The sequence below is a fragment of the Eschrichtius robustus genome, chromosome 19 (genome assembly GCF_028021215.1).
Source record: "Eschrichtius robustus isolate mEscRob2 chromosome 19, mEscRob2.pri, whole genome shotgun sequence".
NCBI lineage: Eukaryota > Metazoa > Chordata > Mammalia > Artiodactyla > Eschrichtiidae > Eschrichtius > Eschrichtius robustus.
Window position 1 is genome coordinate 58,768,606 of NC_090842.1, and position 63,443 is coordinate 58,832,048.

Genomic DNA, 63,443 nt, shown 5'->3' on the forward strand with positions numbered 1-63,443 from the left:
AGGAGCCCAGGGATGGTGAGGTAAATGCCCAGGCCCACGCCTTACACACTCAAGCTTACACACACACACACACACACACACACACACACACACACAGACCTCAAATGCACATTCGGCCGACACACAGAATTTGGCTTTTATTCTGGCTTTCACACAACTACTGCTAAGACGACACAGATCGGTGGGACCCCATCCCCATGACCACCGCGACCACCCTGATGTCCTCAGCCCCCTCCTCCCACCCCACCCGCCCCACCCCTCTGCCAAGCTCCCTAGGTCGGGGCGCTGCCTACACCTCACCCCGCGCATGCAGCATGAAGTGCCCATGCAGCTCCCCGAGGTTGTCAAAGGAATCCTCGCACTCGGTACAGTGGTAGGTGCCCTCCTCCTCCTCCTCTTCCTCCTCCTCCTCCTCCTCCCTCCCAGCTGGTCGGCCCTCCCCAGCCCGAGGCGGCTCCTCCTCTTCCTCCCCGAGGGCCCTGCTTTCAGGAGCTGGCGCTTCCTGGGGGGCTGTAGCGGGGCAGCAGAGCCGGCAAGGCGGGGTGCCCGGTGGGGCCTCCCCAAGGGCTGAGCGGCCACAGAGCTGGCAGGGCTGGGCTGGGGGGCCCGGGAGCTGGGCTGCACGGGGGGCCCGGCGGGATGGGCCCCCCCGGCCCCCCCCCAGGCGCTGCTTCACCTTGTAGCCGGGGTCATATTCGGGATCGTCAGTGGTCTCCTCTTCCTCCTCCTCCTCATCTTCTTCCTCTTCGGAGTCCGGCTCTGAGAGAGTATATTCGGAGTCAGAGGAATGCTCAGGGCCTAGAGGGGGTGGAAGAGGAAAGACGGCGGCATCAGGGGACAGAGGGCTGTGCCCGGCTGTCCCCTCCCTGAGCCCCGTAGACTCGCCACAGTATGGAGAGGGCAGCCCGGGCCCGGCCCTGCTCTCCCCACAGATGGATCCCCATCGTGCAGAACAGGCCGTATCTGTGTGTCAAGCAAATGAACGTCTTGCAAGAACTGCATCTTAGGGGTTTAAAAAGAACAAAGTAGGAGACATAGGAGTAATAAAAACAACAATGACAGCGTCCACTGCTATTTTAAGAACCTTGTTTTTTATATATTAACTCAACTAATCCTTACAACAACCCTGAGGGAGGTACTATTATTCCTAAGTGACAAGTGGGGAAACTGAGGCACGGAGAGGTTAGGCGACTCACTGGCCTCCAGTCACACAGCTAAACGGGGAAAAAGCTAAAGGTGGGTGATGGCCTACACTGGATCATTTTAGGGAGACAAACACTTGAACAGGTACTTCAGCAAATTAGAACACATATACATACTCTGATATATGTGGTTTTATATATATATATATATATAAATATAAAAATATCTAGTTAAGTGAGTTAAAATATTTATTTATAAGTATAGATATATTACTGTGATTTCATGGGTATGAAGGACATGCCTAGGACAAGTTTAGGTTTAAAAAAAAAAGAAAAAAATGGAAAGTCAATGTACAGGAAGGGTGACACCAACAACTGTTATGGGGGGTGTGGAGAGGGGAGCCCCCATTACAGCGGCAGCAAAATACCGGCTTCTACAGACGTGGTGGCAGGAGCCTGCCCAAAGCATCTCCTAGGACTATGACAGCCTAGCCCTGCATCCACTGGCCCCCCTTCCTCAGTTTCCTCTGGCAGCGTACGGGGACCCCGTTACAACTGGGCCAGCCCCACCGCCTCCTCACGTCCCTCAACTCCCCAGGCCGGCACCCACCTCAGGGCATTTGCCACCCTTTCTGCAGACGGACTAAGGCTTGATCCCTCCCCTCTGTCACATCTCTGCTCAAGTGTCACTTCGGTGAAACCCTGGTCAGTGTGTCTAACCAGCAATCCCTCCCTAGCACTCTCTACGCCCCTAACTCTGCTTTATTTTTCTCCTCAAGGTATTGTATGTAACACCTGCTTATACATTTACTGCCTGTCCCTGAAAGCAGGGACTTCGTCTGGCTCATGACTGCGTCCCTAGCATCTAGAACACTTTCTTTGTGCCTGGCATTCAATTTGACAGAGCTTTTCTGCAGCTTTCACACATGCCATTCCCTCTGCTGGAAATGTCTCCCGTTATCCTTTAAGGACCCAGAAGGAGGCCTTCCTCCCTGGTGAGGGCATCCCAGATCTCCTAATCCCAGGCAGCCGGTCACTTGCTTTTGCCCCCTGTCTGTCCTAGCCCCGAACCCTCAGCTCTGTGCCCGTCCAAAGTCCTTTCCCCACCAGACCAGCGGGCAGGCCTGGTCTGACTCATCGCTGGGTCCCCAGCATCACCTAGCTCAGAAGAACGAGTTATGTTTGCTGAGCGTCCGTCCTTCCCTGCAGCTCTCTCTGTCTCTTACTTGTTCCTGCCTCTGTCCTGCTGTCTGTCTGCCATTTAACAAATGTTTCCGGAGGCCTTGGCATGGGCTGGTCCCTCTGCCTGGAACGCTGTTCCCCACTCTATCTGCCTGGCGATCTTCTACTCATCCTTCAGGACCCAGCACAGGCTCTGTCCTTCATGAAGTCACCACCCCCGATGACTTCAGGCAGAGGGTCTCTCCCCTGTTCCCTCCACCCTGGCTCCATCTCCTCTGTCACTGTCCTAAAGGCTGTAGCCATCTGGGCCCCAGAATGTCTCCTCCTTCAGGCTAGGAACCCCTCAAGGGCAGCTCTGACTCATCTGGGGTCCCCAACGGGAGGTGTGGGTTGAATGAACAAGGGTGGCCCTGCTCTCCCTCCTCCAGGCCTTCGCCTCTGCTCTTCTCCCACCTGGGGCGACCCTCTCCTTCTCGACTAGCAAACTCCTGCTCCTCTTTAAGGCGCCAGCTCCACGTCACCTCTTCTATGAGGTCCTCCCTGACTGCCCAGGCGGTCAGTGCCTCTATCGTCTGGGCTCCCCCTGCCCCATAACACACCCTGACAGCCTGGACAGTGACGGTCTGGGTCTAGAGACTGGAGACTCCTGGAAGGCAGGACCTGGGTCTGACCCATCTCTGTGCCCCTAGCAATGCTGAGCATAAGGCAGCCTGGGGAGGCATTTGCTGCAAACCACAGATGAATCACCTCCAGCTTTGAGCTGGGGCCCCACCCCTCTTTCTCCCCCCACCTCTGACTTCACACCACCTCCCCTCCAGAGTCTTCACTGCCCACTGAGACTTCACGAAGTTGGCCCGGGAAAGGCAATCAGGTGGTCACCCACGGCTACCAGGCCTTTTGTGTCCACCGTGACTTCCTGGACCACAAGCCCTTGCGCGGCCACCATGCCTTCTCCACCTGCGAGAGCCTGGAAGCCCAGCATGTCTCCGGCGTCCACGGGACCCTCGATGCCCGCAGCGTCTCCCAGTCCTCCTGCCTCCTTGAAGAGCACCGAATCGGCAATGCCCAACAGCTCCTCGGTGTCCACCTAACCTCTGACCGCCCCTAACCTGGTCACGAGCCCAAGCAGTTCCAAATCTCCCAAATGGGCAAGTACAAAGGCAGCCCCTTCTAACCAGCCCAGCAACAGGTCCCGAGTCCACGGCACGGCCCGAACGCCTAGCAAAGCTAGCACTGACACCAGGGCCAGCAAAGCCAGCAAGGCCAGCAGGGTAAGACGCCCCCGGCGCAGAGGCACCCACAGCCGGGGCAGAACTCCCGGCAGAAGGGGAAGCCGCAGCTCCAAGAGGTCAGCCAACAGGGCCAGCACTCCCAGCAGGATAAGAACTAATGGTGCCAGACCAGGTATGCCCAGCAAGGTGAGAACTCCTACTTCCCTGCAAAAACAGAGTGGGGGGAAGAGTGGCAGCCAGCCGAGAACAAACAACCGGGAAAGGAGTGCCAGCCAGCCTAGAAATGCGAGCAGAGAGAGGCGCTACAGCCCCCTAGGAGCCTTGGATATGGGGAGGAGTTCCAGCCTGGCTGGAACCCCCAGTAGGGCAAAGAGTTATAGCCCCACTAGAACTCCCTTCGAGGAGAAAGATTACTGCCCGTCTCCATCATCATCGAGGACGGCGAAGAGTTATAGTCAGATGATCACCCCCAGCAGGGGATGGAGTTACAGCCCTACTGAAGTGTTCAGCAGGGTCAAGAGTTACAACCAAGGTAGTGCACCCAGCAGGCCCCAAAGTCACAGCCAGTCGAGTACCCCCAGCCAGCCCCGAAGTCGCAGCCGGTCTAGAATGCCCAGAAGGGCAAGAAGTCGCAGTAGGGAGAGGGCCCACAGCAGGGTGAGAAGTCACAGTTGGCAGAGAAATCACAGCAGGGCAAGAAGTCGTACCCGGAAGGGAACTCCCAGTCAGATGGGAAGTCATAGCCACTCTAGAATCTGCAGCAAGGGGAAAAGTTATAACCAATTTAGAACCCCCAAGAGGGAAAGATGTTACAGCCAGTCTAGAAGCCCCAGCATGGAGAGAGGTCACAGACGATCTAGAACCCACAGCAAGGAGAGAGGTCGCAGATGGTCTAGAAGCCCCAGCAAGGGGAGAGACCACAGCCGATCTAGAACACCCAGTAAGGAGAGAGGTTGCACCCTTTCTAGAACCCCCAGTAAGGAGAGCGGTCGCAGCCGCTCCAGAACCCCCAGCACGGAGAGAGATTACAGCCAAACTAGAATCTCCAGCAAGGAAAGAGATCACAGCCGATTTAGAATCTCCAGCAAGGAAAGAAATCACAGCCAATCTAGAACCCTTAGAAAAGAGAAAGATCACAGCCAATCCAGAAACCTCAGAAAAGAGAAAGATCAGAGACAATCTAGAACCTCCAGTGAGGAGAGAGATCACAGCCAAACTAGAACCTCCAGCAGGGAAAGATATTACAGTCGATCCAGAACCCCCAGAAAAGAGAGTGCTCTCAGACAATCTCGAACCTCCAGCAAGGGGAGAGATCTCAGCCAAACTAGAACTTCTAGCAAGGAGAGCGATTACAGCCGATCTAGAACTCCCAGAAAGAAGAGAGACCACAGCCGATCCAGAACTTCCAGCAAAGAAAGCGATCACAACAAGGAGAGCAATCCCAGCCAATCTATAACCCCCAGAAGTCTCAGCAGGAAGGGATCCCCTAGCAGGGCACAGAGTCCTAATCAGAACAGAAAACCTAGCGAGATAAGGAGCCACTCCCCGTCAAGATTTCTCAGCGGAGCCCCAATCCCAAACCAGGAAGATAGTCAAGCCAACACCACCACCTCGAAGGCCATCTCACCTGGAGAGAGGTCCTCATCGTCTTCCTCCAGGCTGGCGTAGCCCCCAGTCTCAGCTGGCTCACGGGTTTCTGTCATGGCCAGGGGAGGGGACGGGAGACAGGAGCAGAGCAGCAGCTGGGCAGTGTCCCTCCCTGGCCAGCTTTCCACAGCCACACGTCGGCCACAAGTCCTCTGATGCAGGATGTCAGCAGGTAGAGAGGGATGCTGGACAGGGGAAGGAAAGGCCTGTGATGACTCAATAAACTTTTACATAGCATCTGCCTCCCCAGGACTCGGTGTGCTCAGTGTTGTGGGCAAGGCAAAGACGATCCCAACCCTGTCCTTGACTGCCTAAAGGGCCTTGACTGCCTACAGAGCCTTCACTGCAGGTTCTACCCCTCTGTAGGCCTTTATTTCCCCATCTGGTTCTCATTCAATGGGGTGGGAAGGGTAATACTCCAAGTATTTAACAGCGAGTACCAACATGGGCACCAATCAGAACAGAGAGGGGAACATGGGCCTACGCCAGGCACTAACCCTTTACTTGCTAGGCTGTGGGAAAGTCTGGGGCGGGGGGAAGAGTCCAAAGTGGCAGCCGGGGGTAGGGATTACTTGGAATAGTGGTGATATACCAACCAGTCTAGAAGTAGTTCTATATTTAAAAAACTAGTATGGCTGCACTGATTTGTGAATGTCAGCCCTAACTCTTTTTTTCTTTTTAATTTAGTTTTTATTTATTTTTGGCTGCACTGGGTCTTCATTGCTGCACACGGGCTTTCTCTAGCTGTGGCGAGCAGGGGCTACTCTTCATTGTGGTGCGCGGGCTTCTCATTGCGGTGGCTTCTCCTGTTGTGGAGCACGGGCTCTAGGCGCGCGGGCTCCGTAGTTGTGGCTCGCAGGCTCTAGAGCGCAGGCTCAGTAGTTGTGGCTCACGGGCTTAGTCGCTCCACAGCATGTGGGATCTTCCTGGACCAGGGCTCGAACCCGTGTCCCCTGCATTGGCAGGCGAATTCTTAACCACTGCGCCACCAGGGAAGTCCCTGCCCTAATTCTTTATCAATTTACACCTTGGCAAGATGATGCCTAGGTTTGAATCCTAAATCTGCCACATTCTAGCTGCGTAGCTTCAAACAAAGGACGTATCTTCTCTAGCCTGTTTCCTTCTAGGTACAAAAAGAGCTTCTAGGGCTTAACTGACGTACTTGTAACCACGTTGAGACATTATTATCTCCTTTGCACAGATGAGGAAATGGAGGCACAAAGAGAATTATCATACCAACTAGTAGGTGGGTGAACTAGGATTTGAAGCCATGTCATCCTACCTCTCATAAAATGATCCTTCAGCGGAAAAGATTTTTTGAAGATTCAGTAGGCTCGTTGATATAAATTGGTGGTATGTGGCAGGTACTCCATTAGCAGTGGCTATTACTACCCGCAACCCCAACCCTCTATAAACCCCCGCCATTCCAGACTTCTCACCTCTCCCTGTGCACAACAGGACTTTTCACATCTGTGGGTCTTAGTAAATCCTACAACTGCTGTCTAGAATGTGCTCCTTCCCCCATGTCTGCCTGGAGAATTCTTACTCTCTCTCCAAAGCCCACCTCAAACACAAGAACCTCTATACTTCTCCTCAGCCAAACACCACCTCTGCCTCTTCCAAGAAGACTTTCAAGACTCCTCTCCTTTTGCTCCCTCTTCATCAATACTCCCGACACACACACACACACACACACACACACACACACACACACACACACACACACACAGCACTTCTTTTTCTCCCACTGTGCTCCCTGAGAGTAGAGAGCCAGGAAGAGCAAGTTATGAAGGGGCTGGCAGCCTCAGCTGCACCTCTTATATACCAAAGCCTGTGCTGGGCACTGGCTAATATGGTGGAAAACGCATGATTCCCTTCAAACTCTAGGGGTCGAGTTTAATGCTGGGGACTAAAGAGAAAAAGATTAGGATTGAAGCCTGGAGGAGGCTGGGGCACGGGAAAGCTGGCATCAATGGCAGGTGAGCTTTCTAAAGACACTTGGATTGGGCTTTAAGGACAGAGAGGATTCATAACTGGCAGAGAAGAGTTCTCATAATCCCCTATTGCCTATAGGGCTCCATTTAATTTGGGAACTCTACTTTATGCCAGGATAGGTTGCCAGATTTAGTAAATAAAAGTATACAATACCCAGTTAAATTTGATTCCAGATGAGTCTTTTAGAAATGTACACCTCAAATACTGCATGGAACATGGATATATTAAATAGTTCTTTGTTGTTAATCTGAAATTCAAATTTAACTGGAGGTTCTATATTTTAACCGGCAACCATACACCAGGGACAATCAGAACTTCCTATGGGATTCGCAGGAGACATTGCTCACCAGTGCAGCCTACCCTTCCCCAAGCCCACATCACACAAAGCTCCTTCCAGAGTATTCCAGATGTCAGGTGGAGGCAGTCCTTGGTGCCAAAGTCCCATTCCTACAGTGAACATGGCGGCCAGACTGGCTTCTACGATCATAGAGGGGCATAAATGAGGTTCTCTCCCTACCATAATGCAAACAGTGCCGGAGACCCCGCAGTGTCATGAACCTACAGCAACCAACTCCCAAGATGCCATGCGCGAACATAATAGGCACCCATTCCCACAACGCTAGGGAGAGGAGGCAAGAACAAAACCTTAGACAGGACCATAAGGACCGGTCCCCCCTGCTGCTGCAATTTTCCCCAGGATGCCTCGGGCCTATAATGACCACCTTCCAAGGCGCTCTTCGTCGAAGCACTCCAAGCTTCCAGGATGCTCAGCGGAAGGTGTATGACAAAAGGGACGGTTCCCCACAAGAAGCTAGGATAATCCCAGAATGCACCAGGCCCATAACGACTAGGGGACAGACTCCCACAATGCTTTAGAGCACGGCGTCCCATTTTCCCAGGATGCCCCAGGACGGCACGGAGATGCGTTGGGGGAGAAAAGGGAGCCTGGATCTCGCCCTCAAGCCATCACGGCCCAAGACTGCTGCCGGCTCCTCCGTGACGGGAGCCGTCACTCCCATCATGCAGCGGTGCCGTAGTGCCCGCTTCCCAGCATGCCCCGCGCACCTCCATCCCGGACACTCACCGGCGCTGGCGGCCCCAGCTCCGGCTCGGCGGCAGCGGCTGCACGCCCAGGCTTTGCGCCTGCGCTGCAAGTGGGGTAGGAGGGAGTGCGAGGGGCGTGAAGAGCCTAGGGCGCTTGCGCGGCGAGATAGACCATTCCTGTAGCATAGTGGGAAGAGGGGTCTAGTCGGGCCATCGACAAGGCTCGCGCAGGGGGTTCCGGGCCTTGCCCCTCGCTGTCCGGGTTTACTTGGTACAGTCCGCAGCCGGACGGAACGAGAAACTGCAAGGCTTGCGCGTGCGTGAGCGATCATGAACGCGTCTTACAAAGAATGGGACGCGCTGGGGGTGGGGTGGGGGTACCAGTTCTGCCTGGATCCTGGACCTGAGGCCTGCTCATTTGCATAATCTTAGCGCGGGACAATGGGAGGCCTCGGGCGATGGAAGAGCTGATTTGCATATTCCCCGGAGGGGCCATACTCTGGAGCGCATTGATTAGCATATGAGGGGCTTGGTGGTGGGGGGATGGAAAACGCCGGGCAATAGCGCATGCGCACAGGGACTGCGGACTAGCGCGAAGCGGGCAGCCTCCGTTCAGTCGGAATCAGTTTGCATCCGGAGAGGGGGCACAAGGGACAAGACCCTTACCAACCCTCACAACCCTCCCCCCATAACCAGGATAAATATTTATTGCTCTCTTGTGTGTCAGGCCCTGTGCTAGAGGGCACTATGGTTTCCGCAGTGAACATACCCAGCCTCTATCCTGCCGGCCCCCCAGTCAAAGGAAGGAGATTCACACATAATCAGAACCACAACCCGGAGTGGTCAGACTTGGGATGAGTAAAGCTGAGGAAGCTGTGGGAGCCACAGGAGGCGCCTGCCCCAGGGAGTCTTTCTGGCAGAGAGAACAGCAAGGGCAAAGGCCTAAAGGCAAAAAAAAAATTGCTTGGTTGGAGGAAGTGAAAGCAGTTTGGTGCACCTGGAACAGAGTCAGAGAGGGGAAAGTCTCCTACAGGCGACGTTAGGAGCTCAGACTTTACGATGAAGGTATAGGAAGCTATTGCAGAATTCCAGGCTTCCTGGATGTGACTCACATTTCCAGTTTAAAACTCTCCAATGAGACCCCGTTACATTTAGAAAAAAATCCAAACCCTTTATCATGGCCCAGGAGCTATACACATGGTCTAACCCTGCTCATCTCTGACTTCAACCCCCATCCCCATCCAATCCTGTCTACTTCCACTTCCCCTCTAACACCGCAATCTCTTTACCATCTGAGGTCTTTGCCCTTGCTGTTCCCTTTGCCTGAAAATGCTTTTCCCTCTGATCTTCGAGTAGCTGCTCTTGTGCTCATCATTCATATCTTGGCACAGATGTCAATGTGACAGGCTTCCTCTGATCTTTTTAAGATAGCACCTCCAGATTGGCTTTAGAGAAGTGAGTGGGTTATGGATAAAGCAGGATTGGCTATGAGGTGATGGTTGTTGAAGCTGGGGTGACAGATACATGGGGCTTCATTGTCCTGTTCTGTCTACTTCTGTATGTTTGATGTTTTCCATAATAACAAGTTAAAAGAAAACAGTACCCACATCCCCTTACTCTGTATTTTATATTAATAGTACTTATGGCAATCTGAAGTTAAGTTTTTGTTTTGTTTTGTTTTTTTCCGTCCTTGCTGTAGTCTGGTTTCCTCATGAAAGCTTTGTGAAGCTAAGACTGGAGTCAATCTTTTTCACTTTGGGTCCTCAGTGCCTAGAACAGGATCAAGTTTGCGCTTAGTGCTAAGCTGTCTGGAACACCTAACGTTTGCCTGTTTTATTCACCATGGCATCTCCAGGCCTTTGAGCAGCGACTGGCACAAAGTAAGGTCAATATGTTTTTGACTCAAAAATTAGAATCACTTGTCTAAAATTTAGATGAATGAATGAGGGGCCTGGAATGCCAGGCTAAGGGGCTTTGACTTGATCTAGAGATGAAGGGGAGCTAGGGAAAGATTTTTGAGCAGGGCAGGGACAGGTTTTGACAGGGCAAGATGTGAGTAATTGAAAGCTCCTCTGGAGATTGATGTTAGGGGTGGGGGTAAGCCAGGGGAAGGGTCCAGGCTATTGGGTGGGGATGGGGTAGCTCAGTGGCTACTGAAGAGACAAGACTTGGTGATTTTTGGCTGAAAGACTGACCAGAAAAAAAACAGGTTTCTTGGAAGGGTGGAGGTGCCCTTGGAGAAGTAAGGACCCTCTCCTGGCCTATACCGTCCACCAGCAACCATCACCCTCCCTCCCCCCTCCCTCAGTTCAGCACCCCTCCCGACGTGGTACAGCTCTGGACAGAGGAACAGACACACAGCCACCCCAAACACTTGTTCTCTCCTCAGTTTAATGGTGGTTAGTGGGATTGCCAAACCCCCTCCCCGTTCCCCTCCCTGCCCCGTACAAAATGTGTGTGTGTGTGTGTGTGTGTGTGTGTGTGTGTGTGTTTAAACAAGAAAAAGGGGGCAAAAGCCAGGAATGGGGGGAGGGGGGCGCAATCTGATATTTTCATAGATTTTTGATTTTTTTTAATATATTATATATAAAACCATAGAGAGCAACGCACCCTCCCCCCAAACTCCTTTCCCCCTCCCCGGGGGGCCTGGAGGAGAGATGGGGAAGGCCCCCCAAGGAGTGGGTGGACAGAGAGACAAATATGGAAGGGACAGATGTGGGGGAAGGGAGGTGGAGGGAAGGAGAGCCCAGGAGCCTGGGGAAGGGGGGATTGGAGAAAAGTTGGGGCTGTCTCCCTTATCGCCCCCATCAAAGTTATGACACAAAGACACAGAATCCCTGTTTCCACGCCCTCCCCCCACCCTTACCCCCACCGTGCAAACATGGCTTTGCAAAGAGGTGCCCAGAGCTCTGTGGAACTCCTCCAATGGCTGGCATGGGGTCTGGGACCCCCAAAGATATCTCTGTTCCCCTTCCCTGCCCACCCCACCCTTCCCAGAATCTGACCCCTCCCCACAAGACCTGGTTCTGCAGCCTAGGGGCCTTGGCCTTCCCCCAACCCAATCCCTACCGCCCTCCCTGGACTTGGGGGTCTGGACCTTTGGCCCTTGCCCCCCTGGGGGACCCAGACCTCTGGGCCCTTGCTTCTGGCCCTTGCAGAGACCCAGGCATCCGACACCCCCATCCCTGCCCAAGCGTCTGAGGTGTTAGTGGTGGGGGGAGAAGCCCACCATCCCAGACTCTGGTAAATGTCTTTGCAGCTGGCAGTGGGGTGGACCCCAGCCCAGGCCCATGCCTGGGGTGGAGGTGGGGTCAGATAAAGAATTCTTCTTTCCTCTTGTGTCCATCGCTGCCATTGAGAAAGGCTTCTCTTGCTTCTCCCTGCTCATCCAGGCCACTGGCCTCATGGGTCAGATAGGAGCCTGAGGGGTGACAGACCCCCGGGCAGAGGCAACAGATATGTGTGGACCCAAGAGGCCGACAAGACATACCAGACGAAGGAAGAGAGAGAGACGGAACATACAGGGAGAGGGAATCAAGTCCAGGGAATAGCAAAACAGGGGCAGAGGAAGAGGTAAAAGCAGAATTAGAAAAACTCCAAAAGTTCACGGAAAGATCAACCCTTATCCGTTCTCTTGATAGTGTCTCCTTGCTCTGCTCCCAACGAACTCAGCAATTAGGAATTCAAACGCATGGTCTTAATTCAGCTTCAACCCTTCACCTCTTTTAGGGTCCTGGACCAAAAGTCCCGCCCCTTTTTGGGATCTGGGCCTCAGGTTTCAAATCCTGGATCTAGGCTCCTCCCCCTCCCGGCTCTACGCCCGCCCTCTTTCGAATCGGTTTTAGGCCCCACCCCTTTCCGAACGCCACAACCAACCACACCCCTCGCTGAATTTGAGACCCCGCCCCCACTCACCCTTCTGCCGTACTGAGCACCAGACCATGCCCACCAGCACACAGATGATCAGAAACACCAGTAGCGCCAGGATGCCGCCCACAATGGCGTACGGCACCGACGTCTGCGCCTCTACCACCGCACCAGGGTCTGCCAAAGGGACAGGGGGCAGGCCCAGGTCAGCAGAGGACGGTCCCAGCCCGGGCCAATCGCTGCCAATCTCTTAAACCATTCTGCACGCCACGTCCAACCGCGCCCCCTTATGTGCCACGCCCCTCAAATCACTGCCACATGGTGGCCCCTTCCCCTGGTGCCATCCTTAATGCTCCGCTTCCTCAAGGAATGCGTGTAGGTTTGTACCATGCCCGACCCGGCCCCCGAGTCATTTCGCTAATGTCTACCTGCCTCCTCCCCCCCCGCCCCACCCCACCCCACCCCCCAGAGAACAGAAAGAACACATCCCTTTTCTTTTGACTTCAGGTCCAAGTCCCTCCCCATCTTGTCTGAAACGCTCCAGGTATTTAAAATGCTGAGCTAGGGCCCAACCACTCCAAAATTCCTGCCCCACCGTCATAGGAGCTAAACACATAACACTGAATTTGTGCTAGGGGCCTCCAACCGCTTTATATATTTAGCTCATATAGTCTTCACAACAACCCTATGAGGTAGGTGCTGTTGTTTATTTCCACTTTACCGATGAGGAAACTAAGGCACGAAGTTACCCGCAACAGGACGCTGCAGAACTGAATCTGAACCCAGACGATCAGTCTGGCCCCAGAACTATAAGAACTCTGTGGGCTTTTGACCCCCTGGAATCATTCTTTGTACAGGCCGGGGCCTCAAACACCATCCAATCCAGCCCTTTCGTTCCCAAGGCCCAGTCCCACACAGGACAGTGCGGAGATCCCGCGAGGCCCCGCCCCTACCCTGAGCCCTGCCCCCAGGCCTGCCGCCGCGCGTCCTCACCGTAGACCACGAGCACATAGAGCGCCCTCGCGTGGCCGTGCTTGTTCGACGCCTCGCAGGTGTAGGTGCCATTATCCGCGGATACCAGGCCGGGCAGCGTAAGCGTCTCCCCGACTGCCTCGGCCCGCTCTGGCAAAGACTCGTTACCGCGGTTCCAGCGGATCTGGTTTGGCCTGGGCGGGGGTATATAATGAGAGTTAGGGACGCAGGTGCCAGCACCCGATTCTGTCGTCTCAGGAATCTAGACATGCCGCATCTCCAAATAAGAGGGTCCTTATTAGCCCTTTCCTTCCTAGAAAACCAACAGTCCTGGACCCAGCTTCCACCCATCACCAGGGTCTCAGGAATCCCAGCCTTTCCCCCAGCCCCTTCCACCCTGAGAATCCAGGAGTCCGGGACCCCACGGCCTCCTTCCTCACGATCTAGCTCCAGGACTTTCTCAGGACTCAGAAGTCTGGGCCGCAGCCCCCTCTGTTAGCCCAGTCCCCTCTTTCCTGAGACACAGGTGTCCAGGTCCCCAGCCCTATTCTCCTCAGGGCCCTGGAGTCTCGGGCCCCAGAGCTCACCTGGGGTTCCCCGTCACAGCACATGTCAGCACCAGCGTGTCTCCCTCCCTCACCACAGCTTGGGAGGCATGGATCCGGGCCGTGGGGGAGTCTATGGGCAGAAGTGAGATGGGAGAGTGGTTGTCCGGGTCATCATGCAGACTAGGAACTCCCCCGGGGACAGGCGGCGGGGGTTGGTACACTCCCTCCCCCGGGTGCTGGCCCGCCAGGCACTTACACTGCACATCCAGCACGTACTGCGTCTGTTTGCTGTGTCCAGAGGGCAGCGCCTGGTTCTGCGCCTCGCAGATGACGATACCTCCGTCGTCCTTGCGGTCCACACGAAACCGCACTGTGCTCGCCACGCTCCAGACCTTGCCATTTTCCTGGCTGCTGCTCACTCCTGCCAAGACCCGCCCAAACACTGTCTGGTCGGGGTTATGGCTCCGCCCACCGAAGGAGCACCCCACCCCCAAGCCAATCCCGAAGCAGGCTATTTGCCAAGCTCCGCCCCTTATCCACAGCCCTCGCCTCTACTTCTCCAAACCACGCCCTTCCTCGAAAGAGGCCCACCACCCCACGTGGCTCTTCCCAAAGCTCACCCCTCTTTCACCCCACGCCCTCTCACCTATCAGTTCATTCAATAGCTATATATTGAGTGACTAGTGTCTGCCAAACCTGTGCACTCTTCTTCAGGCCCCGCCCACATATAAACCAACCCTTCCCAAGCCATGCCTCCTGGAACCCCGCCTCCTCTTAAGTCCCGCCCTTCGCTGGCACCTCCCCCGCCCACCCCCATCCCTGACCCCAGGTAGTACCTTTCAGCTCCTTTCGGTCCCGGTACCAGCGCAGGACGGCGGCCGGGCGGGACCGTGGAACGAGGCAGCTGAGCTCCACCTCGCCGCCCTCCACCGCCTGTTCCCGGACCTCCACTACAGGATTCTCCGGGGCCACTGCCGCAGGGAGAAGGGGGCAAGGAGGAGGTCAAGGGAGGCACCAAGGTGGGCTCAAAGTAACCAGGCTGCGGGATTCCAGGGACCAAAGGGAACAAGGGTCCCAGGTGGCAGGGGTCAAACACAGAGGCCAGAGGTCACGAAGGCCGGCCTTATTTACTGGGACCAGATGTCCAGGAGGTTAAAAACAGCCAGGGTCAGGTCTCAGGATAAGGGATAAGCAGAGGAGAAAAGAGAAGGGATGGGTCTGAGGAGGGGGAGGCCGTTACCCAGTACAGTGAGCGTGGCAATCTGGTGGTGGGTATCCTCCGTGTAGAGCTGGCAGAAGTAGCCCCCCTCGTCCTCCAGGCGCGCATCTGAGAGCCGGATCCGTACCCGGCGTGGGGAGAACTCCTCCAGCTGGAAACGCTCATCCTTCAGGGCTAGAGAGTGAACGACAAGAGTGAACTTGGGGAATCCTGACCTCAGAAGTCCCACCCTTTCTCCAGGAGCTTAGAGTTCAGCCCTCTGCCTCTTTTCTCCAACCATACGCATGCGTCTAAGGTGCCCACCTAGTTACTCCCTTGGGTACCCAGAACCTTTCATGCCCTCCCACCCACAGGACCAGGAGTCCAGGCCCCCAGCCCCCTCCTCCCTCAGACCCTGGAGTCCAGAGTCTCAGCTCTGTCCTCCGTCAGGCCCCAGCCCTCTCCTCCTTCAAGACTCAGGATTCCAGACCCCAGCACTCACCACGGGTACCATTGAAGAAGAGGGTCTGCCGGGCGGGGTTCTGAATGACAACTATAGATCCATCATACTGGTGCAGACGGCAGGTTATCTCAGCCACCCCACCCTCAGCCACTGTCACATTCTCTGTCTGTACTTCCTGTCCTGCCCCTGGACCAGCAGACAGAGAGACAGGATAGGAGACTCACTGAGGGGTGCAATTCAGTCTTTGCTCTCTCCCTCTGTTCCTCGCCCATCCAAACCTCCAATCCCTCTCCTTTCCCTTTCATTCAGTTCATTACACCCAACACTTCCTGCAGGCTGGAGTCCGGGAGATAGAGAAAACCTGCCCCCTGCTCTAGAGGAGGTGCAGTCAAGATCCAGTGGAATATGCTCTAATGGGGGTAGCACAGGGCACGCTGGGAGCCCAGAGGAAGTGGAGACTAAGACCACCCCAGGGAGAGGGGTGATCAGGGAAGGCTCTACAAGAAAGCTCCATTGGATCCACATTTTAAAGAGTGCACAGGAGTTCACCAGGTACGGGAAACTGCTATGTGTTCACCAAACCCCGTCTTTCACACCTGAGCACATGTTGTAACTTGTCTGTAGAGATGGCCACGATATTCTTCCCATCCCTGTATGTGCCCTTTGTGAGCTGACTCTGCTGCTCTTCCCATTAACGAAGCACTCTGACCCTGCGAATCTGGGGAGGCCCTGTGACTTGCTTTGAAGTCAGTATCACTTTGCTAGAAGTGATATTGTATGAGTTCTGGAGCCTAGATCTCAAGAGACCTTGCAGCTTCCGTGCATGCCCTCTTGCTGCCCTGACACTGTCAGGTGAACATGCCCGAACCAGCTTCCTTGAGGATGAGAGACCACACGGCGAGAGAAGCCCAGCCAGAAGCCCGCACCAACTGCCAGCTATGTGAGTGAGGCCATCCCAGACCACCCAGCCCCAGTGGCACCACCAGGTGACTGTAGCCACATGAGTGACTCCAGGTGAGACCAAGAGAAGAAATACCCAACTGATACAGTCCAAATTGCTGACCCCCAGAGTCATGAGCAAAAAACATAATTGTTGTTTAAAGACACTGTGTTTTGGAGGGTCTCTTAACACCGCTAAATTAACTGGTACCACACACTATTAGGCTACATTTCCTAGGATCCCTTGTGCTTAGGTGGGGCCATGTGACTGATTTCTGGCCAATGGGCTGTAGGCAGAAGAGAGAAACCCCTCTTCCAGCCTGGCTCATCTCACTTGCAATCCTTCATACTGGCTGAATGGAGAGGACTCCCAAAAACCCAGAGGAGGACACGATCACAAGCTGGAAGGAGCCCAGGGCCCTGACTTCCTGCCCCCTGTGACCTGCCTGCACAGGACTGTAGCACGAGTGAGAAATACACTTTTTTGTTAAGCCATTGAGATTTCAGGGCTGTTGTTATAGCAGTTAACTTACCCTGGTTAATCCAACAGAGGGACAAGGTAAGGGGTTAGTAAGGGGGTGTTTCCAGCCAAGGAAACAGCGTAAAGCTCAAAGCTGAGATTAATTATCATCAGCATCATCATTGTCACTGTCATCTTCAAAACAACAATAACCATAACAGCTTCTGTTTATTAGGCACCTCCTGTTCCAGGCTTTGTTCTAGGGGCATTACCTATATAATTTCCATTTAATCATCACAATACCTGAACAAGGGAGGCATTATTATCAGTCCCCAGTTTGTTTTTTTTTTTTCCCAGTTCCCATTTTATAGATGAGAAAATTGGTCCAGAGAGAGAAAATGACTTGGCCAAGGTCACAGCCTGAGAGTGGCAGAGGCAGGGTCTGCCTCCAGATCTTTCTGATTCCATAACCTGCATCCACATCCATTCCTGGTTCTCTGGGTGAAGAGTGTCCAGCATTGGTGAGGGGTTGTGGGATGTGCTTATGAAGGGCCTCAAATGCCAGGCTAGGAGATTAGCTTTTACCCTGAAGGCCAGTGGAGAAACTGAAGCAGGAAAGAGCCATGATCAGATCTGGTTATTTACCTTTAAATGTTGGACAACTATCGCTTCATGTCTCTTACATACTGTCTCATTCATTCATTTGAGCAGCGGGGAGGCTTTCAGGGGCTGGGTGCCCAGAGATGAGTCACATGAGGTCCCTGTCCTGGAAGGCCTTCAATTATTTATGGGGAGGTAGACACAGATCACTGTAAAATCCCATCAGAAGTGTTATGGTCCCTGTAAGAGGGATAGGTAACCTGATTTTGGGGGCGGAGGGGCGGAAAAGATTAATTCTGGGGAGAGGAGGCAGAGACAGCTAGCTTCCTACCCAGCATCCATTCTTCCCTTTCTCTTTAGAAAGAGAACCCTGCTTGTATTTTACGGTTGCCCTATATCCAGCAGAAAGAGAAATTTCCCAGACTCCTTTGCAGCTAAGTGAGGCCATGTGATAAAATTTTGTCCGACTGGATATCAGGAAAAGTGTCACGTGATAATTTTGAGAGGACTTTCTAAAGAAAGGGGATAAGTCCTTTTTCCACCAGGTCACCTTTATGGAATTAGGATGTGATGGAATTTTGGAACCAAGAGCTGGAAGGTGCCTGGGTCTCTGGTGATGATGTGGAACTGCCATAAAAGGCCTGGATGCCTACTTCTGGCTTCTTTTGTCTTTGAATATAATGCTTTGTGAATTTAAGCCACTATTAGGGGTTTATCTAGTCCTTCCCGGAATATCAATTTTAACATGTCCAATCCTTGCCCCAAATATTTTCCTTCCCATGTTTTCTCAGTCTCGGTAAATGTCACAACCTGGTTGCTCAGACCAAAATGCCCACAAATCATCCAAGTTTTCACCCTTTCCCTCACCTCTAACATCAGCAAGATCTATCCATTCTATTTCCAAAATATATCCCAAACCTGTTCACCTTTGGCTACCTCACCTACCATCATCTAGTCCAAGGACACCATCTCTTACCTGGTCCTTCAAGAACTATTCATGACTCTCCCTTCTTCCCCACCTGCCTCCCCCCAGGCCAGTCTCAACACAGCCAGAGTGTTTACAACACTCTGAAGGCTGTCCATTACACTTAGAATAAAATCTAGACCCCTTCCCTGCGTCTTCAAGGTGCTTGATGGTGGCCCTTCTCTGACCACAGTTCCAACCACCCTCCTGCTACTCACTTCACTCTGGGCTCACTGGCCTTGATGTCCCTCAAACAAGCTGAGCTTGTTCCCACCTCAGGGCCTTTGCACTGGCTCTTCCATCTGCCAGGAATGTTCTTCCCCCTTGATCATCCTAGGATTGCCTCCTGTTCTCATTCAGGTCTCTGCCTCAGATCAGAGAGGCCTTTGCTCACTCCCTGTGCCTTCCCCTCCAGAACACTTCCTATTTCATCACCACTGTTTTATTTCCTCTATGGAAATTTCACTGAAATTATTTTATTAATTTGCATACTTGTTTGTTGTCTGTTTGTCCCTCGTCACTCGAATATACACCCCATGAAGGCAGGGATGTAATCCCTTGGGTTTACTGCTGCACCCTAGTGCCTGGAAGTGTGCCTGGGGAGGCACATGCATGGGGATGTCTCTGCGGAGACTGATGCATGAATCGCACGTGTCAGGCAGGATCTCATTTCATCTTCACGACAACTTTGTGACATCACATTATTCTCATCTTAAACACCTGGGCGGATCCCAGCTGGACCACTTGCCATCTGTGTGACCTGGGACAACTGGCTTAACCTTTCTGAGCCTCAGATGCCCTGTCTGTAAAGTGGGGATGATGCCAATGCCTGATTCACAAGGATTAGCCCAGGACCTGAGGCTCAGGGAGCCCTCTGTGCAAAGCTGCTGTTACTATAACCTCCGGAAACATGCCCATCCACCTGAAAAGTGGCCTGCTTGCACATTCTGGCACTTTAAAAAAAAACATCTTGAAGCCTATCCATGGATCCTGGACCTCAGGACTAGCCCAATGCTAGCCCCCCATTTTATAGATGTGGAAAACGAGGCTCAGAGGTCCCAGGCAAGTCAGTGGCAGAAACTCAACATCTCTTGGGAGCCCTCAGGACCTCTGGGTCTGCCCCCCCAAATGTGTCCCCTGCTCTCTGCTTGAGGGTACACATGGGGTGAGGGTGGGGGGCTTTTGTCTTATTCCCTCCCCCTCCTGAGGAGTCAGTAACCAACAGTGTCTGTGCCTGGAATATTAATGTCCTAGGAGCTTTTGTTTCGGGGTTGGGGGGTGGTGAGGCAGGACTTTCTGGTCAGAGAGGGGCTGAGCTTGGGGACTGGGGCACTGGCCCTTTAAACTGTGTTGACAGCCTGGAGTCGTCATGGGGATGGTGCCTGGAAAAAGGGACTGGGGAGGGTTTGGGGAAGAGTGGCTGAACAGGTGATATGTAGAGACCCAGAATCCAGCACTCTTCTCCTTTAGACCTGGAAATCCAGCCCCCCCCAGCTGCCTCCTCTCCCAGGATCCAGGAGTCCTGGTTCCTAGTGCCCTGCTCCATCAGGATCAGGAATCGGGGTCCTCGGCATCTTCTTCCCTCAAATCCAGAAGTCCCAAGCCCTCAGCCTTCTCCCTCCTCAAATCCAGGATTCTGGGCCTCCAACCCCCTCCTCCTTCAGGACCCAGGAGTCAGGGGTCCAGACTACACAGCTGGTGGATGTTTCCACGGAGACTAAGCCGAGTGGGGGGAGTACTTCCTGGGTCCTGAGTCAGCGAATACCCAAGGGAGTCTCAAGGTCACAGTTCCGGGAAGGTCACAGCCACCGCCTCCATATCCTCTCCCCAGGGGGCTCGTGGCATCATGCCTCCTTCCCCCACATCCTCCCCTAGGGAGGTGGTACATCCCTGCGTCCTGACCGACCCCCCCCTCAGCCCCCCATCAATGGCGGAGTCCGAACATCCTCACACAAAGCATCAATTCTTCCCCAACTCAGCCTTGTGAAGGCGCCTGTATTCGCAGGACCTAGGCATCAGGGTCCCAGCCCCTCCTCCCTCAGAAACCTGGACTGGGACCCCCAGCCCCTTCCTCTCTCAGGACTCAAGAGTCTGTACCCACCCCACCCTCCATCAAGAGCTAGGAGTCTGGGACCCCAGCCCCCTTCTCCCTCTGGACCCAGGAGTTCAAGCTCCCTTCCTCCCTCAGATCCAGGAGTCTAAGACCCCAGCCCCTCCTCTCTCAGACCCAGGATCCAGGCCCCCAGCCCCTCCCCCCTCAGACCCAGGATCCAGGCCCCCGGCCCCTCCCCCCTCAGACCCAGGATCCAGGCCCCCAGCCCCTCCCCCCTCAGACCCAGAGTCGAGGCCCCCGGCCCCTCCCCCCTCAGACCCAGGATCCAGACCCCCGGCCCCTCCTCCCTCAGACCCAGGATCCAGGCCCCCGGCCCCTCCCCCCTCAGACCCAGGATCCAGGCCCCCGGCCCCTCCTCCCTCAGACCCAGAGTCCAGGCCCCCAGCCCCCTCCTGGGAACTTCTGACTCCAGCTCCACAGTCCTCAACCCCCAGAACCACAGCCCGGCTCCGCAGCCCGCTCGTCCTCCTCCTGTCTGCGAAGCAAGCATCAGGTGGGGGCGTAGGGGTGAGTCAGCAGCTCACACACAAAGTTCCCCCTGTGGTCCCCACGTTCCTGGGATACTTAGAGCTCCCTGGATTCCGGGCCTCAAGCCCAGCCAGGGGGTAGGGGAGTCCTCCGGAGGTTCCCCCTGGGTTTGGGGTCAGGGGAAGAATTCCTGCTCCAGGAAGGGGGTGAGCCCGCACTGAGCACCCACTGTCCTCTCCTCCGCCCCCAGCGCCCTCTATTTGCCCCCTTCCAGAAGAGCCCGGGCTCTGCAGCCGCCCTCTTGCCCCACTGGATGCCGGCTGAGGAGCCTTGGTGCCCGGTTCCCAGAGGACCTATGGGCCCGGGGTCTGCACAGGCAGGAACCAGTGGGTGCTTGTGTCCTGGTGCCACAGGCCAATGGGTGCTGGCGAGTCCAACGGTCTCCCGGCCACCCCCCCCTCACCCCACCCAGAGAGAGAAAGCTGCCTTTGTGTTCCCCAAGACGGGGACAGGCCAGGCTCACACGACATTAACCCACCCCAGGCCCCAGCCCTGCTGCGTCTAAGGTCTTGGAATCCATCGCGGAACCTGACCCCCGCTCTGGGGACTCAGGCATTCGGCTCATGGGTGGGTGAGGACCAGTGACAGAACCCTGCTTTCAGCGTGGCTGGGCAGAACTTTAGGAGGGAGGGAGGAGTGAGTCACTTGGGAGAGAAACATTATTCGGGATCAGCAAACTCTCCCTCCACAAAGCCCCCCAACTCTTCATAGCTTCTTTATCTTTTCTTTGGATCTGGAGATCTGTTTCCTCTGCTCCTTTCTGTTCCATCCAATTCCTGGCCTGTGGGTCTCTGTTTCTGCCTGTGGGCATCTCTGGGCAGGCAACCCATCTCTCTCTCACTTCCTCTCGCCCACCCACCCTGGACCCCTTCTTTCTCTTGGCATAAATCTCATCAGCCTCTGCTGGTATTCTTGGTAGATGAGGGAGCCAGGAAAAAGAGAATACAGTTTTGAAAGGGTGTAAATGAACCCCATCTTCCATCCCCACTCCTGCTGGCTGGGCAAGGTGAGAGGGGAAGGGGAGTGACTAAGAGGGAAACATGGGGACCATGGACAACTCCTAAAATCTGGTGGCCAAAGCCATTCAGAGATATCCAGAGAAAAGGAAAGCATGAAGGGTCCTCTGAGATCAGGTACTCCAGCTGCCTACTCCATGCATTACAGAAGGGGAAGTGAGGCTCAGAGCGGGAAAGGGCAGGGGCTGACCCAGAATTACACCAGAGAGGCCTGGTTCCAGAGTGCTTCCCATGACACCTAGCTCTCTCCCAACTTGTAAAGTCCCACACCATTTTATTTAGAGAAAGTTTATAGAAGGGATTAGTGTACCAGGAAGCAGTGACTTTAAAACCAAACAAGGGACGAGCCTGTAGAGCTACCTCCCAGAAGTGCTGGAGAAAGGATTCTCGAACTGGGAAGGTGGTCATCTTAGGCTATATTCTGATTCTGAGAATCCTAATTCCCACGATTCTAAGCCATCAAGATTCTAGATGTCAGAGGTGTCAAGATTCAGGATCTCCAAGAGGTCAAGGTTTCAGAATTGTGAAGATATCAGGAGGCTAGAATGCTAATGCCAGCAAGGATCTAGAACTTTAAAGGTGTCAAGATTCTAAAGACTTTGGGATTCTGGAAGCCTAAAGATGTCAACGGTTCTAAAATACCCTCAGGTTCTTTGTTTACTGGATTCGTTGGTTCTAGGAGTCTACGAGCCTGGTTTTTAGTGCCTAACAAAGAAAGAAAGAAAGACAAAATTGGATGGAGATGTAGCTAAGGTACCAAAGTGCTCATCTGGGAAATTGTGGCATGTCCGCCACAAAGAAAGGAGGTAATGGTGAAAGTTTTGAAGCGATGGCAGAAGACTATAAAAGAAAGCAAGGTGGAGGGTGACAGGTCCACTCTGCCCCTCACCTTGCCCCGAGGAGAGGAGAGGGAGGCTCTGCCTCAGACTTGAGTGGGGAAGGTGTCACTGCACCCAACTTGCCAGAAACCCCTTCAGGGGTCCAAGCTGCAGTTCCTTTCCTTTCAGGTCACCGAGTTCAACATCCCCACTTTACAGAAAGGGAAACTGAGGCCCCGAGAGAGGAGGGTGCTTGCCATTGGCTACCCTGGCAAATGGCAAGAGCCAGGATTTAAACCCAGGCAGGCCCCCGGCCCTGTGCCATCTGGTCACAGCTCCCAGATTTCTGCAGGACATAACGGCCCTCCCACTTCTGCTCAGCCACCTCCCAGTCAGCCATTCCCCCCAGGAGTGGCTACCCCCACCGGGGACGGGGTGACCTGTGGCAGGTACCAGGCACACACAGTGTGAGAGTGTGAGTGTGGGGCTGACATTTCCTGACCTTGTCCCGGATCTCAGGGTCACCCTATCTTGGAGGTCTCCAGCTTTTCACTGTGCGTGATAAGGGTGTGTGGAGGGCTCCCTGGAGGTCCTGGAGGGGGCTTCTCTGTAGGTCGTGGCCTGGGTGTGTGAACGGGTGGAGAGGGGCAGCGTTTGGGAGGCATTTGCTGAATCCACGTGTGTGTCCACATGCCAAGGTTCCCCATACACATTTTCCCTCCAGGGCCCTTCAGGATGCCCTCCCTGACTCAATTCCTCTTCAGGGGCACAGAGGGATAGAGATATGGAGAAACGAAGGATGGCAATGGGGGAGCCCAGGATGGAGGATGTAAGGGTAGAAAGCAGAGGCGGAGAGACAGGGAATAGGGAGACAGTGGGACAGAGAGAGGGGAGAGAGTGGGGAATGAGGGAGATAGGTGATAGAGGGGACTAGAGAAACAGGAATGACAGAAAGATAGGGGACAGAGAGACAAGGGAATGGGACAGATGGGGGACAGAGAACCAGAGGTGACAGTGAGACAGGGACAGAGAAGGAGAATGGGGGCAGAGAGGGAGGGCAAAAATACAGGGGGACAGAGAAGGGAGTCAAGAAGAGGATGGGGGGCGGGCAGAGTGACCCAGTAAAAAGGGACAGAGACCAAGGGACAGATGTAGGGGACAAAGACAGGCTAGAGAGCTGGGGGACAGGGAGGCAAGGAGAAAGGGGGACAGAGAGGGACAGTCTTGGAGACTGAGGGACAGAGGACAAGGGTAGGGGGACAAGGAGAGAGACTGAGGGACTCAGAGACAGGCGGACAGAGGGACCCAGAGACCGGACAGAAGGACAGCGGGGCCGGCCCGGAGAAGGCTGGCTTGGGGTTGGACTGGGGGTCTCGGGCCCTTTGTCCCGCCGGGATCGGGGCCTGTGCGGGGTCGGGGGGGGGGGGCTGCGGCACGGCGGCCGGGGCCCGCGCCCCCTTCCCCGCTCGCGGCTCCCGGCCCGCGCTGCGCTTTGTCCCGGGGAGGGGGCCCGGCCCGGCCCCGCGCGCATTGTTCCGCCTCTGCGGCCCCGCGGCCGCCTGGCTGTCACTGCGGCGCGCCCCCCGCCCCGGCCCGGCCCCCGACCCTACCTGGCCCCGCCGCGGCCGCCCACAGCAGCAGCAGCGGCCACTGGAAGCGCCGGGCCCGGCCCATGGTGCCGCCGCCGCCGCCGCCGCCGCTCGCTCCCGGCCGGCACCTGCACCTCCCGCGCCGCCCGCCCCGCCCCCCGCGCCCCTCGCCCCGCCCCCTGCCCGCCCGGGGGGCGGGGCGCCGAGGCCGGGGCGGGGCCGGCGCGGGGATGGGGCAGGGAGACGCGGGGAGGCCCCAGACAATGGGGGAGAGGGCGCCGCGAGAGGGTTGGGGGAGCCGGACTGAGGGGAGGCGCCCGAGAGCTGGGGGTCCGCGGGCGGAGGCGTGCAGGCGGCGTGTGCGAGCGCGACTCGCGGCCGGAGAGTGCGGGGGCTGGGTGACGGCAGAGGGGGTGGGTGATGGAGAAGAGGGGAGCGCGTGCAGGGGGTGTGTGAGGGGGAGTGTGTCACGTGAAAGGTGAGGGTGCTGTTGGAAGGGTGCGCCACGGTGCGGGTGTGTGTGGAGGGGAGAGTGTTGAGTGAGGATGTGTGTGAGGCTGAGTGTCCAGGGAGGGGGAGTATGGTGGGAAAGGTGAGTGTGAGAGGTGTTCAGTGGGCAGGTGGAGGTGCTCCGTGGACAGATGGGTGGAGGTGAAGGCGGGGGCGTGCACTTATTCCAGAGGCGGAGCGTAGGTGAGGGTGTGAGCGTGGAGGGAACGGGAGTGGGCTATGGGAGAGGTGACTGTGAGAGGTATTCTGTGGACAGGTGAGTGTGAGGGTGAAAGTGTCGTGTGCCAGGCTGTGAGCTGAGCCACTTTGAGAGGAAGGCAGCAGCTTGTTGTCTGGGCAGGTCCAGGATCTCCCAGGGCAGGGCTAGGCTGGGCTGGGGTCAGATCTCACCCTCCCTCCTGTCCTCACCCGGAAACTCCGTGTTTCTGCATCATTCCCCGGAGGGAGAGGCTCCGGTGGACCCCTCCCAGGCCCTAGCGTCTAGCTTCCCCACCCTGCTTCCCTGCTCTTCCAGCCCCAGTCTCTCTTTGTGTCCCTGTCTCTCTATGTGCTCTCCCCGCTTCTCTTCCATTGTTGGTGCTGACTCACCTCTCCAGACTTGAGTCCCTTCTCCCTCCTGGGAGGTGAGTCTCCCTGAGCCCACTTCTGTGGGACCTTGTAGACCTGGTGCAGGATTATCACCCTTAGGACCCAGGAAGAGTGAGAAACCATGGAAGGTAGGAGACCTCAACCTCTCCCACCACCATCTGACAGTCAGGGAAACCGGGATATGCCAACTCTGAAAATCCTCGCTCTTTATCTCCATCACTACCAAAAAATCCTACATCCAGGTCCTCCAATAGACTTCAGCTCCCGGCACCTCTTCTGTCCTCAGTGCCGAGTTCTCAGGACCCAAGCTCCCATCAACCTCTGTATCCCCAAGACCATGGCTCCCATCATCCTTTCTGTCCTTGGGACCCAAGCTCCCATCAACCTCTATGTCCCCAGGACCACAGCTCCAAGTGATTCCTTTCCTTTTCAATTCTCAGTTTACCTTTCTGTAAACTGGGGAAAGAGGTGTCGTGCTGGATAGTCTCTAATCTTCCCAGGGCTCACGTTCTCTGTGCTAAGTGGGAAAGAGGTGTCCAACCTGGATTTGGGATACTGGGTTAGGGGGTAGCTAAGGGTTATCTTTCCTCCCAAGAACCTATAGGTCCCCTGCTCGTGGCTCTAACCAATGTCTCCTGCTCCAGCTGCAGGGCACCCTGTGGGATGTTGGTTTGGTTCTCATCTGTCTTTTTTGGGTCCCACTTTTTCTTCCACCTGAGGTGGTCCTGTCCTTATCCTACTCCAGGGTACTTTATCCATTAGGGTTTTCATGCCAGTGACAGAAAATCCAACCAAACTGGGTTAAGAAAAAGAGGATTGTTTCACATATAAAAAAGTCTTGGGGGGCTTCCCTGGTGGCTCAGTGGTTGGGAATCTGCCTGCCAATGCAGGGGACACGGGTTCGAGCCCTGATCGGGGAAGATCCCACATGCCACGGAGCAGCTAAGCCCGTGCACCACAACTACTGAGCCTGCGCTCTAGAGCCCATGAGCCATAACTACTGAGTCCACGTGCCACAACTACTGAAGCCCACGTGCCTAGAGCCCGTGCTCCGCAACAAGAGAAGCCACCGCAATGAGAAGCCCGCGCACCGTAACGAAGAGTAGCCCCCACTCGCCGCAACCAGAGAAAAGCCCGCGCACAGCAACGAAGACTGAACGCAACCAAAAAAATTAAATGAATAAAATAAAAATAATAAAATAAATAAATTTATTTAAAAAAAAGTCTTGGGTATGACTAGCTTCAAAATGGTCTGTCCTAGGGGTAAATAGTCGCTTCATGTTACAGGATGGCTGGCAAATACCTCTGGGGCCACACTTTTCCCTCACATTTGGAGAGGGGTAGAGAGAGAAAAAGACAGACAGACTGAGAGAGTCAGACTGTGGGAGACTGAGCAGAGGAGAGACTTGAAGAAGCTCCTTCAGCAGAGTGAGGAAATAATTTTCCTTAGAAGCCCCCCAGAAACCTTCCATTGTGTCTCATTGGTCCAGATGATGCCACCTGCCTATCACTGAACCAATGTCAATGGCCAGGGGATGAGATTAAGCTGGTTAAATCAGATATGAGCCACAGGCTCCCCCTACCACCAGGTCAGAGGTGAAATTAGATTTCTCAAACAGAAATAGACACTGGGGAGACAACCGCCGTGCCTGCTATTCTGGGGGGATGGGCTACACGCCGTGGGTTGACTATTCTTGAGTTTTTGAAGTCTAGGGATGGTTCAGAGTTTGTTAGTTGTTTTCTCAGCATTACTCTGCGAGATAATAGAAATATATATTGGTCTCTGCCCCTGGTTCCTGGCACGGAGCTCCTGAAACCCTTGTAGTTACCTAAGTGATAAGAACACCAGGAGAATCTTTTGTTCTAATATTTAGTCTTTGACCCCAGTTCCCCACACAGGGATCCTGAAATCCTTGTAATTTCTTGGGTGATAAGAGTGTCTCTTTTTCTAATAGGTGACATTTGGTGGACTCCTGGATGAGGGCTGGTCACCGAAAAGACCAAACTATGATTACAAGCATGGAATTTTCAGCCCTGATCCCCATTCTCTTGAAAATGGAGTTAATGATCCATGATGCCTACGTGATAAAGCCTCCATAAAAATCCCAATAGTTTGGGGTTCAGGGAGCTTCTAGTTTGGTGAACACATGCAGGTGCTGGGAGAGTGACATGCCCAGAGAGGGCATGGAAGCTGTGTGCCCCCTTGCCCTATTCATCTCTTCCATCTGGATGTTCTTCTGTATCCTTTATCGTCTCCTTTTATAATAAACTGGTAAAGGTAAGTAATTGTTTTCCTGAGTCCTGTGAGCCCCTCTAGCAGGTTAATCAAATCTGAAGAGGGGGTCATGGGAACTTCTGATTTGTAGTCGATTGGTCAGGAGCACAGTCTGGACTTTCAATTGTCATCTGAAGTGGGGACTGTGGGACTGAGCCCTTAATCTGTGGGATCTGATGCTATTTCCAGGTAGGTATTGTCAGAATTGACCAGAAGGTGTCACAGAGAATTGCTTGGTGGGGGGGAATCCCCCCCACACATTTGGTGACCAGAAGTGTTGTGAGTGTGGTAGTAGTGTGAGAAAAAAGGAGACACACAGGAGAAAGACACAGTAGGGAAGAACTGAGTTCTTCCCTCTACAGGAGGAAGACTGGGTGGGTGTTTCTTCCTAATACACATTCCCTCCTCCTTTGTTCCTTCCTAAGAGAATCCTGATTTTGTTCAGGCATCAACCTTTCTTTAAGAGCCAGATGATGTGCAGGAAGCCCTAGGAGTAGGGTCTGAATATACTTTGCCAAATATTGTGGTTCCATGCCCCTTTCTGTGAATGCTGTAGGCATGGGGGTATGAAACAAATCAGGAGAATAAAATGTGGGGAGGGCAAGTCAGCCTGGAAGTTTTGGGATAAGCTTTCTTTGCTTTAAAAAAGATACCCAAGAAGAGACGGCCCTTTGTTATTGCTTCTGAATGTGGGTGTGATGTCTGGAACTGCAGTGGCCATCTTAAGGCCATTAGGTAGATAAGCTTGAATGGATCCTTCAGGACATAATGGAAACATTGAATAAGTCAACCCAGGAACTGCTCTAACTCCTGAGCTCTTGTTCTGTGAGATAATCAATTTCCTCTTTGTTTCAACCATTTTGAGTTGGGTGTCCTCTTAAATACAGCCCTGGCTACCATATTGCCTGCGATTCACATAGAATACATGGAGGCAGCCCTGCTTGCAGATTAAAACACTGTAAGTGGTAGTTTTCTTTTTCAATTGCTCCCCCATCCTTGTGATAGGATCTCTCTCACAGAGGTTGTTTTCTCAGCCCTGGCCAAGTGGGTTGCTTACCATGAGAATTGCCTGACCAGTGGATGCCTGTTTACAACCTGAACAACTGTATGTGGTGGCTTTGATGTAAACTTCCCTGGCCATAGCAGAGGAGGTCGTAGGCAGAGCCCTCACCCAAACTGGACCCCACCAGAGAAGAGTCTGTCCGTTAAAAATTTAGAACCAGACAAAAGTAGTTCTTGACATTTCAAGGGCATATTTGGCTACTATGCTTGAAGCAGAAGGTAGTCTGTGAAGAGACAAAAATAAAGTGAAAGCCCAGCCCATGAGGGAAACCACACACTCAGTGTAGGAGAGAGAGAGTGACACAGAGGGACAGAGAGATTTTGCAAAACAGAGACAACATTGATTTCACACAGCTTTTCAATTCTGTTTCTTGTCCCTGGTGCAGCCCAGAGACCTAGCTCTTGCTTGGATCTAAACTTCCAATAAAGCTGTCGTTTTTGCTTGAGTCAGCTTAAACAGATTTTATTTCTTGCAACAGAGATCCCTGAACAAAAACTTGGGAACCATTAACTATGAGGTCCTGATCACAAGGTCTGGTGTAGAACATTCTGAGAAATTTATCTAGCCTCAATATCTGCACCATGGGACATGTATTTCCATCCTTTGATCCCCACAGTAGGGCATCATGGGAGATGCAATCCTAGCCTCCAATCTCTGCCATAGGGTCTCCTGGGAAATGCAGCCCTAGCTTCAATTTCTGCTGTAAGGCATCACGGGAAATGTATTCCTTAGCCTCCAATCTCTGCTGTGGGGTATCATGATGGATGCAATCCTAGCCTCCACTTGTCACCCAGGGGAGCAATCTGAAGGTCCCTAACCCACACTTAAACTCTCTCTACAAAACATGTACACCTATCTTAGGCAAGGAGGTAAGGAAGCCACCCCCCACCCCCTCCCATTTCTAATAAAAACCTCACTCTGGGCAAACTTGCAAAAAACCTGACTGTATCTGTATTTTCTAGCTGTGTTTACAAGACAGGAACAAGAGAGCGTTAACCATAAGACATCGGTACAAGCTGACTGAACTTCAAAACTGGGACAAAGGTTGCTCTACAGCTCATTACCATCTCATTGTAATAATAAGATCTCTGCCCACCGGGCCATATTGGTTCAACCCAATTCCCACCCAGACACTCAAGGGCCGTACAAGGGCAGAAAAAGGCATGAACTGCATTCTGGGAAATCACCACCCATTTCCATGAATCAGGATGACAAAAGACCCCCATCCCCAATAACCTTTTTCTATAAAAAGCTTGCCCCGGTTGTAATCAGAGCTTCCCTTCTCCATTCTTGGGCCATTGAATAAAAACCTGTCTTGCTTGCACCAAACTCAATTTCGTCATTGGCAGAACCTGAGCGGGAAAGAACTTCCTGAAGGACGGGGTTGAGGTTGGGTGGGAGGCGGGGCTTTGGTTCCGTTAGGGCCCCAAGATGGGGGGCCTCCCATCTAATTCAGTAACACAATCTCTGCTGTAGGGCATCACGGGAAAGGTGAAACTAGCCTCAATTTTAATTATGAAGCATCTCAGAAAATGTCATCTTAGCCTCATCTCTGCCTTAGGGCATCATGGGAGATATAGCTCTAGCCCAGGTTTTGTTGTAAGATACCACAGAAGATGTAGTCTTTCCTTCCTTCCCTCCCTCCTTTCTTCATCACCTGCCATGTCCTGGGCGCTAATCTAGATACTGAGAATACAGTAGTGAGCAAATAGAAGGGTCTGCCTTTTATGGAGATTCTAGTGGGGAGAGTTAGCAAAAAAACAGACAAACAAACGACTGTTTCAGCCAACCATTGCAGCATAACAAAATACTCCAAAACTCAGCTATGTAAAACCACAACCTCTTTATGTTTCTGTGTGTTGGGAATTTGAGCAAGGCATAGTGAGATCAGTGAGTATCTGCTCCACAATGGACTGGGGCCAAAATGGGCTGGCTTGAACAGCTAGAGATGGATGGGCTGATTCATATCTGAAACCTTGGTGCTGGCTGTTGGCTGGCGGTGTGGGTTGACTTATGTCCCCCCAAAATATGCTGAAATCCTAACCCCCAGGTTCCATGAATGTGACCTTGTAAGGAAATAGGGTCTTTGTAGATGTGATAAGTTAAGATGAGGTCACACTGCGTTAGGGTGGGCCCCTAAATCCAATGACCAGTATCCTTATAAGGACAGAGAGATTTGGAGACACACAGCCATATTCACAGGAAAGAAGTTCACGTGACAGCAGAGGCAAGGACTGGAGTGATGCAGCCACAAGCCAAGGACTGCCGAGGATCGTCGGCAACCCTGAGAAGCTAGGAAGAGGCCCGGAAGGATTCTTCCCCAGAGACTTTAGAAGAAGCATGGCTCTGCCAACACCTTGATTTTTTGTTTCTAGTATCCAGAAGTCGAGAGAATAGTAAATTTCTGTTGTTTGAAGGCACTGCATTTGTAACTTTGTAGTAATTTATCACAGCAGCCCTAGGAAATGAAAACAGCTGGGTTTCTCGGGTCTCCTGCACATTCCATCTGCTGGGGTTGCCATGTCCAGGGTAGCTCCTTCACCCGCTTGGCTGGCGCGTGGGCTGAGATGGCTGGAACACCTGGGGCTCTCTCTTCATGTGGCACCCACGCACGGGTAGCATGGGTGTCCCCAGAGCATGGCAGGCTCAGTGCAGGAAGACTCTGACCCAGAAACCAGCTTCCCCAGGGTTGGACGGTTTCTGAAACCCCCGGCCCAGAGCACGGCATGGCGTCACTTCCACCACATTCTCTTGGCCAAAGCGGTCACAGAGCCAGTCACGCTCAAGGGGTGGTGCTATTGACCCCATCCCTTTAGGCGACCACAGAGACAGTTGTTGATATGTGATTTGAGGAGATCCTAAAAAAGAAATCCTGTCCCTCGGCGGGGAGGGAAAATTGGGAGTTTGGGATTGACATACACACACTACTATATTTAAAAAAGATAACCAGGGCTTCCCTGGTGGCGCAGTGGTTGAGAATCTGCCTGCCAATGCAGGGGACACGGGTTCGAGCCCTGGTCTGGGAGGATCCCACATGCCGCGGAGCAGCTGGGCCCGTGAGCCACAACTTCTGAGCCTGCGCGTCTGGAGCCCGTGCTCCGCAACAGGAGAGGCCGCGATAGTGAGAGGCCCGCGCAGCGCGATGAAGAGTGGCCCCCGCTTGCCACAACTGGAGAAAGCCCTCGCGCAGAGACGAAGACCCAACACAGCCAAAAATAAAATAAAATAAATAAATAAATTAAAAAAAAAAAAGATAACCAACAAGGACCCACTGTATAGCACAGGGAACTCTGTGCAATATTCTGTAGTAACCTAAATGGAAAGAGAACTTGAAAAAGAATAGATACATGGATATGTATAACTCAATCCCTTTGCTGTACACCTGAAACTAACACAACGTTGTTAATCAGCTATACTCCAATATAAAATAAAAATTTTAAAAAAAAAGAAAAGAAACCCTGTCCTTCACCTGCCCCCAAATACCACGGAAAATGTCCTTTTCCTTGATCAGCCGTAGGGCCCCAGGGGAACGTAATTTTGTGTCTGTGGGCTTGCCTCAGCGAACCATGGAAGACATGAATTCTGCCATGGTACTCAAAGAGTCCCACTGAAATGGTAGTTCTGTCTTTTTCTCAGTTTGTCTGAGGGTATCCTAGGAAATATAACCCAGCCTTTATCTCCTGCCCCCAGAGCAGCAGAGGAATGAGGTCCAGTCTTTATTCCTCACTGCAGGGCATCCAGGGGTCATCTCCTAGTCATCTCCTATCTCAGAGCCCCCTAGGAAATGCAGACATGTCTCCTTAGAACAACAAAGTAGTCTGGACCTTTGGATGTGGGAGAAGAGACTGGAAGGTTAGTGCTTGGGTGAGTGAGTTGGAAGGTTGCATTTGGAGCCCGGAAATAGATGTGGAGGTGGCTTAGGGTGGAAGGCTGCATGGGACAGCTCCCAAGGCTGGGACCTCGAGTGCTTGGGTCCTACAATATGACCCCTAATTCCAGGAGCCTGAGGAAAGGTGTCCCCCAATCGTCCTCTCTGGAGAAGGGCAGATCTAGCTTTGTTCACTGATACAAAAATCTTTATTTAAGTACAAAATATTAAATAAAACAAATATTAATTAATAATAATAGCGGCAACAATATTAATATCACAAGAGCTCTCGCCTGCTGGCCCGTAGCCTTCCTCTAGTTTTTCTCCTCTGATTCTCACAGTTCTCTGAGATAGGTGTTTTGGCAGCTGGGAAAACTAAGGCCCAGAGAGGGGAGCACACTGGTCTGAGGTCACACAGCAAGTCAGTAGGGCTGGGAGCTAAGGGAAGGGCAAAGGGATCCCCTGGATCCAGCCAGGGCAGTGGGAGTGTGGGGTTCAGGTGCAGAGTAAAGTACCTCCCCACAGTCTGGCAGTCATAAGCAGGGTGACGAAGAGGCTGAGGTGGGCAGGGCCAGGCAGGGGGGCACCCCCCGTGTGGGGCTGGGTAACCAGGGCTGCATGGTTACAGCCGTTTCCAGTACAGCAAGAGACGTTGAGATGGGTGAGGCTGAAAGCTTCAGCCACATGGAGGCCTTGGCACCAGGAGGGGGTTGCACAGCCTCTTATGGTGTAGCTTGGGTTCCCCAGTCCTGAGGAGAGAGAAGACCATGTGAGACTCCCAGCTCTCGGGCCTGGGACTGGAATTCTCACTGGGTGACATACTACCTCGTGGTGGGTACCCCCGGAGAAAGCAGCAGTTCTAAGTGTGGTCCCGGGACCCCTGGGGTTCCCTCAGACCCTTCCAGGGGATCTGTGAAGTCAAACTTATTCTTGTAATAATGCTAAAACCTCATTTGCCTTTTCTTGCTCTCACAAATGGTTTTTGCTCTCACAAGGGGTTTCCTAGAAACCCTAGGACATGTGATCTTGCAACAGACTGAACACAGAAGCAGATATGAGGGTCCAGCTGTCTTCTATTAAGCCAGATATTAAAAAAGATTGCAAAATGGTAAAACAATGCCAGTCTTCTCGTTCAATTTTTTCATTTTGGAAAATGTCTCCTTTTTTTCTTTCATAAAAATATGTCCACATGTCGTGAGTTTTCAATTGCTCTTTTAAAATGAACAAATACATTTTTTAAAGACTCTTGGTTTTCATTTCTAATGCAGTAAATATCTATAGATATGACTGACATAAGCAATAATTTTTAAGAGCGTGAAGGAATTTTGAGACCCCGAAGTTTGAGAACCTCTGGAATAAAGGAACCTGCCCAGAACTTCACAGGATAGGATCCTGGGAGGTCCACCGGAAGTCCCACCCACCCACGGAAGTCCCACCCCCAAAGAAATCCACATTTCTGTGGCCCAAGTATACATTGCCTAATGAACAAGTCCTAATTTCTTACTACACTTTGCACCCTCCTGAAGGAAGTCCCACCTTCTCCAACAGGATGATCCACCTCAGTTAAGTCCAGCTTCATGGGAAGTTACCTCTTGCAGAACCCCCCATTACCCCCATAAGTATCCTCTCCCAGCCTCCTAATGGCTCACCATTAGTGCCAGTGGCTTCCAGACATTGATTCATGGGGCCTCGGCAGTCAGTGAGGGAAGTCTCTTCGGAGGAACATCCATGGGTGCTGTTCCCCTCACAGCTGTAACACTGGAAGCCGTTCAGTGGCAGGTTTTGAAGCTCCAGGACTTGGAAGAAGACCAAGTGACACAGAAACCAAAGAAATTAGCATGAGCGGTTCACAGCATTATGTCCCCAGGACTCCCAACTCTCAGCCCTAGGTGTCGTGGAGCCCTCTTGTGGTCAGGCATTGGAACAGCACCCTCTTTTGGGGGGTTCTCTACGGCCTGCGAGAGAAATTCCAACTCCCAGCTCCCCACGAGCCCCCACCTGCCTAGACACAGGGTAAGACGAAACAGTCCTTGCCCTCAGAGAACTTACGATTTAGAGCTACACTGTCCCATATGGTAGCCACTAGCCACATGTGGTTGTTTACATTGACATTGAAATTAATATTAAATAATAAAGAATTATTGCTTATGTCAGTCATATCTATAGATATTTACTGCATTAGAAATGAAAACCAAGAGACTTTAAAAAATGGATTTGTTCATTTTAAAAGAACAATTGAAAACTCACGACATGTGGACATATTTTTATGAAAGAAAAAAGAAAAAGGAGACATTTTCCAAATATCAAGTGCTCAAAAGCCATATATAGTAGAGGCTACCATATCTGACAGTACAGATACAGAACATTTCCATCACCATGGAAAGCCCTGTTGGACAGTAGTGATTTACAGAGACAGAATAACACAAAGGATCTAGATTATATTGAAGGGCAGAGTTAGGGAAATTTTCCCTGAGGACAGTGCTTTGACCTAACGAATCAGAAGTAGCCAGCCAGGTGAACTCCTGGGGGAGAGGTGTTCCTGGTGGAGGGTACTGCCTGTGCAAAGGCCATGAGACAGACACATGCTGGATTAGAGAGGGCATAGCAGAGTCTTTGGATTTCATTCTAAAAGCAAGGGGAAGGCGCTGAAGTGATTGAGGAAGAGTGACATGATTTGATTTACATTAAGCTGTTGGTGGGAATGTAAACTGATACAGCCACTATGGAAAACAGTATGTAGGTTCCTTAAACTAAAAATAGAACTATCATATGACCCAGCAATCCCACTACTGGGCATATACCCTGAGAAAACCATAATTCAAAAAGAGACATGCACCCCAGTGTTCACTGCAGCACTATTTACAATAGCCAGGACATGGAACCAACCTAAATGTCCATCGACAGATGAATGGATAAAGAAGATGTGGCACATATATACAATGGAATATTACTCAGCCATAAAAAGAAATGAAATTGAGTTATTCGTAGTGAGGTAGATGGACCTAGAGTCTGTCATACAGAGTGAAGTAAGTCAGAGAGAGAAAAACAAATACCATATGCTAACGCATACATATGGAATTAAAAAAAAATGGTACTGATGAACCTAGTTGCAGGGCAGGAATAAAGAGGTAGACATAGAGAATGGACTTGATGCCATGGGGTGGGAGGGCGAAGCTGGGGCGCAGTGAGAGTAGCATCGACGTATATACACTACCGAATGTAAAATAGTTGGCTGGTGGGAAGCAGCAGCATAGCACAGGGAGATTGGCTCGGTGCTTTGCGATGACGTAGAGGGGTGGGAAAGGGAGGATGGGAGGGAGGCTCAAGAGGGAGGGGATATGGGGACACGTGTATGCATATGGCTGATTCGCCCTGTTGTGCAACAGAAACTAACACGGTATTGTGAAGCAATTATACTCCAATGAAGATCTATTTTAAAAAAAAAATCACTCTTGCTGCTGTGTTGAACATTGGCTGTAGGGTAGCAGGAGGACCAGCAAGGTCATTGCAACAACCTAGGTGAGAGGCCATGGTGGCTTGCACCAGGCTGGTGAGCAGTGGAAGGATTCAAGAGGACATAGAAGCATAAAGCACAGGTCTTGGTGAAGTTTTGATAGTTTCATTGAATTCCCACAAAATCCTTCTTTGAGAAAGGGCTTGATAGGTCCATTTTTCAGAGAAGGAAACAGAGAGGAGGGGTTTCCCTTCAAGCAAGCAGCAGTCAGCCTGAGTGCACCTCCCCACCCCAATCCCAGGCCTCACGCCGGGTCCCCTGCCCCTTACCTGGGCCCCCATTGCATTTGGTGGTGTTGCAGCACCGCAGGAAGTGGAAGGTGTGGTTGTTGTGGAAGCCAGTGGGGCCTGGGCAGCCAGGAAGGTTGCCACAGCCTCGGGAGTGGCGCTCATCCCCTGGACTCTCTGTGGGGGCAGAGGAGGAGGTCAGATTGTTGATGAGGGGCTGAGATTGGATTTGCCCATGGTAGCAGTCCTCTGTCCATCCTCTGCTTCATCCTTCATTATAGGACCCTCATTTTATTGGGAGCAGCCATATATCTAGCCAAAAGACACAATTTCCAGTCTCCATAGGTATAGTCATGTGGCTAAGTTCTGGTGAACGTGATCTAAGTAGAAAGATTTTATGGGACTTCTAGAAAGGAGAACCTTTACAGAAGGAGGGGTGCCCCCCTTTTGCCCCTTCTTTTCCCCCCTCCTTCTTCCTGGAATTTGGACATGAGATCTGGAGCTCAGGCAGCCATCTTGGACTATGAGGTGATCTTGGGAATGGAAGCAATATGTAAGAGATGAGAAGACATTTGGGTTCCTGGTGACTGTGGAACTGTCCTAGTGGCCCTGACTTCCCATCACTGGACTTTCTGTGTGAGTACTAACTTTCTACCTTGCTTAAATCCCTGTTATTTGGGGGTTGTTGTTAAGTGCAGCCTTGGGGAGGAGCAAAGCAGGGAGGGGGAGTTGCTGGCAGGTTGGGGCTCACCTTCCAGGCTCTGGTGGGTTACCACCTCTAGGCACTGTTCTCCAGGGTTGCGGCATTGCAGGGTCTTGTCCCAGCCCCTCTCACAGCTCAGATCTGACGAGGCACAGGAAGAACATTCGAGGTAACGGCTTCGGGGAAAGGTAGAAACCTGGCCTGTTTGGGGAGGATTAGGAGGGTGAGACTCCATGGGGAGAGTCCTAGAGACCCAGCTTCCTTGAGGACTCACTTCAGTATCAATTCTTCCTTATCCCACCCTTCAGCCAATCATCAAGTACTGCCCATCCCACCGCCTGAATCTTTCTAGAATCCATCCCCTCGTTTCCAGCTCCATGACCAGGTCAGACCTCCTTCAATACCAGCTTCCTCCCTGGCCTCCTGGTTTCCATTCTTGCCCTTCCCACCCCAGTGCATCCCACATAGCCCTAGAAGAATGTTTCTAATACTCAAATCTGACCCTGCCTCTCCTCTGCTCAACACTCTTCCATGGGTCCCCAGTGCCTACAGAATAAAATCCAAGAAACTCAGCGTGGCTTTCAAGTTCCATCAAAGACTGGGTCCTGGTCACCTTTCCTGCCTCATCTCCCTCCACCATCCCCTCAGACTCTACACTGGTTTTCCTCAGTCCCCGAGTATACATGCCGACTCCTGCCCAGCCTTTGCATCTGCTGTGGTCTTTGCCTAGAACCCTTTCCCTGCTCCCTATTTTCCCTATCTCCTACTCATTCTTCAGAGGTCATCTTTTCCAATTTTGCCTCCTCCAAGAAGCCCTCCTTGACCTCCCAGGCTGGATTAGGTGCCTCTCGGGGCTCCCCAATCCCAGTCCTGCCCACTCTGGGTCATCCCCGTCTGGTGACAAGTCTGTTTCCCTCACTGTTTGTTTGTCTGTTTGTTTTTGGCCATGCCACGTGGCTTCTGAGATCTTACTTCCCCCACCAGGGATGGAACCCCTGCCCCCTGCAGGGAAGCTCGGAGTCCTAACCACTGGACTGCCAGGGAATTCCCTGGTTTTGTTTTGTTTTTTTCACTTTTTTTGTTTGTTTGCTTGTTTGTTTCCTTCTATGGATTCAGTCCCAGGAGGGTAGGGCCAGGGCTGTCTTGGTCATTACTATGTCCCAACACAACCCAGCACAAGGCTGGGGCCAGAGAAGATATTCAGTAAATATTTGTTAAATGAATGAATGAATGAACAATTACTTAAAACCCTTCTATTGTTCCCTGTGGTAGCCAGCTTCCAAGATGGCCCCCAGTGATCCCTGCTTCCTGGTATTTGTCCCTTGTGTAGTCCCTTCCCATAAGGAATAGAGCTGACCTGTGGAACCAACAGGATACTGTGGAAATGATGGTGTGTGACTTCTGTGGTAGATCACGCAAGACACTGAGATTTCTTCCTGGCTCTCTCTTGGATCACTTGCTCTGGGGGAAGCCAGCTGCCATGTTGTAAGGACACTCAAGCAGCCCCACCGTGAGGTCTGCATGGTGAGGAACTGAGACTTTTGCCAAAGCCATGGGAGCTGATCATCCATGTGAATAAAGCTACCTTGGGCATCTTCAGATGACTGCAGACCACTGTCATCTTGACTACAACCTAATGAAAGATCCAGAACCGCCTAGCTAAGCCACTCCCAGAATCTTGACCTTCAAAAACTTTGTGAAATAATACATGCTTACTTTTGTTTTAAGCTTTGGGGCAATCTGTAATGCAGCAATAGATAATTAATACACTACCCAATCATGTCAGAGGTCAAAGCCTCACTTAATTGATCTGTGATAAACTTGCCTCTCACACGGACCTTTCAGTCCAGGCCAAGTGGATGAGTTACTTTTCCCTGGAAACACCAGAGCCATCCCTCTGCCCAGGCTTTGGCTCACACCATTCCCAAGCCTGGCATGCCCTTCCCTTCGTGACCCCAGATATCCGAGTTTGAGTTTGGGCCAAGTCTTAGAGAAATTAGAGAGAGGGCTGTCTCAGCCAAGGCTCTCAACTGGCAGGCCAGCAGCTGTAATTAGGTGAATCGCTTTCCTCCAAAGCCAGATCTTCCCCACCCTCTCCCAAAAGAAAAATAACTAAAAGGCTGACAACCCACGTCTTCTAATATGAACCACCATGAAAATGAAAACACAAATTGCCATCACTGCCAAAATAGCTGTCTCATACCACCCATGGGTCTCCTTTGTGAGCTCTTCTTCTTATGTCACTCTTCTAAATGTGGGTGATCCTCAGGCTCTGTCTTAGGCCCTTTTTTCATTTCTCGTGGTACACACTCTCTCCCATGGGATGTTATCCATTGACACAGCTTCATCTCCACCTACCTGCTGGGAACTCAGAAATCTCTCTCCAGGTAAGACTTCTCTCCGAGCTCCACACCTGTATACCCAAGGGCTTCCTGGAGGTCCCCTGGCTATCCATCAGGCACCTGAATCTCTACCTGCCCCCAACAAGACTCTCCATCTTCTCCAAACTGCTCCTTCTCCTGAACTCCACGTCTCTGAGATGGCCCCATCTGGTCCCCCAGGGTAGAATCCTGGCAGACTCCTTGATCCTCCATATCTAGGCACCCATCTGGATACTTCTACTGCCCTGTCTTCTGGTTCTGTAATCCTTTTGCTCTACTGTTTCTGCTCTCCAGTCAGTACATCTATTGAGTTCTTAATTTTAGTTCCTGTTCTTTTTTTTTAGTTCCTGTTCTTTATTTCCTGTTGGAATCATTTTAAAAATGGTTTCCAGATTTCTGCTAAAAAGTAACCTTTCCTCTATTTTCTTGAATATATTGATCATAGCTCTTTTAAAGTTCCCCTGTCTAATAACTCCAATATCTGATTCATGACAAGTCTGTTTCTATTGTGGGATTTTTCTCTTGGTTTCTGGTCAATTGGTCCTTTCTGTTTTCTTCAGGATACCTTGTACGTTTTGACTAGATGCCAGACACAGACGACTATTTGTAAAGACTCTAAATGACGTTATCTTCTGCCAGAGAGGATTAGGCTTTCCTTCTGTCAAAGATCCGACGTAGGCATTTTTAGGGCTGGTCTATTTCAGTTTTGCCCTTACTCCTAGGATGTGGTCTCAGGGGAAAGCCTGAGACCTCTCTTTCCAACGTGGCAACTTCGGTCCCCCAGCATCATATGCCTGCTGGAATTCCTGCTCAGTTCTGTAGCTTTCCAGATACTATTTTCTGTAGAGTTCCTTGGAGTCTCACCCTATGCATGTACGGCTTGCCAATGACTTGAAGGAAATTTGCAGATCTGGGGACTCCCTTTTCTGTGGTTCCATGCATTCCAGGATTTTACTTCTCATTTTCCAGACACTCTGGCAACCCCAGACTCCAACCTCTGCCTTGTCAGTCTAGCGACGATCTCTTTCTATTTGCGTTCTAGTTCCCTTCCAGAGCAGTGAATTGGCAAGTGCACTCAAGGAAAAAGCCAGCTTGTCTGTGGAATTCGACTTCTGCGCTTCCCTTATTTCGAAGATCGGAGCATCTCAACTTCCTCTCTTCATTTGCTTGCTCTTGAGTGACTTTAATAATTGTTTATAATTTGTCCAGCTTTTATAACTGTCATTGGCAGGGGGGTTGGTCTGATACAGGTGTCTCCACATGACCAGAACTGCATAATCACCCCTACATCTAATCCATCATTACACTCTGCTCATCTACCTGCTAAATAGCTCTTAAATCCATCCACTTCTCTCCATTTGCACAGCAGACAGACACTGTCTTCTTCTTCTTCTTCTTCTTTTTTTTGGCTGCACCACGTGGCATGCGGGATCTTAGTTCCCCCACCAGGGAATGAACCCGCGTCCCCTGCAGTGGAAGCACGGAGACTAACCACTGGACCGCCAGGGAAATCCCTACACTCTCTTCTTTATCTGGACAACCTCACGCACCTCCAAGTTGGTCTCCCCTCATCTACCTTCCCTCCATCCTTCCTTCCCTCCAATCTCTCTTCCACTCTGAGGTCAGAATAACGTGTCAAAAAATACAAATCTGATAGTGACGCTCTGTACTTGAAACCCTTTCATGACCTCCCAGTGTTCCCCAGATGAAGTCTATATGCCCCACCATAGCCTAGAAGGCCCTGTATAATGTGACCTTGCCAATTTCAGCAGTTCCTCTTGCCCCATCTCGTCCTTCTTCCAGCCATGCTACTTTCACCCTCCTCTGGGCCTTTATATCTGTTGCTCCCTCTGTCTGGAAAACCCTTTCTACTGTCTTTTTAACAGTCTGACTCCTATTCATCCCTCAAGATCCAGCTTAGCTGTTGCTTCCTGTATAGGAAACCTTCCCTGACCTGAGTCAAGTATCTCTTCTAGGGTCCTACAGCCCCTACTCTTAGTTACCCCAGCCCTGATCACTCTGGCCTCTGTTTCCCCTATCTCAGCCCTGACAATTCTGGACTGTGCTTTCCTATGACAGCTCTGACCTCTCTGGTCTCTGTTTCCCCTATCATGGTCCTGACTCCTTTGCATGTGCTTCCGCATCCCAGCTGTGACTAATCAGGGCAGTCACTGTCACGTGATGGGTCTGTCTGCCCCCCCCCCCGCCCCGCCCCGCCCCGCCCACATACACATACACACTAGACTATGAGCCCCATAGGGGCAGGGCCCAAGGCTATCTTGGTCACTCCTGTGTTCCCAGTATCACAGAAGAACAGGATGTGGTTTAACCAACTATTCTAGTCATCACAAGCAGGGTAAAATGGCGTTAGACATGGGGCTGATAGGGACTTCCCTGGCGGTCCAGTGGTTAAGACTGCGCACTTCCAATGCAGGTGGCACGGGTTCGATCCTTGGTCAGGGAGCTAAGATCCTACATGCTGCGTGGCATGGCCAAAAAGATAAAAGGGAGGAAGCTGATATAGATATATTAGTTATTAAATTACTGAATTGACAGCTGCTGCCCAAGTGGACCCCTGACCACTCCCAACCCTCTCTGTATTTTACTTTTTTTGGCCACGCTGCACAGCTTGTGGGATCTCAGTTCCCCGACCAGGGACTGAACCTGGGCCACGGCAGTAAAAGCCCGGAATCCTAACCACTAGGCCACCAGGGAACTCCCCACAAACCTGTCTTTAGAACTCTCATGTCCTCAAGATCCACTAACGGGGTAACACCAGGCCCAGCAAGAGGCCTCCAGTTCTGACTGGTCAATATTATTCTGCGGCACTGACCAATATTGTTAAATATTTTGACTATTATCTCTGATTACAAGTATTATTTAGACTCAATTACAAGTGCTTTCCTTCAGCACATCTAACAGAGAGAGGAAGCCGGCATCCTCTCTTGTCATTTCCTTGAAAATAAACATCTGATTCAGTCCCCACCAACAGATGAAAGTTCGAGGTCAGGATAAATGAAAATCTAGTGGAATCAGGATGGATGAAGAACAAGGAAAAAAACCCAGTGCAGGGGCAGGTGCTCTGCTTCCTGACGTCATTGTGACTAGACTGGTCTTAACCCCTTTCCTTCCTCACCAGGGCCAGAAAGAGGAATCTCTGCCTGACCGTGCACCATGGGTCCATTCTCTCCCCACCCTTCCTCTGCTGTGAGAACTTGGGGAATTTGAGCCTTTCTAAGTCTTTTTCTTACGCTGACCAGAGCCTAAAGGCATGAAACTCATCAAAAAGCCTTATGGAAGTTTCTTCACATTCTTATTTGTTGCCCAACTTACGAATCATCGATTCTAGGGAACTTTCCAAGCCCCTGGCAGCCTGTCTGATTCCCTCCTATTTTGACTTCCTTTAAGAACTCTGAGTCTTTGGTATCTCTGGTCTTTGTATCCCTTGCTGAGCATCTATTGCTTGAATCATCTCCTGTCCTATGAAAAAAATTACTTGGCAAAACATCAGTGACATACCTCACCTACCTCTCAAGTGGGGGTGTGTGTGTGTGCAGCTACTTAAAGGCAGGCGTGGCACCTTATAAGTAACAACCACACACACACACACATACACACACACCCACAAACACATATGAGATGGGATGGGGTTAGGGATGGGATGCGTTTGTAGTTGGGAGTGGGATTGGGGACAGTTTGAGATGAGATGGGGTTGATTAGGGGATAGGATTAGAGATGTGTTTGGAAGGAGGATGGGTTTGAGTTGGAGAGTGTTGAGGATAAAATGAAGTTGGGGACGGGATTGGAGGTGAGGTTGAGCCAGGGTTGGAGCCAGGCTGGAGATGTGTTTAGGATAAGGAAAGGTTTGAGCCGGGGTAAGGCATGGAGCTGGGGTTGGGGTGGCCTAGGATTAGGGATAGGACCAGGATGATGATGGAGGCTCAGCTGGGCATGGTTTGGGGATGGGGATGGTGAGGGCTGCCCTACTCACCAGGACTGGGCTGGTTGCACAAGTCTGACCCACACACGGCCTCTGTCAGGGTGATGATCTGCATGCCAGTCCGATAGCTCATGGTCCTGTTGGTCTTCTCCGGGTGGGTACAGCCTCTCTCCACCACCTCCAGCTCATCACCTTCTATAAGGAATGTCTCATTGTCACCCCCGAGGCTCCCCTGGGCCCAACCAGCCTCTGACACTCCTGGTTATAAGGTCACCCGCTCCCAGGGCTGATCCCTGCCAGGCCTCTCCTCTTGCTTGAGTCCAACTCTCTCTTTTCTAGAGTTATCCACTCTCCCCCCAACCCCCTACACTGGAAGCCTACTTTCTTTTAGTGATAACACTATCCCTGGGACCTTCTGGATCCATCTACCCCCTCCCTCCCAGCTTGGTGATCTTACCAGGGAGATACCTCTGATAGGAATCTTTAAAGGAAAATGCTTCGAGCTCACCAAAAAGTATAAGACAATGATATAATAAATACTGTGCCTTCATGACCGAACTTTATAAGATATTAGCATTTTGCCATATTTGTTTCAGATATTTTTAAAAAAAGAAACCAAGTTTAAAAGATAGTTAAAGCCTCCTGGTTACCTCCCTCCCTCAAATCCCATCTCCCTTATGCTCCGTCCAGAGGCAACCACAGGTGTAGGTAATTCTAACACCTCTGTATGCAGAATATATATTATTGTTTATTTGTATATTGTTTATTTATTTTGATTGTTAGAAACTATTTCTATTAAAAGGTGTCAAACTCTGCAACATGCTTTTTTTTCTTTCTTTCAACCTTACATTTTTGAGATGTATCCAGGTTAATACCTGCAGCCCTAGTTCCTTCATTTAAGCTGCTGTGGGGTATAATACGTGATTATACTGTAACGTTTTTCCTCTGCTGACAACTGACTTCAGTCTTTCCAGTTTTCCACATCACAAACATTAGGGCTAAGAACATTCTTTGACATGTGTCTCTGGGCAAGTGTGGCCAAGGTTCTCTGGGGTCTCTGCATTCCTAGAAGTCCAACTGCTTGTTGTAGGGTATGTTCATCTTTAACCAGATATTGCCTATTGCCACGTCGCTCTGTTTGGTGCATGCACCAATTTACCCCCCTAACAGCAAAGCCCGCAGCTCCACATCCTCATCGACCTCAGTATTGTCAGATTTTTCTTTTTTTTCTTTTCTTTTTTGCCGCGCCAAGTGGTATGCCGCATCTTAGTTCCCCAACCAGGGATCGAACCCGTGCCCCCTGCATTGGGAGCACAGAGTCTTAACTACTGGACTTCCAGGGAAGTCCCTGTCAGATTTTTAAACGCTTGTCCATCTGGGGGCGTGTAACCGGTCTCCGTGTCTTTTTCATGCGTATTTCCCCGATGGCTCGTGAAATAAGGTTTCTTTGTCACTCGCGTTCCCTGCTCCAGCTCACCTTCCCATATGTGCAGGACCGTGGTCCTGCAGAGGTCCTGGCCGGGGGCACACTCTTCCACCCTGCAATTCCCGGTAGTCTTACACAGCATGCACCGCAGGCCCCAGGAGGCTGGGGGCAGAGGGGGGAGAGGAGAGGTGTTATCGCTCCGCGCCAGGATCCCGCTCTCGCCCCCTTAAGCCCCAATACCTGGACCAAGTCTCCAGGCCATGTGCACTCAGGTTCGGGCTCCACTTTTGCCCGCCCCTGGGTTCCAAGGCTGGTTTCCAGTCCGCTATACCATCTTTAGGCCAACGTTCAATCTCCACCCTCTACCCTAGAGTTCTTTCTCCGTCCACAGGTCCTTCCTAAGTCCAGCCCTCGCTCGCTTTCCCTTTAATTCTGTCTGAGCGCCGGGCCCATCCTGAAACTCCGACCCCCCCTCCTCTCCGCGGGTGTGGACGTTCTAGCCCGGCTCCCAATTAGGTCCTTTCCTCCAGCCCGCCCGCCTCGGCCTACTCCGCCTCGCGAGCTCTCCTAGGGGTGTTCTAGCCTCACCAACTCCAGCCAGTCTTTACGTTCTACCCCCGTTCCCCGTGCCCTCCACTAATGCCCACTGGTTCTCCTCCTCCCCGTAGCCTCTCCCCAGCGTTCTCTCTCCCCACCCAACAGTCCACACCGAACTTCTAACTCCGCGCATCAGCCGTGCGGAGATTCTAACCCCACTACTACTGTGGCCTCCCCAGAAGTTCTCCCCCCTCCCACTAGCTGCTCCCGAACTGTTAGCCCCTCCCACTGCCCCTCCCCGAAGTTCTGACCCCGCCCACTAGCTCCGCCCCAAGGCCTATCCCTGCCCATCACGTCTCCCTTGGGGTCCCTTCCCCGCTCCAAATTCGGAGTCCCTTCCTGAGTCGTTACTCATTCTAGGCCTCCCGCGGTCCGGAAAGCTTTCCCGGTTATTCATTACCGAACTACCTCCCAACCCCTACCCACCCCCACCCCGGCCCTGCCGCGCCCTGACAGCAGTTCCTTCTCAACTTCCTTTCATTTTCCAACCCTTTTTAGATTTTCCAGAGAAAGGAGGTGAGAAGTCTCGTCGGCTAGAGGATAGTGAAAGGGAAGGCGCCTCGAAGGACAAGCCTTGGGTCCCCGGCCCCTGGCCCTGCGACGCTGAGCCTGACTTTCTTTAGACCTTTTGTTAAATGAGACGCTGTCCTCCCTGTCTTGCAAATGTGTCTGTGTGTGCGTGTGTGTGCAGGGGGGGAGGGGGGGAATCTGACAGAGTGCAGAGGGCTGTAGGAGCCCCCGCGGGTCAGAATCCCACTTACAAGGACTTGCTGTGTGACCTCGGACCAGTTAGTTAAGCTCTCTGTGCCTCAGTTTCTCTGTAAAACGAGGTTAAAATAGTTCCGCCCGCCCAGTTGGGAATTGCAAGGAAGGAGCTTAGAAGAGTGCGTGGACTAAGGAGCGTACTCGCTACATGGCGGCTGCTGTTAAGGGTCTTGGCTCAACGAATATTTCCTGAGCGTCTACTGTGTGCCCGGTACCGCGCCGTGTGAGGCTGCAGACAGCAGGAGAATTAGTATTTGAGTGTGGGTGGAGGGGCTGGGGACTGAGCCCTCCTCCAAGTCATCAGACTCTGAGCTCTCTTCCCCTCCCCTCCCCTCTCCCTTCCATCCCCCCCGTCTGACCCGGTCCCCAGCACTGAGATTCGGGCACCCAGCCCCTACCTGGAATGCAGGTCTGAGCCAACAGTAGCAGCAGCAGCAGCGGGCGGCCCATGTCCGGCGGCGGCTCCTCTCCGCGGTCTCCCTGCACCTCTCAGTCTGGCGCCCGGGAGGAGACAGTTTTGTGGCCCTGGGGGCTCCTCCCAGACGTTTGCGAAAGAGCGAGTCAGCTCCAGATGCGTGGGTCATCCACCCCCACCCACCTACCTCGCAAACTTCCTTTACCAGGACGCGGCCAGCGAGGGGTAGGGGGGCTGGCTCTGCTCGGACTCAACGCTGGCCGTAGTCACAGCTGTCTCCAGGCTGCCTGGGTGCAAATTCCACTTCTCTCTCTTACTGCCATGGGACCATGGGCAAGGGCCCTCACCCCTCGGATTAAAACTTGTCACGACGGGAAATTTGTGGCTGATTATTAGATAATATAGGTCTTTCCTTAGTTTTGTTAGGAAGGATAACGGTAGTGTGGTTATATGGGAAAATGTCTTTATCATTTAGAGCTGCACGCTGAAATATTTGGGGATGAAATAATACAATGTCTCCATTTACCTTGAAACACTTCAGCCAAAAAGTAGATATTGCTGTTATGACCATGGTTTTGTGGTTATGTGGAAAACTTTTTCTTATATTTTACAGATGCTCAATGAAATATTTAGAGGTTGAATGTCATCGATGTCTGCATTTACCTTGAAATATTTTAGGAAAAAAGAAAGGCAAAATAGCTGTATCAATTATATCGAGGTAACTTATATGCCATTCTGTCTCCTCTGTGTTTGTAAAGGTTCATAATAAGTTTTTTAAAAGGAAAATAAAGTGCCAAAGGTAAAATAGTCTCTCCCTCCCAGTCAGAGCAATTTAATGCAGTTGAATTAAATGCCTGAAACAGTCACTGGCCCACATGGAGGACTCAACAATCTCTGTCAACATTTACTGAGGAACTACTTTGTGCCAGGCACTGGTCCAGAAGCTGGGGACACAGCAGGAAAGTCCCTGCCCTTGTGACAATAGGGAGTAAATATATGTTATCTAATCTATTGCTGTCAGGCTGTGATAAGTAAAGTGCAGAAAAACAAACCAGGTTGAAGAGGTGCAAGGGTACAAGTGAGGCAAGGTTGGTTTTAGGCCAGGTAATCCAGGAGGGCTTTCCTGAGGAGGTGATATTTGAAGAGAGGCTGAAGGTAGTGAGGGAAGAAGTCCAGGCAGATGGTCCAGGGAGAGGAAACTGTGAGTACAAAGACCCTGAGGTGGGAGCAGATCTGATGAGATCTAGGAACAGCAGAGGGGCCAGTGTGACAGGAACAGTAGTAGGCTATGAGTAAGCAGTAGCTACCTCTACCACTGCAATAATGATTACACTATTGTTATTCTTACTAATGCATCAAAACCTTAAGGTAATCATTTTAAGATAAGGTAAGAAAAATCCCAAAGAAACTCTCTTTTCTAAGAGGTTAAGAGTGTGGGGGCTGACACCAGACTGTGAGGGTTCAAATTTCAGCTATTCAATAGCTGTGCTGCCTTGGGCAGGTTACTTAACTTCTTTGTGCCTCAAGTCCTCTATCTGGAAAGTAAAGCTAAGCGCCTCCCTCCCAGGGCTTGTGGGCTAGCGACAGAAAAGTGTACACCCAAAGCACTTGCACAGTGCCTGGCACGTAGCAAGTGCTCAATAAAAATCATCACTGCCATTGTTATTGCTGTTGGGCCCGACTCTAGACTCTGGCCCTGTGTTTCCTCTCTGGGGGATAGGGATGGAGGTAGAGCTGTCATGAGTCTTAGGATAGCTGTTGTCCTGCTGATGACAGCAGGACAGGACAGCTCCCTAGCTAGGTCACCCTGGGTCAACTGATACCCTCCTTGCCAAGTTTCAGTTTCCTCATGTGGAAAATGGGGTCCCTCTTGGGGCTGGCGTGAAGACTGAATGAGATATTAATGCATATGACATGGGGAGATAGAAAGTCGGGGTGTTGGTCCAAGTAGGCTTGAGACCCAGCTCACCTACTTGCTCCTGGGGGACCCTGGGCAGATGGCTTCACACCACAAATCTTTGCTTTTCCCAGCTGTGAAATGGATCTGGGGTGGGTGGAGGCATCTCTCAGTGAAAGGAAGGTTCAAGTTTGGGATCACATGGAGCTGTGTGGTCTGGCACTACCACTTCTTGGCCGGATGACCTCACTGCTCCGGACCACGATTTTCTCTTTTTTTTTTTTTTTTAAATAAATTTATTTATTTATTTATTTATTTTTGGCTGCATGGGGTCTTTGTTGCTGCGCATGGGCTTTCTCTAGTTGCGGCGAGCGGGGGCTACTCTTCGTTGCGGTGCACAGGCTTCTCATTGTGGTGGCTTCTCTTGTTGTGGAGCACAGGCTCTAGGCACGCGGGCTTCAGTAGTTGTGGCACATGGGCTCAGTAGTTGTGGCTTGTGGGCTCTAGAGTGCAGGCTCAGTAGCTGTGGCGCAGGGGCTTAGTTGCTCCGTGGCATGTGGGATCTTCCCGGACCAGGGCTCGAACCCGTGTCTCCTGCATTGCCAGGCGGATTCTTAACCACTGTGCCACCAGGGAAGCCCACGATTTTCTCTTTTATTTGAAGAATGAGAGAAATAACTCGGAACCCTCCCATCCCAACCTCAGACTGCTCTGGTCTCCCGAAATCTGTCCACGTCTCTCCCTTTCTGTTTCTCTGTGTTTTTCTATCTCTCTGTCTTGCTCCTTTTCTTTGCCTCTCTCTGTCTCTCTCCATCCTATTTCTCTGACTCTCTGTCCTCTATCTCTGTGTCTCTGTAACTTTTTTTCTGTCTCTCTGTCTCTGTTGTTTGTCTCTCTCAATGCCTGTCTTTGTTTCTTTCTCTCTGTCTCTTTCTGTCTCTCTGTCTCTGTCTCTGACTTGTTCTCTCTCTCTCTCTCTCAAGTGACACACACTGTGAGGTCCAGTGACGTATTACAGGAAGGGGCAGGCAGGGGGCTGGGCCGTGCACAATCCCAGAAAAGCAGCAGGAATGTCAGCTCCTTCCTCCCCGTGACTCACCTGGGCCTCACCCAGCTCCTACCTGCCTGCTGGGTCCTGGGCGAGGCCCATGGGTTTCGGGGGCTTCCCGGGGCTGAGGAAAGGAGAATCTAGTGCAGAGACAGAGAGGGAGAGAGATCAAGAGAGACAGAGACAGAGAAAGAGACAGACAGGTAAGGAGAGAGAGTGAGAGAGATAGAGCCAGAGGCCAAAGACAGACTCAGGGGAAATCAGAGAGGGAGAGAGACAGAGACTTGACATATACACACTACTCTATTTAAAATAGATAACCAGGGACTTCCCTGGCGGTCCAGTGGCTAAGACTCTGCACTTCCACTGCAGTGGGCACAGGTTCGATCCCTGGTGGGGGAACTAAGATCCTGCAGGCTGTGCGGCCAAAAGAAGAAAAAAAAAAAAGTAGATAACCAACAAGGACCTACTGTATAGCACAGGGAACTCTGCTCAATATTCTGTAATAACCTAAATGGGAAAAGAATTTGAAAAAGAATAGACATATGTATATGTATAACTGAATCACTTTGCTGTACACCTGAAACTAATACAACATTGTAAATCAACTATAAAGTAAAAATTTTTGAAAAAAGATGAAAAGGTTCTGAAGATTGGTTGCACAACAATGTGAATGTACTTAACACTACTGAACTGTACACGTAAAATGATTAAAATAGTAAATTTTATGTTACATGCATTTTATCAAAATTAATTTTTTTTCATTAATAAAAATAAGGAAAAAAGAAAACAGCAGTTGAGAGCCAAGCAAGAAACAGAGGGACAGAGAGAGACTGACAGACGGAGTTAGTGAGAACGACCTCCAATTGCCTTCAATGAGAGAAAAGTAGAGACAGACTGACAGATACTCTGTGTGTGTGTGTGTGTGTGTGTGTGTGTGTGTGCGCACGTGCGCGCACATCCAAGACCCCCTCAGCCTCTTGCCACCTGCCTGAAGAAGTGACCCCCTCTGGTCTGGGCTGAGAGTGGGGCTGGGGCTTCCGCTGTTACCTCCCCAACTCCAGGAGGCCTGCCAGGTAACACCCATGGGCTTTCCCAGCCTGGCCTGGCCGCCTCCTACCTGGGGGACATCTCCTCTCAGGGCCTTGGCTTTCCCTCTGCAAAAACGAGGGACAGAAGAGGACTCACCTTCAGGAGCGGCAGAGCTGGGAGGCCCCTGAGGTCCGCACCCATCATTTTCCAGACAGAGAAACTGAGGCCCAAAGGGGAGACTGTAAGTGAGGTTCTCCCTGTCTCAGTTTGACTGGACGCCAGTGCTATGCAAGACACTGGTCTGAGTGCTTTCTCTATATAACTCGGTGAATCCTCACAGTGGCCTGTTTTACAGTTGAGGAAACTGGGGTTCACAGGGGTGTGGTAGGCTGAGCCGTGGCCTCCCAAGATATCCAGGTCCTAAGCCCTGCAACCTGTGAATGTCACCTCATGTGAAAAAAAGGGTCTTTGCAGATGTGATTAAGTCAAGGAGCTTAAGATGGGGACATTCATTATCCTGATGGTGTGAGTGAGCTCTACCTGTAACCACAAGTGTCCTTACAGAGGGAGGTAGGTGGACCTGTGACTATAGGCAGAGTGGAGGAAAGCAGGGTCAGAGAAAGAAGATGTTTTGCTGCTGGCTTTGGAGATGGAGGGAGGGGCCACGAACCAAGGAATGCAGGATGTGCAGCTCGAGCTACTGAAAAAAGGCAGGGCGATCACTGCACCGCTACGGTCTCCGGTCTCTGGAGGGAGCGCTGCCCTGCTAACCCCTTGGTTTGGACCCCTTACGACTCATTTCGGGGACTTCCCTGGCAGTCCAGTGGTTAAGACTTCGCCTTCCAGTGTGGAGGGTGCAGGTTCCCTCCCTGGTGAGGGAGCTACAATTCTGCATTCCACATGCTTCGTGGCCAAAAATCCAAAACATAAAACAGAAGCAATATTGTAACAAATTCAATAAAAGACTTAAAAAAAAAAAAAGACTCGGACTTCCCTGGTGGCGCAGTGGTTAAGAATCCGCCTGCCATGCAGGGGACACAGGTTCGAGCCCCGGTCCGGAAAGATCCCACATGCCACGGAGCAACTAAGCCCGTGCGCCACAACTACTGAGCCTGCGCTCTGGAGCCCGTGAGCCACAACTACCGAAGCCTGCGTGCCTAGAACCCGTGCTTCGCAACAAGACGAGCAACCACAATGAGAAGCCCGCGCACCGCAATGAAGAGAAGCCCCCGCTCTCCGCAAGTAGAGAAAGCCTGCGCGCAGCGAGGACCCAAGGCAGCCAAAAATAAAAATAAATAAAAAATATATAAATTTATATTTTAAAAAAAGACTCATTTCAGATTTCCAACCTCCAGTGCTGTAAGAGAATATATTTCTGTTGCTTTAAGGCACTAAGTCGGTGGTAACTTATTACAGCAACAATAGCAAATGAATACAAGAGGTTAAATCATTTGCCTGTGATGACTTGTAAGTACAGAGTCAGGTCTGGACCCAAGCCGTCTGTCTCTACCGCCTGCTCTCATAACTACCATGCTGAGTGTCTCTGCCTTCGGGGGACAAGAACCGGGAGCTGGAAGTCCCCAGCCTTTTTCCATCCCGTCCTCCACCAGTCAGTCCTCTTTGCCATGCCTCCCTCTGGTTTCATGATGCTGGGGTGACCTGGGGAGAATAGGGGAGCCAGAGGAAAAAAATGTGTTGAGTTTGTGCAAAGAAAGGTTTTCCTGCCTCTAGCACTTAGCAGCTCAAGTTTCCCCACTTAGCTGCAATAGCAGAAATAACCATTGCAATCCAAGGGCTAATGTTGCTAATAGATAAAAAGCTCCTATCAGGGGTGGAAGGGTGTGGCCCACCTCCAAAAAAAAAGGAAAGAAAGAGAAAAGGATATGTTGAAGTCCTAACTCACCGTACTCAGAATGTGACCTTATTTGGAAACAGGGTTGTTGCTGATGTAATTAGTTCAGCTGAGGTCACAGTGGAGTAGGGTGTTCCCCTAATCCAATGTGATTGGTGTCTTTATAAGAAGATGGTCATGTGAAGACAGAGACACAGGGAGAAGGCCGTGTGATGCTAAAAGCAGAGATTGGAGTTATGAGTTGCCAGCCAAAGACTGCCAGCAAATCACAAGAAGGCGCCAAGAGGCAAGGAAGGATCCCCTGACGGGTTTCAGAGACAGCACAGTCCTGCCAACACCTGAATTTTGGACTTCCAGCCTCCAGATGGTGAGGCAATACATTTCTGTTGTTTCAGGCCACCCAGTTTGTGGTACTTTGCTGTGGCAGCCACAGGACACTGATACAGCTCCTATGAATCAATAGAAAAATTAGGACAGGATGGAAGAAGAAACACAATGACTCTTGTAAAAATGACACTGAAATACCATTTGCATCAGCTGGCTTTTGCTAGATTACACCACCCCAAATCTGAGTGGCTTGAAACAACAAACATTATGCCTTGAGATTCTGTGGCTTGGCTGGGCCCATCTTGGTCTAGGCTGGCTCAGCCGGGCCTGGTTGATCTTGGATGGCTTCACTTGTAGGTTGTCAACTGGAATAGCTGGGATGCCCAGAGCCTCTGCCATCCTACAGGAGGCAAGCTGGTTGGCACAGTGGCAAAAGGGTTCTCAGCAGCAACAAGGTGATGACAGAAGCAGCAAGTTCCCCTTAGGCAGAGGCTCAGAACTCATGCAATGTTAATTCTGCCACATTCTATGGCCAAAGCAAGTTCCAGGACTGGCTCAGAGTTGAGGAGAGGGAAATAGACTCCATCTCTCTCTCTGTCTCTCTCTCTCTTTTTATTATTTTTGGCCACACTGCCCTGCGTGGTATGCGGGATCTTAGTTCCCCAACCAGGGATCGAACTCGCGCCCTCTGCAGTGGAAGCATGGAGTCGTAACCACTGGACCGCCAGGGGAGCAAGGACCACCTCTTGATGGAAGGAACCGCACAGAATTGATGGCCACCAGCATCCTACCACACCCCTTCACCTACGAATTGGCAAAAATAAAACAGTTGGATGATACACAGAGTTGGCCAGTCTGTGGGGAAACGGACACTCGCCCACTGCTGGTGGGAGTGTAAATTGGTACAACCCCATGGACGGTCATTTTGCAATTGCTCTCAAAATTACAAATGTAGCAAACTTTTCTGATGTTGCAAAACCGCTTAACCGCTTCTGGGAACTCAGTACCTATGTTCTTCTTTCACGGCAGCATCGTTTGTAATACCGAGTGATGGGAACATACCAAACTGTACAAGAGGTACACTTAACCAATGGAAAAAAGAAAGGGGAAACTATGTAATTCAGGTTACATGATTGTCAGGTGGAAAAATCTAGGGGCAGAACAGTGTGTATCATATCCTGTTGTTTGTACATAAAAGGGGGGTGTGCATATGCCCATATTTGCTTGGACACGCATTAGCGAACTGCTCTGATGTCCCCTCACCTCCAGGTTTCAAATTAAGGACAGGGAAACGTCCACCCCTGCCTCCCTGCCCTTCACACTCTTTACCCGGAAAGTCTCGTGTGTGTGCAGCTCATGGCCTGTTTACCCAGCCTGAGTTATCAGCTAACCTTTGAGGAGACTGGCTGCTAGTCATGAAGCACCAGGAGCCGCTCTCTCCTCCTGGACTCCAGACTCCCTGGGGACTGTTCTCCCTTCTTCCCACTGCTCCTGAACCAAGGGGCTCAAGATCCACCTGGGAAGGAGGTGGGCTTCCTCCCCAAACTTGTCCCTGCTACAGCACTCTGTCAGGAAGAGCCACCTCCAGGCTCCTGTCTTTCTCCCTTAGGACTGGCACCTTGCAGAGAGAGCTCCTTGACTGTACTCCCTGATTGAGGGCCCTTCCCCAGAGTCTGGGAAGTCTGACAGTCCTGCGGAGTGACCTTGGATTGGTCGTTTCTCTCAGTTGGGCTCTCTTGTCTCAGCCAAGGGGGTAGGCCAACCCAAGCCTTGCCACGCCTGCAGCTAAATGATGATGATGATGGTGATGATGATGGTGGTGATGATGATGATGATGATGATGGTGATGATGATGATGATGATGGTGGTGATGATGATGATGATGATGGTGATGATGATGATGATGGTGGTGGTGATGATGATGATGATGGTGGTGATGATGATGATGGTGATGATGATTATGATGAGGTGATGACGATGAGATGATGATAAGGTGATGATGATGATTAGAGCATCTGTTGTTCTCAGTGCTCTTCTCCGATGCATCAGTTCATTTTATCCTCACAGCAGCCCTGTGATGTAGGTCTTCCTATTTGCCCTGTTTGACAAATGAGGAAACTGAGACTCAGGGGGGTGAAATGTCCAAGACCACCCAGCTTGAAGCAACAGAACTGGAACCTGAATCCAGGCCTTCTGATTCCGCAGTGCTCATCCCCCTCTGCACGGGTGTGTGGTTTCCTTGAAGCCTGAGCATCATTAGTATAAATCACCTTAACAGTAAAGCAGCCAATGTTTATGGAGTGCTTACTGAAGGCCCTGGCTTGATGCCAGTTTAATGTCACCAGGGCAGTGACATATCACTCATCTTATCTGCGTAGGGACTGGTGGAGGCCTGATGACCTCACTTGTTTCCTTCCTGGGAAGTGCCAGCCAAGCTGTGGTCTCCTAAGATCTAATATGGATCCTGCGGGTGGGGCAGGGATCCCTGACCTAACCTCCGAGGTCAGAGCCTGAGTTTGCAGAAGAATGGAACTGTCCATTGAGGATTAACAATTCTGATTTAAAATCATAGGGCTTGGGACTTCCCTGGTGATGCAGTGGTTAAGAATCCCCCTGCCAATGCAGGAGACACGGGTTCGAGCCCTGGTCCGGGAAGATCCCACGTGCCGTGGAGCAACTAAGCCCATGCGCCACAACTACTGAGCCCACGTGCTGCAACTACTGAAGCCGGTGCACCTAGAGCCCCTGCTCTGCAACAAGAGAAGCCACTGCAACGAGAAGCTCGCGCACCACAACGAAGAGTAGCCCCTACTCACCGCAACTAGAGAAAGCCGGCGTGCAGCAACGAAGACCCAACGCAGCCAAAATTTTTTTTAAAAAATCCAGACTAGAAAGAAAAGGATCTCAGTGTTCAACACAAGGCCCCAGACAAGGGAAGGGATAGCCCCAGGGTTACTCCGCAAAGGAGAGGCCGGTGGGGACTCAAAGCTCGTGAAGAGACGTTCCAAGCATCGGGGCTGGAAGGCCCTGCGTGGGTGGTTGAGATGGACCTTATTCCCATTGAACAGATGTGCAAATCAAGGCTGCCCAGCAGAGGCGGGGCAAGAGAGCAATGCAGGCCTCATCCAGAGAAAGGGAGCTGTCTTCCCTCTCCCCTCTTGGTGAAACCCAGTGGTCAATTCAGTGGGGCCTGCGTTCAAACCCTGGTTGTGCCAATGTCCTCACTTTGTGGCCTTGGACAAGGCCCTGGACTGCTCTGAGCCTTAGTTTCCTTCTCTGTTAGATGGGGAAACTCAGGGCTGATTTCAACTGTACCAGTTGTAAAAATATTGAGATACCTCCAGATTTGGTTGGTAAAAATCTGCTCCCCCAAGACCCTGGTTGCCCCCCAACCTATGGCATGTCTGGGTCCTCCCAGACATCCCCAGGTTCTACTAACTAAAAGGGAAACACCAGGTCAGTGGAGGGCACCAGGACATTGCTCTAGTAATGGGGCCGAATTGTTACTGCTGCATAGCCTGGCCTATACTGACTGATGGTCAAATATTTTGAATATGCCTCCTGGGGTTAATGGCGATAGCTTGTAGGATTATTGTAAGGAGCTAGTGAGTTAACATCTCTATGGAATGACCAGCAAACCTATTAGTAATAATAATAATAATAATAATAATAATAATAATAATAATAATAATAATAACAACAACAACATGCCCATCGTTCTTCTTTGGCTTCGCTGAGTAGCCTCCAGCTTGTCCTACATGCCCCTCAGGAATCAGTTTCCCCATCTCCGCATTCCCTAAGCCCTTTCCCCAACTCCCAGTGGCCAGGATGGCAGGTGGGGCCGCTATCTCCCCAGCCTATTTTGCTCTCCCTCTTCCAGGGCTGCCACCCTAGCCAATGCCCTTGAATAAAAGGGCAGGGCACCTGGGTTCTGCTTCCTCCTCTCCGGCCTGGATCATGCTCTGGCTCCTCTCTCCTCTGGCACTCCTGGGAGCGCTGGCAGCCTCAGAAGGTAGGCGCATTGTGTGTGGTCCCTCAGAGAGGGAGAGGATGGGCCCCAAGGCCACATGGGTGGTGGGAGTCTGAGTGCCAGCTTCTTGTATCTTGGCTTTTTGTCCAACGGAAGCAGCTGGAGGGAGTGTTTGAGAGCATAGTTCTGGAGCCAGGCTGCCTGGGTTCAAATCCTGGCTCTGCCACTTCTTAGCTGTGTGATCTTGAGCAAGCCACTTAACCTCTCTGTGCCTCAGTTTCCCCATCTGTGAAATGAGGGTGATAGTGACTCTGCCTCAGGGGGCTCTTGGGGGCATTCACTGAATTAATATGTTTGAAGAGATAGAAAAGCGTTAAATTCATTAACTTGAGATGTCTGGGTTTGGGGGGGTTTTAATAAATTTATTTATTTATTTATTTTTGGCTGCGTTGGGTCTTCATTGCTGCGTGCAGGCTTTTTCTAGTTGCGGCAAGCTGGGGCTACTCTTCGTTGCGGAGCACGGGCTCTAGGCGCGTGGGCTTCAGTAGTTGTGGCACGTGGGCTCAGTAATTGTGGCTTGCGGGCTCTAGAGGGCGGTTCAGTAGTTGTGGTGCACGGGCTTAGTTGCTCCGCGGCATGTGGGATCTTCCCGTACCAGGGCTCGAACCCCTGTCTCCTGCATTGGCAGGCGGATTCTTAAGCACTGCGCCACCAGGGAAGTCCCTGGGTTTTCTTTAATTAGCAGTAGTCTTTTGATGTTCGACTACCTGTGGGGTTTTTTGTTTGTCTTTGCAGAAACTCCTATATACCCTGGCTCCTCCCCTACCTTTTTGGAACAGTCCCTCAGAACTATCTGAGAGGGGGTATCCCAAGCTTAAGTCCTCACGCATGCCCGAAATAAAACATAATCCTCAAATTAAAATTTTTTTTGGTTTGTTTGAGGAGCTTTTTACGAGCTTAGAACAGTATCAGGTCATAAGTGGCCCTGCCTGAAGGTGAGTTATTATTCATAACTTATTATTATTCCTTTACCTCATCTGCCTATCTCCCCCCTGGTTCTAATTCTACCCGCTTTGGCTGGGAATTAAGTGGTCAAAACCTAGCCAGGACCTCGCTGCGTAATTGTGGGTGGGACTCTAAGTCCTCATCTGTAAGAGGAAGGTATGAGTCAAGGTCAGAACTTTTCAGACTGTGTGTCTTAGAGCCTTGAGGTTTCTTGGAAGAGCCTCAGGGACCTCTTGGGGGTTAAGATGAAGACTCACTAGACATCGTCCTCAGCCCAGCTGATAAAGAGAAATGATGAAGGGAAATGACACTCTTATCTGTTCAGTTCTGGACTTGGAGGGGGGAAACGTTGCGAAAAAGAGTTCCACGGTGAGAACTGATAGATTACACGGAGATTATCCTCAGCCCCAGCTTGGAGGTGCTGATTCCAGCCCCCAAACTTTGCCCACACTGTTTCGCCCACCTGGAATGCCATTTACTCACCACCAGGAAAATGTTCCTTGATCTTCTCCCAATGGTCCTCCCACCCCCAGCCCTTAGTTCTATTCTGTATTTTTACTTTTATTATTATCCTTTTTTGGCCGTGCCGAGCAGCTTGCGGGATCTTAGTTCCCCAGCCGGGGATTGAACCCAGGCCCTTGGCAGTGAATGAGCCGAATCCTAACCACTGGACTGCCGGGGAATTCCCCCTTAGTTCTATTCTTGAATTGTGCGTGAGAGTGTGTTTGTTTGTTCTCCTTTTCTCCTTCTCAAATCACAAGTTCTGATCACCCCTCTCTCTCCACAGGGACCTCCAAGATGTGTCCAGTCTGCCCTCTGCTAGGAAACTGCACAGAGATAATCTGTCCTCCAGCCCGGGACTCCTGCTTGTTTAGCCAGTTGCAGCTGGGTGGGGGATCGGCCAGGGGGTGGGCAGGGAGGATGGACAAAGTACCCAAAGTGGGTGGGCAGGGGTCAGAGGGGAGAGGCCTGGACCTGCCGCCCTGGGACTGAAGGTTCCAAACTTTGCCTGGTAGCTCAGCTCACTGCCGCGGGGGGTTGGGGGATGGGGTGCTCTCAACACCAGCTGAGGCCCCAGATTGACCTCTGGGCATTGCTGCAGAGGGGCAGAGGTCTGGGAGGGCTTGGGGGTGGTCTCTAACTTCCCCTCCTCAACTTCTGTCGCCAGCAAATGGGACTCTCGTCAAGAATGGGTCCTGCGTGGCCCCTGGGGAATGCCGAAGAGATGTCTACTCCCTGACCTATGGCCCCGACTTGAGTCTCTGGATCAGCACAGCCTGTTGTGAAAACAGCTGTAGCAGGTTTATCCGACAAGGTTGGTCAGCGGGACCTGGGGGTCACACACCCGGGTGGGGTGTCATGGGAACTTGGCCTTGGTTTCCGGCTCTGCCTGGCTGCCTGAGACAGGAAGAACCTCAGTTTTCTCATCTGGAAAATGGGTGTGAAATAACTTTGGCAGGGGGTGCATCCAGCACAGGGCTGGCATATAGTAGGCACTCTATGAATTGTAGCTGTGCTTATCCAGTTATTGGCAGTGGGGCTGGAGAGAAGCCCCAGACTCTTATTTCTCCTTAGGAGAGGGGCTGCCCCGAAGGATAGTCAAGCAGAACAAGAAATGTCATGGGTGGTGATGGGCTCTGGTGTAGGGTAAGGGGAGGTGCTCATTTTCAGGTGCTGACTTTGCACTTGCTCGACCTTGACAATGAGCATCTCCTCGCTGGCTCACTCCAGACCTGTCTCTGAGTGGTGATAAAGATCACTTTTGGTTGCCTGGTTATTTTTTCCAGAGAAGGAATTTTGTATTTGGCAGGTATAGCAGTGGGGAGACTTGAGACAGCTCCACATTCAGGGCTACTAGCCATCCTTCCAGACACCCGGGATTTCCCTCCTCCTAAACTGTGCACATCAACCAAATAAAATAGCCAAGTCCAAGCTGAGAGGTGGGCATGTTATTCAGCATATAAAATGCCAATTATGAGTATAACTGCATCAAACAAAACTCCTATGTGTAAAGAAAGGTTGAAGGGACTATCTCGGAATACTTAGAGTAATTGTCTCTTTTTTTATTATTAAAAAATTTTTTTTTATTTTAAAATAAACATATACGCATTCTTTTTCAGATTCTTCTACTGATCATTTTTTTTGATTCTTTTAAAACTTTTTATTTTATTTTATTTTATTTATTTTTGCCACACCACACGGCTTGTGGGATCTTAGTTCCCTGACCAAGGATTGAACCCAGGCCCTCGGCAGTGAGAGTGTGGAGTCCTAACCACTGGACTGCCAGAGAATTCCCTAAAAATCTTTATTTTATATTGGACTATAGTTGATTTACAATATTGTGTTAATTTCAGTCCCTAACCACTGGACTGCCAGAGAATTCCCTAAAAATCTTTATTTTATATTGGACCATAGTTGATTTACAATATTGTGTTAGTTTCAGGTGTACTAGAGTAATTGTCTCTTGGTAGATGCTAATAGCAGTGCTGTCTGTAGAAATACAATGTGAGCCACATTAGGGAATGAAAGCCTTTCTAGTAGCCACATTCAAAAGCACAAAGAAACAGGTGAAATTAATTTAAGAATCGACCTTATTTAAGGTACCATATCTAAACTATTACTTCAACATGGAGATAATTAATGAGATATTTTACTTTCTTTTCCCAAACTAAGCCTCCGAAATCTAGAGTGTGTTTATACTCACGACGCCTCCCAAAGGGAACCAGCCACAGTTTAACTACTAAATAGCCGTGTGTAGACAGCAGCCACGTATCAATCAGCACAGTTCTCTACTTTTCTATATCTGCCAATGTTTCAGTATAAACCCATGTTAAAACGATACGTGGTGGGCTTCCCTGGTGGTGCAGTGGTTGAGAATCCGCCTGCCAATACAGGGGACACGGGTTCGAGCCCTGGTCTGGGAAGATCCCACATGCCGAAGAGCAACTGGGCCCGTGAGCCACAATTACCGAGCCTGCGCATCTGGAGCCTGTGCTCCGCAACAAGAGAGGCCGCGATAGTGAGAGGTCCGTGCACCGCGATGAAGAGTGGCCCCCGCTTGCCGCAACTAGAGAAAGCCCTGACACAGAAACGAAGACCCAACACAGCCAAAAATAAATAAATTAATTAAAACAAAAACAAAAACAATATGTGGCTTAGTTTTGACTCAGGAAAAACATGCTTAAATGGCTTCCTCTTAAATGTTTCAGATCTCTAAGAAAACTCTGAAAACTAATCAGATGGTGGAGTACCGCTCTTTTGTAGAACACCACAATATCTTAAAACCTAAAATAACAGGATCACCTTTTCGTCACATTTGGAATTTGGGGTCTTTGAGGGAGGGCTTCTGTCTGTGTGGTCAGTGCTGTGTCTTGAATACAGGGCCTGGCACACAGTAGGTGCTCAAGAAATGTTTGTGGAATGAATGAAAGAAGCCTTGGGATTCAGCCTGAAGGTTTGTGTAGGACAAATGAACAGAGTGGGGCCAGCTCCACCTTTCGTTCTGTTTGCTGCTCCTCGGAATAAATCCTCAAGGGCCAGAAGGGTGTCTGAGACCAGGCTGGTGCCACTTTGGAGGAAAATGCTTTGGGTTTTTTTGTTTTTGTTTTTTTTAATTTTTGGCTGCATTGGGTCTTCATAGCTGTGCGCGGGCTTTCTCTAGTTGTGGTGAGCGGGGGCTACTCTTTGTTGTGGTGCGCGGGCTTCTCATTGCGGTGGCTTCCCTTGTTGCGGAGCACGGGCTCTAGGTGCGCAGGCTTCTGCAGTTGCGGCTTGTAGGCTCAGTAGTTGTGGCGCGTGGGCTTAGTTGCTCCGCGGCATGTGGGATCGTCCTGGACCAGGGATCAAACCCATGTGCCGTGCATTGGCAGGCAGATTCTGAACCACTGCGCCACCAGGGAAGTCCTGCTCTGGGTTGCTGTGAGTGGAAACAGCAAGAACAGAGGGCTGGAGGGGGAAAGGAGGGCTGAGAGGGGGTCTCCCTCAGCCCCATCCTATCCTCACCACAACCGCTCCCACCAGAAGCAAGACCCGAAGCTCAGACCAACGGGGTGAAGTGTTCCTACTGTTCTGGGAATAAGTTGGCCCCATGTGACTCCCTTTTGGTCATGAACTGCACCGGGAACCAGACTGTGTGTTTCACTCTCAGTGGGACATGGCGTGGAGGTAAGGGTTCCCTTCAGGAGGTCAGTTGCATGGCTGGCCTCCCTCCCACCTGCACAGATCAGTGTTGAGGTTTATTTGCATGTGTGTTCTGGTTATCTATTGCTACTTAACAAATCACTTTCACCCGTAGTGGCTTAAAACGACAACAATCATTTTACTAACTCTTACAGTTTCTCTAGGTTGGGAATTCAGGAAAAGTTCAGCTGGACAGTTCTGGGTCTCTCATATAGATACAGTCAGAGGGTTGCTGGAGCTAGAACTGCAGGGCTGAGGGCAACTAGGGGCTTGATGAGCATCTCATACATGTAGAATCCAGGCTTTTCCATGTGTTCTCTCCACATTGGTTAGATTGGGCTTCCTCACAGCATGGCTGCCTTGGGGCTTTTTGTATGGTGGCGGAGACTCCAATACACTGAATAATGCAGAAACAAGGCAGCAGCTTGGGCTAGTTGGCCCCCTTCTCTCTCCATGTAATCTCCAAGCTTCTCTGTGTGATTTCTCCTCATTGGTCAAATTGGGCTTCCTCACATCATGGCTGCCACCACCTTTACATGGCAGCTGAAGAATTCAAAAGCAAGTATTCCAACAAACAAGGTGGCAGCTACATGGTCTTTTATGACCTAGCCTTGGAAATCACACCTTGTCCCTTCTGCCGTGCTTTATTGGTTGAAATGGTCACAAAAGTCCATTTGATTTCATGGAGAGGAGGTATAGACCCCCACCTTTTGGTCTTAAAGAATTTGCAGATGTATTTTTAAATCATCACTATTGCTTGCAAATGGTTGGAGCAGAGGCTTTTTGAACAAAAGGCTTAGAATAGAACCAAACTGATCAGACAATAGACTAACTATGAAGGCAGCAAAGTGAAAGAGAGAAGTGGCCTGGGCTTCTGCTCCTGGCAGTCTAGCCTGGCAGACTAGATTCTCTGAAGGGTCTTTTCTTCTACAAACAGTGGCATGCTGGAAAGGTGGAGGTGGGAGGAACAAGAATGGGGGGCGTGGTCCACTCCAGTGGAGAGAGGTATTTTATCACCACCAGTGTTTAGAAATGCGGGTATATGGTGATAATAAAAAGCAGATTGACTTTCAGTTCGTTTTATTACTGGTTTTAACTGCTCTGCAGACAATACACCCTCTTACAGCCTGCTTCCAGGATGGATTGCTCCCACCACCCATTCCCCTTGGTACCGTTTACAGATGAACTAGATGCTGTCAGAAAAGTTTTTCCATGATTTCGGGGGCTTATGGGAAGTTAGGGAAATTTCCAAGGCTCCCCAAATAAAACTAAAATGTGAGCAGAAATCAGAAGATCAGTGAGTGAAAATGAAAGGCGCAGTGGCCCTGAGAGCGAATGCTGATAACAGCCTGTTTTAAGTGACTAGGTCTTGGGTCCACAGCATGGTTGGGGAGCTGACTCTTTAATCACCGCATAAGCCAGGGACCTTGGAAGGAGGCTGAAATGATCCCAAGTTGGTAGCACCTCCTGGCCTCAGTATAAGCAAAGGCAAATCGTCTCCAGGGAAAAGCCCCCAGGACTCCCACAGATTGACATCAACCAAA

General features: G+C 51.2%; 3 protein-coding genes across 6 annotated transcripts; all 3 read right to left on the reverse strand.

The window, feature by feature from the left end:
* Positions 1-263: 263 nt before the first annotated feature.
* ZNF428 (zinc finger protein 428) lies at positions 264-8,562 on the reverse strand. Of its 3 annotated transcripts, none has more exons than XM_068528253.1 (3): positions 8,283-8,562; positions 5,184-5,388; positions 264-798 (listed from the first exon to the last, which is right to left on the reverse strand). In XM_068528253.1, the coding sequence occupies exons 2-3, from the start codon at positions 5,257-5,259 to the stop codon at positions 290-292; spliced, it is 585 nt and encodes a 194-aa protein (XP_068384354.1). In that variant the 5' UTR covers positions 5,260-5,388; positions 8,283-8,562; the 3' UTR covers positions 264-289. The 3 variants fall into 3 exon arrangements, with proteins under 3 accessions (XP_068384354.1, XP_068384355.1, XP_068384353.1); XM_068528254.1 differs by lacking the exon at positions 8,283-8,562 and adding an exon at positions 7,921-8,184; XM_068528252.1 differs by lacking the exon at positions 8,283-8,562 and adding an exon at positions 7,844-8,184.
* A 2,929-nt stretch (positions 8,563-11,491) lies between these two features.
* Positions 11,492-24,402, reverse strand: CADM4 (cell adhesion molecule 4). Its single transcript, XM_068528896.1, has 9 exons — positions 24,339-24,402; positions 15,330-15,476; positions 14,870-15,022; positions 14,466-14,600; positions 13,886-14,050; positions 13,669-13,759; positions 13,103-13,275; positions 12,158-12,286; positions 11,492-11,663 (listed from the first exon to the last, which is right to left on the reverse strand). The coding sequence occupies exons 1-9, from the start codon at positions 24,400-24,402 to the stop codon at positions 11,554-11,556; spliced, it is 1,167 nt and encodes a 388-aa protein (XP_068384997.1). The 3' UTR covers positions 11,492-11,553.
* Positions 24,403-32,807: 8,405 nt separating this feature from the next.
* Positions 32,808-46,701, reverse strand: PLAUR (plasminogen activator, urokinase receptor). Of its 2 annotated transcripts, none has more exons than XM_068528681.1 (7): positions 46,573-46,701; positions 44,864-44,974; positions 43,438-43,578; positions 37,114-37,266; positions 36,405-36,539; positions 34,271-34,417; positions 32,808-33,370 (listed from the first exon to the last, which is right to left on the reverse strand). In XM_068528681.1, the coding sequence occupies exons 1-7, from the start codon at positions 46,622-46,624 to the stop codon at positions 33,117-33,119; spliced, it is 993 nt and encodes a 330-aa protein (XP_068384782.1). In that variant the 5' UTR covers positions 46,625-46,701; the 3' UTR covers positions 32,808-33,116. The 2 variants fall into 2 exon arrangements, with proteins under 2 accessions (XP_068384782.1, XP_068384781.1); XM_068528680.1 differs by having other exon boundaries at positions 43,438-43,581; positions 46,573-46,699.
* Between the last annotated feature and the right edge of the window lie 16,742 nt (positions 46,702-63,443).

Coding starts and splice junctions, on each gene's coding strand:
- ZNF428 (XM_068528252.1), bottom strand. CDS start 8,089: ATGGGACGCCGTGCTCTAAAGCATTGTGGGAGTCTGTCCCCTAGTCGT. Junction 5,389..7,843: donor TCCTTATGGTCCTGTCTAAG/GTTTTGTTCTTG, acceptor TCCCCTGTCCAG/CATCCCTCTCTACCTGCTGA. Junction 799..5,183: donor CGATGAGGACCTCTCTCCAG/GTGAGATGGCCT, acceptor CACCCCCTCTAG/GCCCTGAGCATTCCTCTGAC.
- PLAUR (XM_068528680.1), bottom strand. CDS start 46,624: ATGGGCCGCCCGCTGCTGCTGCTGCTACTGTTGGCTCAGACCTGCATT. Junction 37,267..43,437: donor GTGCAACCAGCCCAGTCCTG/GTGAGTAGGGCA, acceptor CTCCCCAAACAG/GCCAGGTTTCTACCTTTCCC. Junction 36,540..37,113: donor AACCCACCAGAGCCTGGAAG/GTGAGCCCCAAC, acceptor CTGCCCCCACAG/AGAGTCCAGGGGATGAGCGC.
- CADM4 (XM_068528896.1), bottom strand. CDS start 24,402: ATGGGCCGGGCCCGGCGCTTCCAGTGGCCGCTGCTGCTGCTGTGGGCG. Junction 14,051..14,465: donor GGACCGAAAGGAGCTGAAAG/GTACTACCTGGG, acceptor GGGTCTTGGCAG/GAGTGAGCAGCAGCCAGGAA. Junction 13,760..13,885: donor GTACGTGCTGGATGTGCAGT/GTAAGTGCCTGG, acceptor TTCTGCCCATAG/ACTCCCCCACGGCCCGGATC.